At 37.7% G+C, this 72,089-nt stretch overlaps 2 protein-coding genes across 10 annotated transcripts in view; both read left to right on the top strand.

Moving 5' to 3' along the window:
* LOC126698486 (uncharacterized) overlaps positions 1-715 on the top strand; it is an 11,037-nt gene extending 10,322 nt beyond the window's left edge. For all 9 annotated transcript variants that reach the window (XM_050395746.1, XM_050395749.1, XM_050395752.1 and 6 more), the window contains one exon: positions 85-715. In XM_050395746.1, the coding sequence (XP_050251703.1) occupies positions 85-276 (192 nt within the window). In that variant the 3' untranslated portion in view covers positions 277-715. The remainder of the gene's footprint in view (positions 1-84) is intronic.
* A 38,497-nt stretch (positions 716-39,212) lies between these two features.
* LOC126698485 (NAC domain-containing protein 21/22-like) lies at positions 39,213-43,236 on the top strand. Its single transcript, XM_050395744.1, has 3 exons — positions 39,213-39,768; positions 42,036-42,301; positions 42,630-43,236. Exons 1-3 carry the CDS (start codon positions 39,600-39,602, stop codon positions 42,993-42,995), a joined length of 801 nt encoding a protein of 266 aa, XP_050251701.1. The 5' UTR covers positions 39,213-39,599; the 3' UTR covers positions 42,996-43,236.
* The last annotated feature ends 28,853 nt before the right edge of the window (positions 43,237-72,089 follow it).

The raw sequence follows: 72,089 nt of genomic DNA, 5'->3' as shown, positions 1-72,089 counted from the left end.
CATTATAATCTTATGAAGTGGATCTGAGTTTATTAACCTGACCATCAAAATTTTGAAAATCATATTTACATTAATTTTTTACAGGGAAGAAAGGAAGTCCTCTCCTTTCTAAATCGCAGGAGATACAAAGAGATGATGTTGGCCTCTATGGAGAAGAAACGCCTCCGGTTCTCTCCACTTGATATGAGATTTCATCTCCGTGATCTGATTGGCTCAGGTCACCTCAAAACAGTCCAAACATCAACTGGCTTACTTGTTCGAGTCTCAAAAGATTGAGAACCCAGGAAGACACCATCTCCTCTTCAATCCATCCAAAAATTACCACACTTATCATGATTGTAAATCTTGAGAAGAGATAAAGTAGCTGCTCTGGACTGTTAAGCTGAGGATGCTATCTGCAGATTTTCTTCTGTTGATTAAAAATGACTAAAATTTATCCAGGCTGGTGAATATAGAAAGAAAAGAGGTCAGGCAACCATGCACATCGCTATCGATGAATGCAAAATATTTTTATTGTATTTACCACACACACACACACACACACACACACATATAGTTTGGGCATAACCTGTCAGAATGGATAAGACGGGGAGTCTGTAAGGACATTTGTTTTATGATGAGTTCTTGCTAGAAGATATGTACTGTGTCAGCGTGTTGACACTAGACAACCATATTTGCTTTTCCCATTTTGAAGCTCTATTGCTGTTAGAATCTACTCACATGTTGATATATATATATATATATATATATATAGATTTATAGAGAGAGAGAGAGAGAGAATAAAATGAATAATCTTGAAGTAACAGTAGATAACAAAAGATTACAATAAAATCTTAAAGTAAATAAGTTTAAAATAAAGGACTTACGGTAAGAAATGGTAGAAACAAGATTTTCTTGGGCAGGAGTTGGGGAAAGATTACAAGTTTAGGACCTTCCAGAGGTAGCCTAGAAACAAAAGGGTAATTTAAAGCCAGTAAGAAAAATAAGTTATGAATACAAGTTGAAAGGAACAACCCTTTTATAGGTAAAATAAGCACTATTTGCATAGTGGGGAGCAACTGGAATCAAACCTTGTGAGGAGCAGAAGGAATCATTTAGGAAGTAATGGTAGCAAAAATCAACTTTTACTATAAATTGGAATCAACCCTTGTGGGGAGTAGCAAGAATTATTCAGGAAGTAATAGTAGCAAGAATCAGATTTTACTATTCAGTTGTCATCTAAAAGTAGTTGAAAGTACAAAAGTACCTTGATATTATTTGCATAGCGGAGTGAATCAGGGAAGTATGGACCAAATTTTTACTATTCATTTTTCATCCATCAAAAGTAGTCAAAAGTAACTGAGAGCAGTTCTTCTAATAGGTCTTTCATCAACAATGATTTTAGCAATTTTGTCAGCTTATGTTGACAGAATTAGTCATAACTAAATTAGGAATGGAAACAGGATCATGATCAAAGAGATCTTGATCATAAGGGTAATAAGGAGTCCTTATTTTTGGGATACACACACTCAACATGTAGAGGGAATGTGATTCTAACATAAAGTACATCACAAACTCTACTCAAAAGTTATAGTAACTTTTAAAAGAGGGTAGCAAGTTATACTACACTACAACAAGGTTTTGAAACCCGGACTGGAACATACGGTTCGACCGAGAAAACCTCAAACCGTTCATTTTTGTGGTTTTTTTAGTCTCAAGAACCGCTCTATGGGAAAAAAGCAAGGATCCGTGGGAACTGCGATCGGACCTCACGGTTCTGAGAATCGTGAACGGTTCTCGCGGTTCCTTCTTTTTAGCAAATACTGGTTGAAATTAAAGATTTGGCTGGCATGCACTTTGGACTTCTTTCAAATTTGGAATCAAAATATTTGTGAGAGAAAAAGAAAACAAACTGAGAAGAAGAAGATGACAAAGTAGGGGCTGTGTGAAGTTGAAGCAGCAAGCTAGCAACCTAGCACAAATCGCTAGTCACGGCCTTCATCTTCATCTTTTGCTTCTTACTTTTTTTTTCTCCTTCTTCTCTTTCTTCTTTCCGTCTCCACTACTGTGGTTTACGTTTCTCACCTTCTCTCTATTTGTGTTTGTGTTGATTCTTTTGAATTCTTTTTTATGTTTCCAAGGTCCTTTCACGTGACTTACATTGGGTAAGAAGAAAACTTTTAATTTTTGAATTAAAGATGACAAAATGTTTCAGCCATTAGATTTTTGTAGCTGAGCCCGTGATGTGACTATTGATAGATTGATATGTGACAAGCATTTGATGACTGTCAACCCAGCCCACCGGTGAATACAAAAGAGAAATCAAATTGAGTAAAAAAAAAAAAAAAAAAACGTATAAGGCCTCCACTAGTTATTGAGGACTTGGCACACTCAGGTGCACTCATTATTATATACAATTAAGTATATAATAATTATTAAGTAATTATTTTAATTTAAAATTACAAAGTGTCCTTCTAATTCCTATATAATTACAATATTACTATCACCAAATTAACTAATCAACATATAAATAAATAAAGAAATATTATATCTATGTATGCTTAGGATATGATATTTCTTATTTTTGTCCCGGGAAAGTTATAATATGAAAAAATAGATTTGAAAGATAGATTTTTATATTTAATTGGGTCATTTAATTTAATTTTTCTATTTATACTAATTTAATATATTTAGTTATATTTAAATAATTATTAAATTAATTATGATGTCATCACGGTTCGATCCTAGTTCAACCTTAGTTCGACCTTAAAAACCTTGAACCTCTCTTTTTTATGGTTCAATGAATGGTCCGAGCCTGAAAACCTTGCCCTACAATCTTAATACATATTTTTGATGATCACATAAATTGTGTTTTTTTAATGAAAATAATTAGACTAAAACGGCCCTTAATGTTCGGGGTGATTTTCATTTTAGCCTTTAATGTTTCCAAAGTTTCATTTGGGCCGTGGCACGTCATCCATCAATGCTAGTTCAAACACACACACAAATAAATAAATAAATCAACCCGAATACTAAGGGGGGAGAGGGGGCCTCCACGGTGGCAGCTCCCAGATTAGGTTGACATTTGGATTGGGTTTATTAACTGTGCTAAAAAAATAACTTCTATTCTTAACATGACTTTGTTAGTTGTTATGGAATTCTTTTTCCTTAATCATCATTAACAACAAAATTATATCCATATGAAAGCATACTGTGTTAAATTCAATAATATTGGGTTAAATTCAAGCTAAAAAAAAACCTATATGATATGTCTATAGTATAACTTGTTATGAAATTCTTTTTTCAAATCATCATTAACACAACAATTTTAACCAATATGAAAGCCCGCTAAGATAAAAAAAAAAAAAAAAAAAAAAAAAAAAAAAAAATTGATACGCTTCAAAATCATAAGATGCATGCTAGAGTATTCTCATCTAAAATACATTTTAAAGTGGATAATATTGTTGTTAATATTTTTTTCACAAAAAAAAACCACCCATAGTCGGTTATGCATTACTGTTAAAATTTTTATACAATGTTTCAATATTATTCATGTTTACAAAAGTATTGTAGCTACTCTATATATTACTTTTTGATCTAGATCTAGAAGATTGACCAGTGTGAGTTAGGTACACGAGACAGATTTGGATCTACAAGCTCGGGTCACATGGCACATTGGATCGGGTCAAATGGATCTACAAGCTCGGGCTGCACTGATCCTCTTGTTTTGGGCTTCGGATCTACTTGGGTCACACTGTTCACGAATATGAAACTACTCGATCCCTCTCTTTCTTTAGAGATGACATTGTTGGCTATTGATCCCTCTGATGTAACTAGAAAGTGAAAAACGAAGTTGATGAAAAGTGGGTATGGGTTTGGGTTTGGGTTTGGCATGATGGTTGTAAGATGAAGAGTGGTGTATTGTAATTGTAAATGTGAGTGGATGAATACAATAGACAAAGTGAATTTTTGATGAGGCACTTTAGAGAAAATATACAATACTAGATGGGCATGCTCATAAGATCTAAATAAATCATGAATAATTATAGGTATGATTTACATGCACGAAGCAAAGTCAAATTAGTAACTACCAAACATAAGGGTTAGTTGGGTTTATTTGTTGGCATATGAGTAGGATTTGGGTCAGAGAGAGTCCAAACTTTAGCTAACTCTCGACGTATTTTTTAGATTTTTCTGTGAAAGAATCGAAATGAAACAAATATAATTAATAATATGTACGGATGGATTATGGAGAACAAAAGATTGTCTACATGTATTAATTACATTTACAATATTCCAATTAATAGTAATCTGCCAAAATTGGACTTGAGCTCAATAACCTAACCTGAACCTAAAGAAAGATATTTGGTTTATCTTGAGAATTGAGCCGACATGTGCCCGATCCATTTAACTCCAGGTAAACCAAAGAAAGATGGGATAGTATAACTATAATATATTTTTTCTTACTAGTTTCATATGTGCACATTTAGTATTTATGATAATGATATATTGTTCCTAAAAAAATATATTGGTCCATGAGATTTACTTTTTTGGTAGTAGTTGGACATGACGAAATTAGACCTAGACCCATTAATTCAACTTGAAGCCAAAGGAAAATACTTGACTCAATTCGAGATTTTGTTTATCGATCAACCTCGTTTAATTTTTGAGTTGGGTTAGGTTAACTCGTGAGTCAGATAGATTGACTCACTTTTAAAACCATTTAAAAAAAATAAAAATAAAAATAAGACTAAATGGACAAATGCAAAATTGACAATTCACATCACACTCCATCTTTCACACGCTTGCCTAATGATTTAGTACGCCACAACACACCATTATTAGAAAATAAAATCATTAAACCTATACTAAACCTAAACATTTGAATTGTCATTGTCTTTGCCTTTGCTTTTTAGTCACTCTCACTCCCAATCTCATTATCTCACTTCTCACATGTTACTATTGCACACTTTGATGTGGGCAATGAAATTTAGTATTTTTTTCCTTTTATAGTGATGATATCATTAGTGAGTTTTGGATTGTATAAAGTAATCATAAGAATTTATGTATTATTTAATTTTTATTTTTGTGTATTTTTGATTTGTTCTCTTATTTGTATTGACATGAAAACAATGACGATATGATTATTATTACTATTATTGTATGTAAAAAAATACGTGTCAACTTGACTCGCTTGCAACTTTTTATTTTTTTGACTGAACCCAATTCGTTTGCCAAGGTATATTTTTGTTAGTTTAGTATAATTTTATAAAATATTATCAAAACCAATTGATTTAAGATATTAACTAAACAATTATTTAATTTTTAATGCATTGAGTATATATGACATCTATAGGGTTAAGGGCTCAAATGATATATTGGGCCTTGGGCCTTGGCCAATAGCATAGTAATCCGAGAACAAATGAATGGGGTTGGATGAGTCAAGCTTAGAATCTAACGAGCAAGATACAAATGGGAGGGTGTTCTGAGGAGGAATGTCTCCTCGGATAGGCTAAGCACGGCTTAAATGTGTATCTTAAGGTTCAAAGTAACCTTCTAGGAAGTTCCAATGATAGAGGCGTGTATCTCAAGTGCACCAGAAGGCTGGGAACTCAGAAATATCTAAGGAAAAGCTGTTGTCACTGCATTGAATGCTCTGCAGTTAACTTTCTGGCCGCATTTATGTAGAGAAGACTCCTGAATAGTACTGCTTTAGCCTTCCCAATTCAAAGAGGGCCAGAGAGGGTGTTCGATGGGACAAGCACTCAAGTAGTAGCTTAGATGACTAACAAGTGTAGGACCAAAATCGTTCAAAGGAGACTATATAACGTGAGAAACCCTCCATGAAGAGGGGATTGGAAAAAAATGAGGGCAACACTGTAGCAATTAGGAATCTTACTTGTAATAGAACTTCAAGAGCAATTTATAGGAACCAGTCTCCTCGGACGTTGCTGAGGATATTTTTTTTTCCTTAGTGTAAATTTGTTATCTTCCTTTCTTTGTCATCAAGATCTATTTACTTGCCGCTTAATTCATTAAAGCCCTATTTTCCAATCTATTCTCTACAAATTTATTGTTTTGAGTTTTTGGGCCTAGGTCCATATACTTTTTGGGCTAGGAGTTCAAACTAGGTCCTTACAACATCAATTTGTCTCTTTCAAGCAAATAAATAGTTCTCGCTGAGTTGTAAATCTGTGTGTGTTGCGCGTGTGAATATTGTTTTTTTTTTTTTTTAATTATGCTAATTGTAATATCATAACTTAAAATGACAAAGAGCCATGGTGTTGATAAGGAAATAAAGCTTTGTCAAATTAGAATTCTTTTGTGCAAATATAACTTAGAAGATATATTTCATACATCAATTCTGCTTTTTAAATAAGGGGGAAAAAACATTTTTAGAGCTTTTGAATTTTTTTTTTTGGTTGAGAAAGTAGAGTATTTGAATTTCATATGATAAACAAGAATTTTTTTTAATATATATATATATATATATATATTTAACGCATGCATATTTCATCTAATGTAAGTATGACAGACACTAATATTACGTTTGATTTGAGGGGAAATGAAAGAGAGAAAAGAGCACATTTTCCTCCTAAGCCCATCATTTCTTTTTATCCCAAATCAGAAAGAGAATGATAGCCAAGATAGAGCAGTGATGGTGGATCTCACAATTTGTGTCTTTTCTTTCCCTTTCCTTTTTCTTTCCTCTCCCTATGTTTCACCATACATAGTAAAACGTTTTCAACGCCTTTCACCTTTTCTCGAATTAATGCACCACCTATATATTTGATACAAGTTGTTAAGGCCTAAACCCTTGCTTTTATAAATTCCCCATTTATCATAAAGTCCATGTAAATTTACTTCCACTTATTTTAAAGGTCTCATGTCATGTCATATGTCATTTAGTTAATTACCTTGATTTTACTATTCTCTTGTGCCGTGTTTATGTACTTCAAATAAGGTGCATAGAAAGTATATATCTTCACGCATAGAATAGCAATTCCCTTTTCCTCTTTTTTAAAACTAAAAGTAAGAGTCTCAACTTTTTATTTGTCTTTAGGAGGAAAAGCAACTATAGGCCAATAGGAAGGCAGGAATTGGCTTTTATGATTAAGTGAATCAACTAATTTTTCAACTTTTTGAAAAAAAAAATATTTTTAAAATGTACTTAAGAAAATGTTTTAAAAAATGCTATACTTTAAAAAAGTATAGTTTGAAAATGTGCTATAAAAAAAAACTAAAGTCTTCTTAAAATATATATATATATATATATATATATATATATATATATATATATATACTAAAAGAAACGTGTGGCCTTTTAGAATTTCCTTTGTTGAGATAGCTTTATATCCCTATTGCTTTTGTCATTAATAAACATAAAAAAAACCAAGTTATTTCTTTATTTAATTTATACATGTTTAGATATGTAAAATAATATTAATTATTTAAATATCTAAAACTAATTGATTTGTTGTATGTTTCATAAATTTTAAAATTATCATTATATGGATAGAATCTCTCATTTATTTAACAAAAAAAAAAAAAAATTGAGATAGTTATAAAACATTAATGATGATAAATTTATTGAAGGTAGTTCATACTTCACAAAATTTTAATTTAGCTATATATTTTACCTTAAAAATGAGAACGTTAGCCTCTTCTTTTTTTATTTATTTTATTTAAAAAGAAATGAGAAAGTTAGCTGATGAAATTTTTTTTTGTAATTTAATTAACACTTTTTGATTTTTTCAATTGAAATGTTTATGATTCAAATCGCCTCTCCTAATTATAACTATCAAATTTATTAAAAACAAGTTAACTATATGTTTAAAACATAATATTTAAAATTAAATTATATAAAAGAAACCCAATATTGATGTATATTTTAAGAGAAAGAGTGTCTTAATTTTTTTTAAATATTATTTTTAAAAAATTATTTCTAAATGTTGATATAAAATATAAATGATAATTTGATTGCTGTTTTCGCAGACGGCAGACATAATCGTAAAAGAGAAGATTACTATAGTCTATATGGGTAGGGGCCATATACGTAGGGGAATCCAGGGAATATTGACAACGCATAGGGGCGAATATGCCATCCTTTTTTTTTTTCGTAAACAATATGCCATCCATTAGGATGACAGGACTTGGTACCTGTTTCTTAGAATACTAAGAAAGAAATAATGCCATATTTTTCATGAGCTTCTATGATGGCGATTCATTAGAAAAAGAAAACAAAAACATCTCTATAGGGCGCCTAAATTGATTTGAAATGCTTATGCATCAATCATAATTGAATAAATTTGGTTATTCATTATTAAAAAAAAAAAAATCATCAAAAGAAGTTTGGTAACACAATTTGCTCTACATTTTTTTAAAGGTAAAATGCTATTTTAGTTCTTAAATTTTATCAAATTATTATTATTTTTTTGTCTTTAAATTTTAAAAAGTTTTTTTTTCATCCTTAAACAATTGAAATTTTTTTCTTTTGTCCCTAAGTTATTGAATTTTTCTCATTTTTGGTCCTTATAAACCTTTAACAAAGTTCTTTTTTTATCCCTAAATCATTAAAAAAAATTATTTTTTTTGTCCCTATTTTTTTCTCTTAACTATTGAAAAAAAAAAAAAAAAAAAAAACCCTTTGCAAAGTTTATGGATGAAAAAAGAACTTTTTAAAATTTAAAAATGATTTTTTTTTTTTTTTTTTGGTAAAGTTAAGGAACTAAAATAGTATTTTACCATTTTTTTTTAATTTCATATTTTGCTTTAGTTAAGTTATGAATAGTTAAAAATAAAAGTAATATTAATGATGAGTTCAAATAAAATAGTTGTCTATCACTCAAATTAATAACTTGTTTTTAGACACCTCAAATATATCACCTTAGTAGATTGTGAAATAAAAAGTTGAATTTAATGCAAAGAGTCTTGTAAATTCAATCATCAATAACATTGTTTGGTCTCATAAAGAGTACTAAGGTTAAATCCCTATTTAGGTTCTAGTTAGCTCAACTGATAAAATTTTTGATGGTTGAATAAGAGATTTGAGGTTCAATCCCTGCCTATACCAAAAAACTGATAAGTATTTTGGTCTGATGATAAAGAACTATCATCAAGAGTGGAAGCTATAGGTTGAAAATTTCTCAAAAAAAAAAAAAAAAAAAAAAAATTAAATCCCCATCCCCACATATTGTAACAATTGAATTATCAAGAAAAAAAAGTTGTGAAATAAATTGTTTCCGTAACAATGTTCATAAGAATTTGAGATGAATGTGTGGCAAACGTGGTTTTGCAAGGTTTAATTCCATTAGCCACATGTGTAATGCTGATGCATACTCATGTGAGCTTAGAGTTCAAAATCGTTATGAGTAACTTTTTTTTTTCTTTTTTTTTTATTTGGAATTTTACCTAGAAATTTTATCTTTTTTTCTTTTTTATTTACTTGAAATAAGAAAAAAAAAAAAAGTTTAGAATCAGTTATATAAGTGAAAATGCAAAATTCTATAAGACAAAATATGATTAATTACACATTTAGTCTTCAACCTTTTCCACCTCATCCTTTGAAATGTTTTGATTTTAGTCTTTGTATTTTTAATTTAGGTCAAAAAAAGTTTATGTTGTTAATTAACTCTTACTTTTATTTTCTCTGTCTTCAAACAAATATAAAAGAAGAAAACAATTTATTTGATTAACCAATCTCTTCCCTCCTTTATTGCTATCAAAATCCCTTAGATTTTGTTGAAGAATTTCAACTCAAAATCAAAGCAAGAGTAACAACATGGACCTTTTTAACACAAACCTAAAATTTTAAGCACTAAAATGAAACCTTATAATAGAGATATGGACCATTTGGAAACATGGGGTAAGACAAACTATGTAATTAAACCAAATAGATGATATCTTGTATTAATAAAATTTTCCAATATGAATTTTTATTGGTTTAAATTATAAAGTTTTGATTGGAGCAATTATTATTATTATTTTTTTTAAAAGGTTAAAGCTTTTCAATTGATCGAATTTGAAAAAGAAAAAAGAAACACTACAACGAATCACAGGATACATTGACAATGTGTAATACTTATATTATTTCAATTGATGTAAGAAAGGTCTATAAATCCAAATTTTGTTATGAGTGTGTTTGTATAAGCTTAGTTTATTTAAAATGATAAGAAAAATGTATATAAAAATTTTGCGAATTTAAAAGTTGTACATAGGCTAACGGTAAAAATATCCTGGAATTTTAAGCTAAAACAATATATTTATTACAATTCAAGGAAAAATGTTAATCTCATTTATGTTATACCCCATAATGATTAAGTTTGCCACATTTATACTATACCCCAAAAGGACTAGTCAAGTCACAATCAATACTTTTTTTAGTTGTTTATAGGACCTAGATCAACCTACTATATGGCCAATGTGGGGCTCAACACACACTCAATTAATTCAACATTAATCTAGGACATCACAATCACTAGTTATTTTGGGGTATATCATGGATGTGGTTAATTTTTTTTTTTTGGTTACAATGGTGTAAGAACCAAGTACAAGAACTCTGGGCCTTAGATCCCTCGGGCTCACAATTTATTTGTAGTGGGTTTAAGGATTTCCTATAATGGGTCGTTCTAGGCAGAGAGACTCAAAGCAACCCTCAGTTGAAATGCTCTCTCCTTGACTATTTTCTCTCAATTTTTCTGAACCCCTTCTTCTCCCAACTTTCCTCTATTTATAGCCAAGGTTAGTGGGGAGACCATGATTATATTCATCGTTAGTGCTATTGAAGGTCCAGTATTATCTGGTTAAAGTGGTTGTTTTAGGTGAAAGGGCGGTGCAGCATTTATGATCTTGGAACTTGGCTCCATTTTCACCGACTGTGTTCGGCAACTCACGTTCCCGTGCATATCATGACCTTCCCGGGTATTGACTCATGCGCTCTACCGGGAAATATTAACCGGTCAACCCCGGGAGCTTAATAACCAAAACTTGTTTTTGGCCCTAAGGCAGTTTTAAGAAGGGCATAAGGTAACTGGAACTATCTGCTGGGCCTGCGCCCAAAGCTGGTATGGGCTTGGGCCCGGGGCCTAGATGGGTCTGGGCCCAAGGCCTGTATGGGCTTTGGGAGCTCGGTGCCGTACAATAGCCCCCCCTTGATTCATACTCGGTCGCCGAGGAGAATCAAGGAGCTGCCTGGGCCTCTTGTCCTCGGGAATCTTTTAGTCTGGGACTTCTGGCTGTCACTTCTCATTAATAGCCATCTCAAAAGACGCGCCGTTTCGCGGCGCCAGGCGCAGTCGTCATTATTGCCTGACGGTTCGTGAACCGAAGCGGCGCGCAAATCGGTTACGCTTGGCATTTGCTGGGTCGCTCGTTCGCTGTGCCCATTTATTGTTTGATCAAGCGTTTCTTCTTTTCCCACTTCTTCTGGCTCTATAAATAGTTCTTCTCCAAACATCACTCCATTTTTCCTTCGCCTCTGATCTTTAGTGCCTACTCTCTGCCGACCACATTTCTGTGTGCTTGCTTGCTCAGCGTTCTTTTCCTCCTTAGAACCCAACGTAAGTCTCTCTTTCCCTTCCTGTTCCTTCAGCTTTGTTTCTTTGATTTTATTCTTGTAGTTTTAGGCTTTATAGATGGGTTATTCTTACCTTCTAGATACCCCGGCTGCTTTGGCCACCTTTAGGAGTAAATTTAGTATCCCCAGTGACGTGGACGTGGCTTACTGCCATGAGAGTGATATGGAACTCCACCGAGGGCAGGGTACAACCTTCTTTCCTTTGATGTCCATCTTAGAAGGTGGGGTTAGGTTCCCGGTAGATCCCCTCCTGATAAGCACACTCACCTACTATGGGCTGTGCCCCGACCAGCTCCCCCCCAATTTTTACCGGGTAGTTAGTTGTGTCGGCCAGTTGAACCATACCTTTAACTTACAACTAGACCACCATGATATTAACCAAATGTACAGCCTCTGTGGGAGCAAATCCACAAATTACTACTTAAAGACAAGGGATGCTCGGGTACGGCTGATATCGTGCTTACCCGATTCGAACAGGAACTCCGCCGGGGAGTTTGTCAGGGTGCGCAGCAATTGGTTTGCCGGGGAGATCCCTTGCCCCCTCACACGGCGTGAAGTGGGTTCGTACCTTCCCCTTTTTATAGTTGTTTGAGTAAAAGAAAATCTTTTATTGTTAAAAGCTAACGCGTTATCTGTTCTTTTGCAGACGGCAAAGTGTTTGCTCAGGACCTCAGAGCCGTCCACGTTAGGGACCTAAACTTCGTCCTTCGTTCCGAGATCTACGTGCACTGGGACGGGCAACTCCGGGCCTCCCACCTGATCCTCGGCGTGGAACCGGTTTACTCTACTTGGCAACCTTTCAAGCAGGCGTTGATAGTTGACAGCCCCCTGCTCTCGTACATAGACGTCCGGTACGTGAACTTCTTGCCGCCGAAGCTTACAACCGGGGAAGCGAGGGAATTTGGTAGGCGGTTCACTGCCGCGGACGAACTAGTTCCCCTTCGAGACGATTCCGCGGAGCAGGTATCCCGGCGCCTTAGAGAGAGAGCTCACGAAGCTATACAACAAGGGGACCAAGCCCAAGAGCAGCCCCATCCCGAGGATCCACCCGCCGAGCATCAACAGCAAGTGACAGACGCGGCTAACCTGCTAGCTGAAGCGATCCAGCCTGGTGCAAGAATGGTGGCAAGGCGAGTAATGACCCTAGACAGGTTCGTGCCTGGTGCCCGGCCGACCAACCAGCCCCCGCCTACCCAGGGTCGGGGTCCAGTTTCTCAACCTCCTCCCCCCTCGCAGTCCGGACGTGCCCGGAAAAAACAGAAAGTAACCGAGCAACATTCCACGGCCCCGGGGGACGCCGCTGTCCGGACTCCTCCCCGACCAACAGGGGGTATTGTCATCCGCGAGCCGCAGACCGAAGCCGGCACGGGGGGCGCATCCTCCTCCCAAGTGGCTCCAGCGTGGGAGCCAAAGTTCCTTCTGGACAGCAAACCATTGCCATCAACGGCCTCTGTTCGGATATGGGATAAGGGCGAGGGCGGCCGCATTGCCCAAACCTTGGCCGGAGCTCTCCAACTTCCCGAGGACGTGCACGCCTTTGAGGATGGGTCCGAGGAGTCCGTGGGGCGCCGGTTAGAGTGGCACGCCATTGCGGTAATTCTTTTGCCTATTTGCTCCATGTAGATTTCCTTTTGTCACTTTGCTAACCTTCGCGCTTGCTAGGCCGCTCAACTGGCTCACATCGTGGCTGCCCGGGCACGGGAGCTTGATGAGGAAAATGAGCGCGAGAAGGTGGCGCGGGAGGCAGCAGTAAAAACGGCTAAGGAAAAGGCCAAGATTGCTGAATCTGCCGAGAAGAAGGCTGCTGCCGCGGAGAAGTTCCGAGCATCTGCCGAACAGAGGTGTACTGACCTCCTGGCCAGGTAAAATGAGACGGAACTTAAACTGGCCGAAGCCCTCAGCCTCAACACTTCTAATGCCGAGGAGATAGCTGATCTCAGGGCGGGCTTGGCGGCCGCGGAGTAGAAGTGGTACGACGTAGGCTTTGCCGACGCCGAGAACTCCGCAGAGCCGGTGGTGGCTCGAGCTCGGCATATGGGTTTCGAGGCCGGGTGGTTTGCTGCTCTTCAAGCAATGGGAGTTCCAGAAGACTCGCCGCTGAGAGACCCCGGCCAGATTCCATTTCCGAGTCCTGTACCTGCCGTCCAGAACGCCCCGGCTGCTCTAGACGAGGAGGAGACGGCCAGTATGAGGGAGTTGGTTGAGCAAATCGACTCTCATGCCGAGCTCGAGGAACTGGAGGCTACGAGCACACCTACCGTGCAGGAACTTCTTGACGAGGCCCGGCCTTTCTCCCTGATCGTCCAACAGGAAGTGCCACCACCGACTCAACCCCCTAGTTGATTTTATTTTAGCTTATTTTTATTTCGTTTTTATTTGCCTATGTCACCGGGATGTGGTGATTTGAACCGTTGTTTTAATTTATTGGTTTTATTTGCCCATGTCACCGGGATGTGGTGATTGAACAATTGCTTTTACTCGTTTAATTGGAAGTCCGTTTTCTTTTCCTGTTTCAATTTTGTTGAATGAAATTATACCCGTTTGTGTTTTGCTCGAATTATACCAGTGCTATGGTCGCTTAATAGAATGTACCCCCGAGAACCTGTTGTGCGGAGCTGTGAGTAGTTTTGAGAGCGCTATTTGGACTTAGTTTTCGTAAAAAGGGTTAGGTTTTTATCAGGTTTTGGGTTAACCGAGAATTGAGTTTTCGTCCTTCGAGCATTTGTTTTCAAAGTTTCCGTTTGTCCGGATATTTGATTTTAACCGTGAATCAAGTTTTTGCCCTCATAGATTTAATTGCAGGGTTCACACATGCTCGGTGATTTTGATCGAGCCGAGGGTCAGGTTCCTGCCCTTAAGATTTATTCATCAGGTTTTCACCTGCTCGGCGATATTGATCAAGCCGAGAGTCGGGTTTCTGCCCTCAGGATTTTGTTTGTAAGGTTTTCACCTGCTCGGCGACATTGATCGAGCCGAGAGTCAGGTTTCTGTCCTTGGGTTCTGCTTGTAAGGTTTTCACCTGCTCGGCGATATTGATCGAGCCGAGGGTCAGGTTTCTGTCCTTAGGATTTTGTTTGTAAGGTTTTCACCTGCTCGGCGATATTGATCGAGCCGAGAGTCAGGTTTCTGTCCTTAGGTTTTTGTTTGTAAGGTTTTCACCTGCTCGGCGATATTGATCGAGCCGAGAGTCAGGTTTCTGTCCTTGGGTTCTGCTTGTAAGGTTTTCACCTGCTCGGCGATATTGATCGAGCCGAGGGTCAGGTTTCTGTCCTTAGGATTTTGTTTGTAAGGTTTTCACCTGCTCGGCGATATTGATCGAGCCGAGAGTCAGGTTTCTGTCCTTGGGTTCTGCTGGCGATTCTCTTGGTGTGCGGCTACAGGGTAAAAAACAGCAAAGACAAAAAAGTTCATCATACTCTTAATCTTCATAGAATACAAGTTTCAGCTTACATCAATGGTTACGCGTAGAATTTCTTCAGGTTGTTGGCGTTCCATGGTCGGGGGAGCGGCCTCTCGTCCAGGTCCTCTAAGTAGTAAGCCCCTGCCCCTGCGACGGCTGTGACTCTGTATGGTCCCTCCCAACTCTGAGCAAGCTTCCCTGCAGCCACGTCCCGCATGTTCCCCACTACCCTTCTTAACACCAATTCCCCGGCATTGAATTCCCTGGTCCTTACATTTCGGTTGTACCTTTGCGCCAGCTTCTGTTGATACTCGGCAAGACGTACGGTCGCGGCTTCCCTGCATTCTTCTAGCCAATCCAACTGCTCCATCATAAGGTCGGCGTTTTGCACGGGATCAAACCCGACGACCCGCGCACTGCATAAGCTCACCTCGGTTGGTATCACTGCTTCTGCTCCGTATGCCAGAGAAAATGGGGTTTCCCCCGTGGATCTCCTGGGGGTCGTGCGGTAGGCCCACAAGACACTGGGTAGTTCTTCTGCCCACCTTCCTTTCGCTCCATCCAACCTTCTCTTGAGCCCGTTCAAAATAGTCTTGTTTACTGCTTCAGCTTGGCCGTTGCTCTGGGGGTATGCCGGGGTCGAATACTTGTTCTTGATGCCGAGCTCGCTGCAAAATTTCCGAAAAGCGTTGCTGTCGAACTGTAGCCCGTTGTCTGTCACTAGTGAATTCGGCACCCCAAACCTTGTAACTATGTTTTTCCACACAAACTTTTTCACGTCGGTATCCCGGATATTGGCCAAGGCTTCAGCTTCAGCCCACTTTGTGAAGTAATCCACGGCCACCAGTACAAAACGGCGGTTCCCCGTTGCTCGGGGGAACGGCCCGAGGATGTCGAGCCCCCATTGTGCAAATGGCCACGGGCTGCTGACAGGGTTTAGATGTCCGGCCGGCTGATGGATCATTGGGGCGTGCCTTTGACATTGTTCGCAACTTCGAACGTATTCGGCGGCGTCCTTCTGCATCTGTGGCCACCAAAACCCCTGCGTCATTGCTCTGTGTGCTAAAGATCGTCCCCCGGCATGCCCGCCGCATACTCCTTCATGCAGCTCGGTTAGAAGCTCCTTGACTTTTTCAGGATGCAGGCACAAGAGGTAAGGGCCAGCGAAGGACCTTCTGTACAACTTTCGGTCCGAAGACAACCAGTACCTGGGAGCCATTCGTCGAATCTTATTGGCCTCGGCCTCGTCCTCTGGAACTTTATCTTCGGAAAGAAAGTTTATGATCGGGTTCATCCAGCATGGTCCGGGCACCGCCACCTGCCCAACCTCTACTCCAGCCCGGTCGAGGGCAGTCTTCACACAGATGCTTGGTTCCCTTACAAGTTCAATCGTGATAAGCCTTGGTGTATCCTCGGTAGCCGATGAGGCTAACGTGGCAAGAGAGTCAGCATGCTTGTTTTGCGACCGGGCTACCTGGGATATTTTTACCGTTCCAAACTGACCGATAATCTGCTTTGCCGTACTCAGATAAGCTTTCATTCGGGGATCCCGAGCCTCGAAGTCCCCAGTGATCTGATAAACAACCAGCCGAGAGTCTGAGTAGATTTCCACGTCCCTGGCGCCCAGATGCAATACTGCCCTTAGTCCGGCCAACAGGGCCTCATATTCGGCTTCGTTGTTCGAGGCTTTGAACCCCAATCTGAAGGAATGTTCCAGTCGCATACCCTCAGGGGTGATTATGACAATACCAGCCCCGGCCCCCATAGCGTTTGATGCGCCGTCCACAAATAACCTCCACGGGCAAATCTCCGCACTACAGATTACCTGGCCTTCATTCTTAGGCGTAAATTCCGCGATGAAATCAGCGAGAATCTGCCCTTTCACCGAGCTTCTAGGTCGGTATCTTATGTCGAACGATCCCAACCGAGTCCCCCATTTAGCAATCCGTCCTGTGAAATCGGATCTCTTCAACAGTGATTGTAATGGATACTCGGTGAGGACGAACACTGTGTGTGCCTGGAAGTAGTGTGGTAACTTCCTCGTGGCGTGTACCAAGGCCAAAACCAACTTTTCAAGAGGCAGGTACCTTGTCTCGGCATCGACCAAGGTCTTGCTTACGTAATACACCGGTATTTGCACTCCCCGGTCCCTTAGTAATACAGCACTTACGGCATGATTGGTGACTGCAAGGTACATAAACAGATCCTCCCCGGGCTCCGGGGCCGTCAACCTCGGCGCCTTTGCCAAATACTCCTTTAGTTCTCGAAAAGCTTCATCGCAGCTCTCGTCCCACTGAAACCCCTTCCACTTCTTCAGAAGTTGATAGAATGGCCGGCAGCGATCGGCAAACTTGGAGATGAACCGGTTCAGGGCGGCCAACATCCCGGTGAGCACCTGCACCTCCTTAGGGTTGCTCGGGGGTTTTAGGCGATTGATTGCCTCTATTTGGTCGGGGTTAGCCTCTATTCCCCGAGTGGAGATCAGATAACCCAGGAACTTGCCAGCCCCCACTCCGAAAGTGCACTTTTCGGCATTGAGGCGCAGCCTGTGTCGTCGTAGTATCTCGAATACTCCCCGAAGGTCTTCAGTATGCAGCGACTCTTTTTTGCTCTTTACTACCATGTCGTCGATATAAACCTCAACCGTGCAACCAATTTTTTCCCGGAACATCCTTGTCATCATACGCTGGTAGGTGGCCCCGGCATTCTTCAATCCAAACGGCATGACCTCGTAGTGATAGTTCGCGTTCGGGGATATAAATGCTGTCTTCTCTCGATCCTCGGGTGCTAAGGCAATCTGGTGGTAGCCTTGAAAGGCGTCCAGGAAACTCATTCTCGGGTGCCCGTACGTGGCATCCACCAACTGATCAATCTTGGGCATCGGGAACGGATCCTTGGGACACACTCTGTTTAAATCGGTGAAGTCCACGCAAACTCTCCATTTACCGCTCTTCTTCTTTACTACGACAGTGTTTGCTAGCCATCTCGGGAAGAATATTTCTTTTATGATCCCGGCTTCCTTCAGTCGCTGGACCTCCAGGTTTACTGCATCGACGTGCTCCTTTGATGCTCTTCTCGGCTTCTGCTTTTTCGGAGGAAATGATGGGTCCACATTGAGTTTGTGAACAATGAACTCGGGGTCTACGCCGGGCACTTCATACGGGTTCCACGCGAAGACATCTATGTTCTGCAACAGGAACAACAACATCTCTACCCTTTCCCGGTCATCCATGCTTGTACCTATCTGGAAGTATTTGTCACTATCTGGGAGAATTCTTACCTTCAGCACCTCCTCGGCAAAGTCCGCCCCCTTTTCCTGGGGTATCTGTAATTGCTATGCAGTCTCTTTCTCGGCGTGCTCAGCTTGGCCGAGCTGTTCCTTTTCCCACTGGACCGCGGCTACGAGGCATTGCTTCGCCACCTGCTGACTCCCCCTTACCTCTGCAACCCCGTACTCAGTAGGAAATTTTACTTTTACGTGAAGGGTGGACGGAACAGCCCCTATGGCGTGAATCCACGGCCTCCCCAGGATTGCGGTGTAGGGTGCGAACGATCGGACTACTATGAACGTAACTACAACTTCCTTGCCCTCCATGTCCACTGGGAGTGAGATTTGCCCCTCGGGAATCACAATTCTCCCGTCAAACGAGACCAATGGCGTGTTATACTTCGCCAAATCCTGGTTTTTTAACCCGAGCCCTTCGAAGAGGTCCGGGTACATGACGTCAGCCCCGCTACCCTGATCAATCATCACCCTCTTCACCAGGAACCCGCCTATCCGGGCTGTCACCACCAAAGCGTCGTCGTGAGGTTGGATGGTTCCTTTGAAATCATCTTCTCCGAACGAGATGTCCAGCCGTCCAACTCTCTTTTGCTTCTTGGATGATTCTCCCTCCGCGCAAGCCACTGTCATCACCATCTTTGCCGCTGCTGTCCCTCTCGGTGCGGCATGAATGACGTTGATTACTCCCCGGGGTGGTGGAAGGGGATTCCTTCTCTGTGGGGCGCCCTGCTCGGTCTCCCGGTCAGTGGAATCTGCTACAAACTCTTTCAGGTGCCCTGCCTTCACTAACTGCCCGAGATGATCTTTCAATACCCTACACTGCTCGGTGGTGTGCCCCTTGTCTCTGTGATAAGTGCAGTACAGGCTTTGGTTCCTCCGAGATGGGTCGCCCCCCATTTTGTTCGGCCATCTGAAGAATGGCTCGTTCCTTATCCGTTCCAGTATCTTGTGCACGGGCTCTTTAAACAACACATTAACCCCTTCGATCTGCACCTCTGGTTCCTGCATTCTGAAGTCCCTTTTCGGCTTTGGTGGCAAGATGCTTTGCCGAACTCTCCCCGTAAAAGGGGCTTTCCCCCTGCTTTGCAGCCGGTCATCCTCCAGGCGTTTGTACTCCTCTATGCGTCTCATCAGTTGCCTCATGTCCTCCGGTGGTCTTCTTGTCAGCGACTCCCGTAGTTCAGAATCCTCGGGGAGCCCCATCCTGAAGGTGCTAGCCGCAATTTTCTCGTTTCCCCCACCAATCTCATTATAGAGTTCCCAGTATCGGCTGGCATAACTCCGAAGGGTTTCCCCGACCCTCATTTTCATGGAAAGCAACGCGTCGACCGGTTGTTGCACTCGGCTGCATGTTACGAACCTGCTGCCGAACTCCTGAATCAGCTCGGCGAAGCTGTGTATAGAACCTTTCCGCAACCCATTGAACCATCTCAGTGCGGTAGAGCCGAGACTAGAGGGGAATACTTTACACATCAATGCATCGTTGTGCGCATGCAACGACATCATGTGGATGTAATGACTGACATGCTCCACGGGGTCTGTCCTCCCCTCATAGGAATTGAATGGTGGACGCGTGAATCTGCTCGGCATGGGTGCCCGTTCAATCTCATCCGAGAATGGAGACCGGGCCGCCATCCGCAAGGCCCTGCTCATGGCATCCATCGCGGCGTTGTGGTGCTGGCGCTCCTCTGGCGACTCTGACCCTTGGTTATCATATCCATGTGATCGGGAACGGTCCCGTCTACGACGAATATCCCGGGAGTGACGACGTGACTCTTGAGAATGGGATCGGTCTCGGTGTTGTTGCGTAACAGATCGGTTGGAACCTTCCTCGCCACGGTTCCTTCTGGGTTGGGGGTTGTGGTTCCTTTCTTGGCGCCGACCCCTTGCCTCCAGCTCCAAGTCCATTACCAATCTGCGCAACTGCTCCAGCTCCCGGTCTCTATCATCAGGTTGCCGATGTGCTGAGACGTTTGAAATCGTCCGGTGCGTTTGGTCCGATCCTTCTCCCAATCCGGACCCTTCCTCTCCTCTTGAATGCTCCCTATCCTCCAGCCGCTTCTGCCTTCTCTCCCTCCACGTCGATCCCCGGGAAGATCCTGCGGAATTGCTCGGAACGTGCCCTCTTGAACGCTCCTCAGACATCTTCTTTGCTTGAGTCTCACTCGAACCACAGCTTCGTAGGATGGCCCCACGGTGGGCGCCAATTGTAAGAACCAAGTACAAGAACTCTGGGCCTTAGATCCCTCGGGCTCACAATTTATTTGTAGTGGGTTTAAGGATTTCCTACAATGGGTCGTTCTCGGCAGAGAGACTCAAAGCAACCCTCAGTTGAAATGCTCTCTCCTTGACTATTTTCTCTCAATTTTTCTGAACCCCTTCTTCTCCCAACTTTCCTCTATTTATAGCCAAGGTTAGTGGGGAGACCATGATTATATTCATCGTTAGTGCTATTGAAGGTCCAGTATTATCTGGTTAAAGTGGTTGTTTTAGGTGAAAGGGCGGTGCAGCATTTATGATCTTGGAACTTGGCTCCATTTTCACCGACTGTGTTCGGCAACTCACGTTCCCGTGCATATCATGACCTTCCCGGGTATTGACTCATGCGCTCTACCGGGAAATATTAACCGGTCAACCCCGGGAGCTTAATAACCAAAACTTGTTTTTGGCCCTAAGGCAGTTTTAAGAAGGGCATAAGGTAACTGGAACTATCTGCTGGGCCTGCGCCCAAAGCTGGTATGGGCTTGGGCCCGGGGCCTAGATGGGTCTGGGCCCAAGGCCTGTATGGGCTTTGGGAGCTCGGTGCCGTACAAATGGTATTAGAGCCAACCAAGTAATCCTATGTGGGCTCAAAGACACTATCACACAAAGTAGGCCTTGATGAGGATGTCATAAATTTTTGTGAGGTAGATTTTGCTCCCCTAGATTGATATTGAATTAGTTGAGTGTGAGTTGTGGGGTGTGTGCTGAATTCCATGTTGGGCAAATACTAGGTTGATTTGATTTTTAATCTTTATAAATAACTATAAGGTGCATCAATTATGACTAGATTAGTCCTTTTAGGGTATATCAAATATGTGATTAGTGTTCTTCCTTGTACCATTACAATATCTATATGTATGATGTAATTTAATTACAGGAAAGGAGAGAACACGACCAACTATGTGCTCTTGTCAAATTCGAGTAACTAATGTTATCAAGTGTCAGCTTTGTAACGGCAGAAAATCATGAATCTGTGTCATTGTTCATGGCTTAGAAATGGCTCCGTCAGCTACGAGTACAAAATCATCGTTCTAGTGGAAATAGTTCTCCCAAACCCAAAAATGGGTATATATAAAGTCAAAGTAAAGAATTTGTAAAAAAAGGATGCAAGATAATTATTTTTTAATCTGTTTATAAATGACACAAACACAACTTAATTAGAACTTGTTTAGTGTTAGGTTGTTTTATCATAATAAAATATTGAGTTTTAATTGGTTTTAGCTTTTAGCAAAAATCAAATTAAGAAAATATATTATAATGATAAAGTGGAAAATTTTGGGCTTTTAAAATTTTTGATGACAATATAGATAAGAAACAACCAAAATGTGAAATGCTCGCTCCGCAGTTTCTCACTCTCTTCTCTTGGTTAGTTTGCTTAGATGTTTAATTAGTATTTTTTGTGTGTATTTTTGATGTGTGCGTCTACTGTTGGATTATGGTAAAATTATTTTGTTTACAATTTTTTAAAGAGTTGAGTTGTTTGTCTTTGATAAAATTGGTTGAATGGACTTAATGTTTTCTAATTTTGCCATTAGTAATTTTGTTGTTGTGCTAATTTTTTTGGATTTTTTAAATTTTGTTTTAGATTTTAGATCTATAATTTTTTTTTATAACCTTTAAAAGTATTAATGAAATTGTTAAGGAGAGCCTAGTGTAATTGTATTGAACTAAATTACTAAAATTAGTGTCTATATGTACTAGTATATATATATTTTAAAATATTTTTGGGAGCATTACCCCCAATGCCAAAGAATAGCTCCGTCCCTGCATGTGCTTCCCAGCGCAGGTGTTTGTCCGGAAACTCCTCAACCATCTCAATCGATCTAGCCCTTGGCACCTAGCGCTGAACGCATGGAGAATTCTCATGGGGTGCATGGTGTTGCGGTCATTAGAGGTAAGGAATATGATCGCAGGCTTGTATCTTGACAAGCCGAAGACGACTAGTCAGAGCTAGCTAGGAATAGGATTGTGGTATTACATAGCTCGTGGCATGCGGGAAGGGGAATTATGATTGGGACTCCCTTCTTCCAATAAAAAGTTGGATGGATAAGTTCTTGTTCTTGTCTAGTGAAAGTTGGGAGGTCCTTATAACTGGGAGGCAGGCTAGCATTTTTGTTTTAGGTATATAGTGGCCATGGCGTGGGGTTCCTCTTCCTCTTCTAACTATGGTTCTTTTTTAACATTTAGTTATCTATTAAGTTTTGTCTGTATATGTTTGATGAGAAAGAAAATAAAAACATGAATATCTTGTAAATAAGATAGCATTTGTATAGTAGGATTAATATGAGGAGACGTTATAATCAAATTACTATAATAGGATTAATTGCCAAAATATTACTCCAACTAAATTGACAAAGAGTGATATGATATATATATATATATATATATATAAGGTATTACTATGTGTATACATATGCAAATATGTTTTATTTGATGTAATTGAAAGAGTTATATATATAATAATTAATTAAGGTATTACTTTGCTTTGAATATACACATGTACGTATTTGTATAAATATATATTTTTTTATGTAATTAATTTGAAACCCGTGACTCCTAGTCCAGCTCATTGAAATATATATATGTATGATTTGTTTGTATGTACAAATACGATTTGTTTTATACGTTCTGAATATATCCAAATTGAACTAGCACCATGACCACTTGCCACCTACAGTCCAGCTCAGCCTCTTTCATGATTACCATCATGAAGTTCAATTGACAGAGCCGCAGCCTCATACCATTGTCATCACCTAACTCAGATTGCTGCCAATTTGTTTTCCATCTGAGCATTAATATTGAAGTTCAGTGACTCCAATCAGCTTATATTCTTCAAAATAATTTTTATGTTTACTTCCTTTATACGTTCTGAATATATCCAAATTGAACTAGCACCATCACCACTTGCCACCTCGAGTCCAGCTCAGCCTCTTTCATGATTACCATCATGAAGTTCAATTGACAGAGCCGCAGCCTCATACTATTGTCATCACCTAACTCAGATTGCTGCCAATTTGTTTTCCATCTGAGCATTAATATTGAAGTTCAGTGACTCCAATTAGCTTATACTTTTTATGTTTACTTCCTTTATTGTCAAGGCTTCCACACCTCTTCTAACTCCCTTTTTTTTTAGAAGACTCTTCCAACTCCTAACTATATAAATTGGGAGGAGGACTTTAAAGGAAGAGAGAAATAAGAGAATTGGACCCATCAGAAAGGGCTAAAAAAACTGACTGCGTCAATTATATCAGCATTTATTAGAATCCTATGAAATGTTTAGTTAAAGTGAAGCTTTCCTTGCTGATGACAATGGATTAGGTTCAAGTACATATAGACATGTCTATCCCTACCCACCCCACAAACAGGTTTGAAAAGATTCCTAAAGGAATTACTTTTAAGCTATAGGCTAATGACTCCTCCAGCTATAGCAAAAACAGTTAAAACTCTTATTCGATTGTGTTGTCAAAATCATCTCAGCTCCTCCTAGTTTATAAAGCACCCATAGTTTTTAAATTATAGGATTAATGGTGGGGTAGGCCTCTAAAATTAGAATCTCTCGATCTGATTGATTAGGTGAACCCATGATTAATATAGCCCTAGAAATTATATTGTTCGTTGTCGACATTTGTTGATAGCCAAACAACACCCAACACGTGTCTTTGTCTCACAAGATGGATGTAAAAATAGAACATGATTGTCTCTTCAACAAGTAAAATTTTTATCAGATAATTGTCTTGTATTGTAGTGCAGACACATAATTTCATATTGAAGATATTATGAACCAATTATCAAAATCTATTGGAGGTATACGCACTTCTAGAATAAATAAAATAATTTTGGGGTTAGCTTAAGGTTCTCTATTATACAAATCTTGTTGGTCCTAATGTAAATGGTTAGTAGTACTTTAAAGGCGGGAATCACAAATATAAGAATTTGTGTTTGTAGAGAAAAAAAAAACTGCGGACATGTTCAAATGGATGCCCATGGATATGCATAGGCAAGCACATATTCTTAGAAAGATACATATTTGTTATCAATAGATATATCAATTTTAAGAGTCACATCCTCAGCCAAATACTATCTTGTTATTAATTATTTGCAGAAAAACAAATCCCTCGAATGTGAAGCAACACTATTCATCAAGTGAAGATTATTGCATGTGTGAAGGTGCACCATATTATGGTATGATCACCCATCACAATTATATTATTAATTATTTACAGCAAAACAAATCCCTCGAATGTGAAGCAATACTATTCATCAAGTGAGGGTTATTGCATATGTGAGAGTGCACCATATTATGTTATGATCACTAATCACAATTATATATTAACGAACCCTAAATTTGGTTTATAGTGATGTCAAAATCATATAATAAAGATGCATTCATCAAATACTTTTCCCCGTGAACTCAAGCCGTCAATGCTTTTCTGTTTTTCTATCTCTCTTTCAATCACAAACATCTCTACCAATATTCACTTGTTTTGGATTACTAAAGCTGATAATTTGGAAACCTGTCTCAGATTGGTGGATTGTTGCTCGCTTTTAGCTTCTAGAACACGGATTCTAGTTATGACGGCAACTGTTGCTCCCTCTATTATTAAGAAGGTGAAAAGACAAGCAAAAGAAATAAAATAAAAAATTTATCACATGACTCAGTTGCAAGTTCAAGAAGTAGCAAAACAACAATGGGGGGTTTCTGTCAAAAAAGGAATCACCAGGGAAAAAGAACAGCTTAATTTAGAGAAAATGAATGTTGGGTTTAGTTGAAATATAGCTTTCTAATGCCAGGACCAACTTAACAGCTAGCTACACGATGACAGTTACAGTATAGTCAATAGGCCATATAGGGTTTAGTCGGGGGACTTAAAATCCGTGTTTTTAGAAGGCAAATAATGGATGAGTCAGTCAGCATCCACGTAAATGCCAAGCTGTATGGTATTGTGTTGATTTTTGGTGTCATTGACAGGATGTGGGTCTCAAATTATTTTGCTCTAAAATCCTTCATGTGATAGTTATGCATGGATATTGGATTGTGTTGGCCGCCTAATAAGTAATAAACTCTCTCTCTCTCTCTTTCTCTCTGTTTGTGTCTGTACTACTACTGTGGAGATGTGAATTATAATTTGCGTTTGCGGCGCAAATTAATAAGCTGTCATGTAGTGTATAAGTACCAAGCTCCTCACACAAGTTTTCTCTTTATTTTAATCAGATAGCAGCCCACACGGAGATCATACAGTCTACTCTTGCCCTTAACACCTGTTACCAAAAGACGCGTGCAACGTCATGAATAGAATTGTGCATGTCACATCCAAACAAGCAAAATTATTAGGCCTTTCATTCTCTCACGTTCATTGGCGTATGTTCTCACTACATTATTCATTTCTCCTTTTTAAATATACACATCATAAACGTTATGTGTACGAAGTGTATAATAATGATGGCTGTAAAATCAATATAGAATTATGCATTGATTCTCTCATATTTGTCAGTGTACAACTTTATTATTGTAGACCATAATATGAAAAAGTGTATATAACATGTAAAATTATGGCCCATATGTTTACAAATACATAAGAAGTGTAAAATAGTATCTTCCGTATACTTTTTTGTTTCTCTGACCACACATGTGTTTTCAGAATATTAATAGAACCTTTGTGTATCATGATGGTGTTGTCAACTTCTACGTCTAACATAGTCGGCAAACTATTGCAAGTTTGCTGATTCTGTCTTAACATGAATCATGAGAATCCATGCACACTGTTTCAAACCCTTAAAGATTCACTTCATATATGGCTGAACCAGAATTTTATTTTTGGGAATTAAACCAAAGCATGAATAACTTTTATATATATAGAAAAAAATAAAAAATATATCCTAAGATTGAGAGAAAAGTACTACATAAAAAATAAAATTAACATCTATTTAGTGTTAACAAGATATAAAGAAAGAAGATTCTCCAAAAAAAAAAAAAAAAAGGTATAAAGAAAGAAAAGATACAGAATAATTGTTCCTCAATATATTCTAAACAACTTACTTATTAAAGTATGACTTGACATTCTTTTTAAAATACCTAAAATCATTTAAAATTGAACATGTACTAAATCTTATAGTAATTTATTTTTTAGTGTAAAAAAATCAAAGAGAAGTTTTAAAAATTATCTCTCATTTTGTTGTGAAACTAGTTTTGATAATACCACAGATGAAAATGTTTGTTGTATAGTTGCAATAAAAATTGATAGATTGCTCTAAAAACAAATTGGTAGGTTCATCAACTAATTCTTACCAATTACTAGCATATTTCAAAGAAAAGTGATAAAAAAAAAAAAAACATGTGTGTTTCGTATCTACTATTATCTCCTTCAAAATATCAAGAAAAATAACTAATATGAAATATATTGATAAAAATAGTACAAACATATATGCATATGCAAAATGAGGGAGCTTCCTTAAAATAGAAAAAATAGAATAACAATAGAAATAAGAGTCCAAATTCGGTAAAGATGAGGTGTAAAACTCATGTTTTATACCATCCAATAAGAGATTGTCACATTAGCTTTTTAATTAAAACTTAAGAGATTCTACTACACATAATAACATTTTAATAAATTTACAATTAAGTTAAATTTTCAAATGGGTACTAAAATTGATTGAGTGTGGTTGTACCTATTATTTAATATGTAATATGATGATGTGACATGTTGGGATTAGAGGGTTAAAACTTGGGTTTTACACCACATCCTAATTTATAGAATTTAATCTTTAGAAGGAATAGGATAACGTTACTCAAAAACCCTTGACCTTTTATTCTCAGCTTGCCTTTAACTCTCTACTAATTATAAAAAACAAATTCACTCGGTATATGATTTTAGCTACATGAAAAACAATAAAAGCAGAAAAAATGTACCAAAAAAAAGTTTTATTTATTTATTAATTTATTTTAAGAAAGACCATATGTTATGGGCCGGTATTCCGGCAATTAGACGTGAATTTCTTAATATTTTTCTTGTGGTCTTTTTGGATAAGTTGAATTCTTGGCATTAATTAATAGGTATGATTTTTAGAGGACCAAACTTTATAAATAAATTTATATATAGTAATTAAGTAGGTCGGTCTCTGACTCAATAAATGTTATTTCTATATATAGGGGGTGAGTTTTAACATATATATGATTACTACGTTTAATTAGTAGTAATAAATTGTCTAGATTTCCGTTATGATTCCAATCACATCAACGCCCTGCGTGATCGACGAAGCTTATACTTGCAGAAATCAATTTCCCACGTTTTCAAGCTATCATCCGAATCTTTGATTTGGTTACATATTTTTCAAGCTTTTTAAAATATGAAAAAGACGTAAAGTCTTAAATTTTGGTGTGTATGACTAATCATGTATTCATTGAGAGTGCCATTTTATTCTAATACTGTGAAAAATTCCTTTTGATGGTGAATTAGCCTACAATAGCATTATACTATCCGGATGCTATATACGCTAGCTTTGTTGACAAAGGGGTATCTATTTGTATTCTGATAACATTTAGAGAAAAATTCATTTTCTCTAAGAAAACTTTTGAGAAGACATTTTCTTTATATAAACAGGTAAATTACTAACTTTTTTTTTTTTTTTTTTTTGAGAAACAAACACACACATACACAAGGGAGAGGGAAAGAGGTTCTAAAAGTAAATTACTAACTTAATGTTAATGATATCGAAAATTGTTTGCTAACATATTTCTAAGATTTCTCTAAGTCCTTATTATGGTATTAATGGTTCAAATTTAAATCACAGCATTATTCTGCTGTTCTTCAATGTACTTGGGGAATATATTAAATGTTACTCTCAATTAAAAACTTCAGAAGTGTTAGTTGAGTTACAAAATTTTAGTTGACCAATCGCAAAATGCCACTTTTCTTTATTGTACTTGAGGACAAGATGGCTTTTTTAGTGAAGAATTCATATATATACACACACACTTGCAGTATTCCCATACGATACACGGATTAATTAAAAATTATACGTAAAAGAAAAAATATTTTATTAATAAAATTGTACAATTTAAATAAATAGTGAGTCACTAAAATTAATTAATTATCTTATAATTAATCAGTCATGTGACAAAAATGCATTAATTTAAGGAATGATACATTAATTTAAGGAATGAAACAAAAAAATATTGAGCCATTTGGCATAAACAAAAGTTTTACTCTATTATATATATATATATATATATAAGGATTTCTCTTTTTGAACTGGACTTTTATGTGAATAAAAAATACTCTCATTAATAAAGGGTAACTTCATTTAGAAATAGGATCATGAATGTCAAATAATAAAATTTATTTTTAATTCAAAAAGAGAACACCTAAGATTTAGGATTTTTTTTTCTTCACGTTCATCTTTTTATTCCCTAAAATTTAGCATTTTCTTAATTTTTATTCTTTTTTCATCCGAATAAAAGTAAAACACTACCAATTTAAAAAAAAAAAAAAAACTAAGAGAACCCTTAAAATTTAGCCTTTTTTTCCTTCACATAGTCACATTCATCTTATTTTTACTACCCAAACTTTTCTCTTTATCATTACACCACTCTCAAACACGCGTTAAAAAAAGAATTACAATTACTGCTTATCTTTAAAGTTTATTCTTTTTATTTTTTTGAAAAAAAAATATATATATATATTTCCAAATTACATAATATATGCAAATTATTAATTTTTACCCAAAAACATAGAAGAGCTTCTGAGCACGCGCATTGGTTAGTATATTACAAAATCATGATAGATGATCAAATAAGTATTAAATGTTATTTTAAATTCCTAAAAAAAGTTGAAATAGAAATTTAAGGGCCTGATTGGTAGGAGAATTTTTGTTTTTGTTTTCAAAAAATTGAACTTGAAATTAGTTTTTAGATAACAAATTTTATATTATACGTGTTTGGCTTCCACTTTTAAGAACAAATTTCAAAATACTAAAAATAAAAAATAATTGTTTGAAAGACCATTTATATCTTTGAGATTAAAAAAAAAATATATATATATATATATATATATATATTTACAAAAATTAACATGTAGAATCTGTAGATTACCTTTTTTTGTGGATAATGATAAGGAAATAGAGCTCATCATGTACTCTTTTTTTTTTTAGTGATAAGTTTCAAATTTGAAGTGTGAGAATTTTTTTTGTGATAAAAATAAGCTCCTTAATTTAAAAGATAAAAGAGTTTGGACAAATATGTGGGGTTCACTATTTTTAATTTATTTACAATTATGTCATTAAAAACATTTTCTGTATCCTAAAAACAACCCCTTAGTCATTTTCAAAATTCTGTTCTAAACCAAGGAAAATAAGATATAGCTTATTGAAAATTGTATTTAGAAAATATTAGTCAAACAATAAATTCAAGAGTATGAACCACCATTTTATAGACTGCAAAACAAAAATTATATTTAAATACGCTTACCAAACATGCCCTAAATTTTGTGAAATTTAGGTAATAGAGTTTTATTTGAATTAAGCTACCTTAATAAATAAAGTTTAATTCATTTAAAGCAAAATATCTTCATAATTAATAGTCACTTGTCACAAATCCATCTAATGTAGTCATTTCAAAGATTCTAAGATCCAATTTCTATTGTAGAGTATATGGTGTAATTTGAAGCCAATAATGAAGATGATTTTTCATATATGTTCAGGAGTGGTGAAAACTGATTATATGTGAGAGAGATACTCCTTTATTTTTTGTATGATAGATATATGCAATATGTCATTTCTTCTAAAAGCAAATGATTCACGATAAAGTTCTGAAACAGTATTATCTAGTCCTCGACGATTTCATCTGGTACTGCAATTTCAAAAGTATATAATTAAAGTGATCAATGGGATATCTATCTTTCTAAAAGATGTCTGTTGAATATAAGTGCAAAAGTTGAATAGTTCTATGTTTAAAGTTGTAAACAAAGTGCCGCAAACAAATATTTCGAGATTGAATAAGCTTTCGAAAAAAAGATATGGCATCTCATTTGACAAGTGACTTTTGATTTCATGCCGCAACTGTGGAAGCAATTGCTAACGGAAGAATGAATAAACCTCTCTCTCCACAATTTTTCCCTTTGAATATTTTATCATGTTCATGCATTTTTTGGTGTATAACTCATCTCATAGTTCTTTCTCATAAAGTAGTAAGTGAGCCAAGTGGCTTATGAACAACTCGAGCTCAAGGAAAATGTTTGTTAATGTTCGTTTGTACAAGCAAAGTTCACTTGTCAAATAATGTTTACTCATCTCAAACATAACAATATGTTTGTGAATAACTTGTGAATATATAGTCTCTCAATTTAACTATATATAATGTTATATTTTTATACGTATACTTATCTAAAAATATACATACATAGACTTGAAAAATGGATTGTGTAAGTTTGTAAATTTAATATAATATGAAATTTAGTATTTATAGTTTATTGATAGTATAGAGTTCAATTGATGTAAAAATTTATATATTTTTAAAGGAGTATGAAATTTTGGTCATGGTTTCACAATATGGGAAAAGAATATATTAATCAAGTACCCTCTTACACAAAACTCAAGTTTGTTCGACAATAAAATTGACCAAACTTAACCATATAATCTTCTTTGATAATAAACTCAAGCTTGACTCGTTTTTGAAATAAAATTAATGAACAAGCCTGAATTTTTAATAATCGGCTCGGTTTAGCTAATTTACAACCCTACTTTCTCGAGAAAACATATAGTAATGAAAACTAAAGAGAGAGTAAGTGTGTGTATATTGTATAAAAGAGGAAGAAGATTAAAAACAAGACTATTCCTAAAATACCATAGTACCATTGTTTCTTGAAGAATGATAAAATAATAAAAATAACTAGCTCGACTGTGTATATATTTTGTATAAGGCTCAATATTTTATATTACTGTTTGAGAAGTTACGTGAAAATGCCTCAGATGGAGAAGCACAACACTCTGGTGTATGGTAAGTTTATGTAATATTTGTGGCACTATTTTTGAAAGGTCCGGCGAGCTAAGGTGTACAAATCTGACGTCCATCGTCCAATGCAACCAGGAGACGGGAAATGTCTAATTTGTGCCACTGTAGCCAATTGTGGTGACAAATTTTGTTGCCTTTGTTCAGGGACAGAACCAGGACTTTGATTGAAAGGGGGTGACTTTGACCTCTAGTTTAGCGGCTTATTAGCCGTTGAGTTTTTTTTTTTTTTTTTTTTTTTTTTTTTTTTTTTTTTTAATTAAAAAAAAATTATGAGTTTTTGATGTGTGCGCCTGCTGGGTAAATGCAAATATTATTTGAGTAAAATTGGTTAATTTGACTTAATTTTTTTTAGCTTTGCTATTGGTGATTTTTGTTGTTGCACAAATTTTTTTGGGCTAGTATATGTTGTTTAAATTTTAGATCTATAAATTTTTTAATGGCCTTTAAAATGAGGAAAGTGCTAGAGGTATATTGTTGATATAGTGAGTAACTATTGGTAAGTAAAAAAGTGATGTAAGTGATAGGCTCAGATGCGAACCAATAAGAATTTATACCTCAATAAGTTTGTAACTGTAACATTACTCTAAAAAGAATTAAAGATATTGTCAAAGGGGAAAAATATAATTTTATAGAACAAAATTGCTAAATTTAATGCATATATATATATATATATACTAATATATATATATATATATATATATATAATTTTTTTTTTTTTTTTTAAATTTGGGGGAGCCATTTCCCCCCTTGGTCAATTAATGCCTTCGTCCCTGCCTCTGTTGCAATAATAATCTCCAGGCTAATCAAGCGGATGTTCATGATCGAGATTCTGATGCGGAGGAGCTTGATGAGGACGATTCTGATGCGGAGGAGCTCGATGAGGGCCTAGGAGTTTTGATTTACTCCTAATCTACATTATTTGACTTGTGACTCTTTAGTTGGCATTTGGAATTATTTGTTGCACATGCTTGTATACATGCTTTATGGTTTATGCTTTATTTGTATGTATGTGTAAATTTAGGGTAGAGACTTAATTTTTGCAACACTTGTATATATTGTGCTATGCCTGTTGTTGGTGAAAATCTTTCCCCTTTCTATTTTAAAAATCATGACATTACACCCATTTCTAGAGGGCAAACCTAGTCCTTGGTGTAGGAATATCCAACCACCTACCTTTAAGTGGAAGAGTATAGTAAGTTTCCCAGTAACCAAACCAAGAAAGAAAAAACAAAGGAAAAGAAAACAAGCATAGTAATGTAAAATTATCAAAATTGAGTAGAGTTACATATTAGTAAAGTATTATTATCTAGATTGAGTAGAGTTACATGCTACTAAAAATGTAGTTCTGATGCCAAAGGCCTTATAGTTGAATTGACATCTCCTCATGCATAAAGTGCTTGGGGGTCTAGGGGGAAAAGGGTTCGGGCTGCGGGATAAGTAGCATGTTGTAATTTGTTAGGTTCTAAAGTTTAGGACTTTATGTATTTAGAACTCTAATTTGTATTGTTAGCAAACCATGATCAAAACAATGTGTTTAGAAGTGTTTAAAGCTAGCTCAAAGTTGTAAGTCAATGTAAAGTTGGAATCGAGTGTAAAGCAGAAAGCAGTGTGGCTTTCAGCCTGGCTCGATCGATCGTAGCTTAGGCTCGACCGATCGAACGTCGGGCAGATTGCTTTTCTGCAGAATTTTCCAACTCAGCCCTAGTTGTTTTAAAACATTTTTAAGGTTTCTTATTTGTCCTAAGTATAAAAGGCAAACCCTAGCCACGTTTTAGTGTTGCTCATATTGCGGTTTATATAAATCTCTTGTGAGATCTAGAGAAGCTTTCCTTTACACAAACTTAGGGTTTTCAAGGAGGAGATATTCTCTAAACCTTGATGATCAAAACAGTTGCTGCTATTAAAGCTTAAAGAATACACAAGCGGGGGTGCTTGTAGCTGGTGGGAATCCAAAGAAAGAAGGAGTCCGTGGATTCGGAGCTTGCACGTGGTCGTGTCAGTAAGTTCTACTGGTTGGTAGCATTAGGAAGTCGAGCGGGGGTGCTTGTAAGTCCTTTTGTATGAACTTTGATTCTTTCTGATAGTGGATTCAAGTTTACCTTGAGGATAGTTAGGTCAAATCCTCCCCAGGTTTTTACCGGTTTGGTTTCCTGGGTGATCATATCATGTATTATTTGTTTTCCGCTGCTTTGCATGATTTGATCTTTATTATTGTGATAACCTAGACTTGTTTAATTGGACTAAGTAACAACTTGGTTAATTACCTAGGTTTAATAAATTGTTTAAGGGGTCTAAAAGCTGTCATAATTATTTCTCAAAAAAATAAAAATAAAAATGTAGTTTTGATGAGGGCGATTCTGATCTGGAGAAGCCTAATGAGGGTAATGCAAACGCCAATGGGGTATTCACTATACTTTGACTAGAAGTATAATGAATTTCCCAGCAGCCAAACTGAGAAAGAAAAAACAAAGGAAATAAAACAAATATGTATAATTATCTAAATTGGGTAGAGTTACATACTAGTAATGAGGTGCACAAATCCGACGTCCACTATTCTTTGCACCCAAGGGATGTGAAATAGAGACCCAGAACTCATATACTCTGTGTGAAGCTACTGTGTTTGTACGTCTTAGGGTTTTGTCACCAAGTGCTTCTTGATCTTCATCGTTTATGAAGTAAAGAATTTTGCAACCAACAACAATCATTCAAGTTGTTGGAGTTAGTTACGTACTGGGATCTGTGTAAAGGGGTTAGTCACAGATTGAAGATTTGTGCAATAAAGAAAAAATGACTACTACAATATCAAGTTCAATTGGGTATTGAAGCGAAGGTTCAACTGTAGGTTGGTATTTTGAGATAGGCCAGGGTAGTGTTTAGATTCCTTATATTTGTAATTGCTTAATTATTGATTAGTGGATTTTTTGGAAGTAGTAACCTTAAATTCACATGGTGAGGTTTTTGCCTTGTGAGAGGTTTTACCTATTTGTCGACAAATCATCATGTCAATTTAATTTCCGCTACATTTAGTTTATTTAGTGATTTGTTGGTGCCTCCACGATTTGCATGTAATTTGATCAAATTAATCAACTTGAGTAATCGAATTAATTAACCAGATCAATCTATCTAAACCTAGCATATAAAAAACACCTCCAAGAAATGCAAGCATGTCTTCATCCCATACCTCATGGAAAGCATCACATTTGGCTTATGTAAAAAGCTGCAGCTTTACATGCAAATCCACACAGACTACACCTGCCAACTTCTAATTCTATATATTATTCCATCCAATGCAAAAATGAATTACTTAGGCATGCTTTATTGATGTAACTAATAAACCTCTTTTATACGTTGAAATTGAGGTTTTAAAAACTCTGCCTTAATCAAAGATAAAAATAAATTGGAATATTAAGTTAAAATAAGAGATTTATAGCATACTTTTTTCCAAAATAACATAAAATTATATAAGCTATCTAACAAATAGAAATTTATATAAGTCGTTCCTTTTCCACCCTCAATTACATAATATGAATTTACATAGTTGTACTTAATATTTATCTAACTGAAATTCTTTCTATTTGTAAGTAGAATTATGATTATGATTTTTTTTTAAAAAAAAATTATATATGTGAAAAAAAAACCCTAATAAATATAATATAATATAATGAATACACTATTTTATTGCGTGTATTTATTTATTTATTTTTTTGCATTCAAATATCATTTACAAAGTTGTACTTGATATTTATCTAACTGAAATTCTTTCTATTTGTAGGTAGAATAATGATTTTGAAAAAGAAAGAAAGATTATATATGTGAAAAAACTCCTAATAAATATAGTATAATATAATGAACACACTATTTTATTGTGGTTTTTTTTTTATTTTTTTTATTTTTTTATTTTTTTTCTTTCGCATTCAAATATCACTTAGAATTTCATGTGAATGACTTGTTATTTTTCAAATTGGTCACAAATACTATATATGTATTTGTGTGTGTGTTCACATGTACTAGGTAAATGTGACTGTCAAATATAAATTTTATCCTCTCTTAAGTTAAATCTTGGCTCCGCCACTGAATTTATATATTACTTTTCTCATTTTCTTTTCCTTTTTTTTTCTCTCTCTCTTGGTTTGGTTGTTGGAAAATTGTGGGAAAAAAAGTGTGGTAGATTATTTTTGCATAAAAGGAGAGATAGTTATATTAGTAGACTAAAAAACAAATTAGATGTTCAGGTACACATAGTAGATAAACCAAAAGACTAGTATAGTCTAACATAACATTGTGCTAAGTAGTTAGCCATTGGTATGCCAAATGGGAGTCGGTTTCAATTATAAGGTTTTGAAATCTCAGGTTTTGTGCTATCTCCAAATCAGATTTCCCATAATTCAACCATGATGCTTGATTTGGTAGCTATATATAGTGCGTATCCTATCACCCAATTCCTCCATTCATTTCGAGTGGAGAAAAAGGTAAGGTGATATAGTGGATCATTTTCTCTTAACCCCTCGGGATAGAGAAGAAAGAGGACTCTCTTTTCCGTCCGTAAAATGGTCATAGTTATTGTGGTGACACAATTCATGATAAGATTAATTGTATGAGAAGGGATTTGTAAAAGCTTAACAAGTCACAAATCAACTACCGTCTAAATCAATTTTTGCTACAAACACCCCATGTTTACATTTTTTGTCCGCTATGTAGTATATTAATTTTTGGACCAAGATAATTTGTCACTAGTCAATGGCTCAAAACCCGATTGAGCCATGGATAAACTGTATGATAAGATAATAAAAAAAAAAAAAAATATATATATATATATATATATATATATATATATATATATATTCTTATAATATCATATTACGATTGTTAACTGAAGAATGATAAGATAATAAAAATAAATATAGCTCAACTGACTGCAAATCTTAGGATAATCATTGAAATGATAAATATATATTTTTGTACGGCTCAATATTTTATATCACATATTCATAAATCATAATTTGATTTTTTTTAGGCCACATGAATTGTTTATGATTAGGAATACAAACATTACAAAAAAGAAAACTAGGGATCGCCACGTAGTCCATGCATGAATATGCTTAGTTGGCTGGTTTTGATTGGATCCTCTACATGACCGGTTATTATCATCTAGATCAACAAAATTGGACCCCACTTATAATAATAATCAAAGAAAATAAAACAAAATTGGTCCCCACTCAAAAAGTTTGCAAAATTTTTATTAGACGAAAGGGGTAAGCATGGTATTTGTAAAAGTATATAATATATAATATAAAGGAAAAAAGAGCCCTTAACTTATGGAAATGAATTTAGAGTAAAATGACACATTGAAATGAAATGAAGGAGAGGAGAAGGAAAATTATTGGTTCGAAAGGAGAGAGGAATATGAAGCCGTCACTCATCGTCCAACATCATTCATCATCTACATCTATACACCTAACAAAAATTCCCTCATTGGAAAAAAACCCTAACCCTAGAATTCACAATCATTTGTATTATCTTTGCTTGGTCGGGACATCACATGATTTAATTTAGAATAAACTCACACGTCACCCACCCTATGACGTGTTACCCTTTGAGTGTGGACCGGTGTCTGTCACACATATATGTCTTCTTAGCGCGTCCTTGGCTCCCCCGTAAATTTAGGGTTCTTTGACAAATTTATCTAAATCATTTTTCTCTCTGTAGCAAATACTAAGACCGACCTGAGTCACCATAGGTTTCAGTTTACCATTTGTTCAAGAAAACTCAATGACCCTTCTTGACTTTGAGTTTAATTTTTTTTTTTTTTTTTTTGATACAAGAGTTTAAAATTTATTAATGCTCGATCTTACCCTCATTTTTTTTTGTCTCAATTTGTACCTCAATTTTCTTCAATTATATGGAAAATTGAAAATAGTTTTCAATCCCATTTTTTAAATTTACTACTTATAATCTCACAATTATGGGTTAATCACTGTTTTTTCCCGACATGATTATGACTAATACCTTTTTTTTTCTTCTCAAAAAAGAAGACGACTAATACCCAATTTTAGTTACTATTGTCTCACCTCTATATGTTTTTTTTTTTTTTTTTTTTTTTCCACGCCATATAAGGTAGATATTTATCGTATAATGGCGAAAATGACCTATCATCCAAAGGGACCCATGACCTATTGCACAAGTAATCCTGCCGGGATAAGAAAGGGTATAATTGTCCTTTTATTGAAATTAATAGTAGATCCTAAAGTTTATTTCTGTCACGCTCATATAATAGTGTAATTTGAGCTCCATTATTTCAACCTATATGTGCTAACCATGGAAGAGACCCCAGTCCTGTCATCGTCTATAATATACTATCCTAAATTATTATCATAAAGATGATACATGTTGTGACAAACATCCCTTTGTCCATATTTCCCTTATTATTGCCCTTTCTAACATTACTCACCCAAAAACAAAAATCATAAAAATTCGTATAGATAAGTATACAATATTATGTATGATGGGGCTAATGTCCTTCATCATTAGTGGGGCCCAGGCCAAAGACAATCTGTGTGCCCCACAATTGCATCAATCCAAAGTGCTCTTCTGTGATCGAAAATTAAACAGATGGGGCTCTTATAAGTTCATTATTAATGTATTTTTTTTTCCAGCTATTAATTTGTATTTTTTTTTTCACTTAATTTTTTTGAGCTGTCCATGTTTGTAGCCCAGATCCATCAAAGGGTTCACGTGGCTTCAACAATTGGATTTTTGGGAATTTTCTTGAAGTGGATGGCCAGCTGATAAAATAGCTGAACAAATCAATTATTTAATCCACATTTTCCAGTATTATCTTAATCATGGACAGATCTACATTATAAAATTCCAATTCCAATATGATATTCCTTTAACATATAAAAGGGAAATTCTTCTGTAGTTAATTCTTTCTAACAATAGAATATATACCATCTTTTTTTTTTTTTTTTTTTGAGAAGTTAACAGTTTAAACACACACACACAGGGGAATTGGGAATGAACCTTTAATATCACACAACTCACAACCAACAAAAGCCGGTAACTCTTGAAGGTTGTGTGAAGGCTTTAAAGGGGAAGACAGACTCAACTCTATACCATCTTAATTCTCTAGGACTAGTGGCTTTCTATTGTTACCCCCACAAAACAAAAGAAGCACTAAAATCCAAAGACTGCGCATAGATAGATTGTTGAAGAAACAAAAGCTTAAAAAATTGAATGAAAATGAAAAGTTCATGACAAAAGGCAAGGATCTACAACTCAAGTTAAGAAAGCCTCAGGTTTTTATTAACATTTAATTTTAGGACAACAAAGTCACGTGAACATATAAAGGAAAAAAAAAGAAAAAAAAAAGAAAAAAAAAAAAAGAATCTTGTATAATAAGCTTTCAATACAAAAGTTGAACTTTTAATCCTTTTCATGAGATCATATTTTAAATGAGTAAAAAAAAAAAGTCCACATATCAGATGGGCATGATTGTTTGATCAATTATTAGTATTAGATATTGGCTATTAATGTGTATGACAAGTGATTCTCCACGCAAATTAACCTTTTTTTTTTTTCTTTGTATTACCGGTAAAGATTCTTAATCTTCTTTGAATGATTATTATTGTACAAAAACGATATAAATATGTGAAAATATGATAAATAAAAAAAGGGATGTTTTGGAGGGTTTCTCTCATAAAATAATTTGGCTTTTGTCCATATATGACTGCATCAATTGTTCTACTCCAGGAAGATTTCTTGTAACTTTGGTTTTTCTTGAAACTTCCTACTATAACTAACCAGTTAAACAAGCATGGCCTGCCAGAATATTGTGAGAAATTCTACCGGGCAAAGGAACTTTATCATCCTATAGCCATATATAAATAATACCAACCTTTCTCCCATAGTAGAATATTTTCAAATACCCAAACATAGAAACCAAAGCTTCTCTTTAAACCAGCCAGCCAGCCACCTTCAATCTCCAACCACAAATATACTCCAACTATAAAAAAAAATTCTCTTTGGTATTCAAACTATATAAAGATTTCATTTTTCTTTGCTCTACCAAATCTTATCCTTCCTTAAAATAATCAACATGGGTTTGAGAGACATTGGAGCCACACTGCCTCCTGGGTTTAGATTTTATCCTAGTGATGAGGAGTTGGTCTGCCATTATCTCTACAAAAAGATCACAAATGAGGAAGTTTTGAAGGGTACTTTGATGGAAATTGACTTGCATACTTGTGAGCCATGGCAGCTTCCTGGTAAGTTATTCTGACTCACATCCCATATATGCTTACAAAACCTTTGTTTTTTGTTTCTTAAAATCTTTGTTTCTCATTGTTATATTTCATCAGAATTTAAAGCAAGTTCTCATTTTTTTCCTTTTTCTTTTCTTTTACTTTTTATAACCGATGTAACAATAATTAATGTGACAGATAAAGTTTGAGCACCTTGATTTGTCTTCTTTTGTTGGCATGCTTTTACTATGGGGCAGGACATAAAGATAACACAAAATTATTTTCTGTACGAGGCAGACCAGCATGTTTGGAATGGTAGCTAGCTTGGGGTAGAGCGAGCGGACAAACATATTTCCCTTTAGAGAGAGAGAGAACTCCAATTTTATGCATAGTTTATTCAATCCTTTGTCTGATATAGCTAAATTCTTTAAGTGGTATTAGTGTTAATATATATATATATATATATATATATATATATTGTTTGTATGTATGCATATTTTAATTAGTTTATTATCATAATTGTAAGAAAGAACTGACAAGCAAACTCTCAGGCTCTACTGTTGGAGGCTTGGAGGTTTGTTAATAACTAGAAAACATTTTTAAAATGGTTATTTCAAATCCAACCTGCCTTAAACATTACTTCAAGGAAGCAACTGACCTTTGTCGAAGAAAAAAGGAAGCAACTGACCTTTCAAAGATAATCTTTTCTTTTTTACTTTTACTTTTGCTTTTGTTTAGATTTCCTTTTAGCAGCGATCGATTCATGATGATATTTCAGTCACCAATGATATCTAATGGAAAACCATTATTGGCTTTCTGAACACAGCAGTACTATACACTCTATATAAAATGTTTAGCGGCCATTAAACAGATACGAAGAATAGTTTTTTTGCTTCTACGTACATTAATTATTTTGACCTGATATAAATAAATTTCCTTTGAAGGAATTTAAGATATATGGCATGCATACGTAGGTGCCATAGCTTTCACTCTTTCTCTCTTTGCTGTATTCATGCAAATCGGCTAGCTGGTTGGCTACCAAGCTAAGCTAATTTGCCATATGGGTTGTGATATATATGGAGGTTAGTCATGTGCAAAGACCACGCACATGCATATAGGACCAGGTTCATGGATGGTCCAGATATACCATATCATCAAGTACACCAGAAATTATATTTTTGCCTTGTCTCAGAGTAAATTATTTGGTGGCTACAGTAGAAGGGTAAATGATTGAGCATCTAATTGCTCAAATTTGTGTTTGTTTTCCTATTATTTTTAGTGTTTATAATCCTTAATTGATTTACAATATGGTAGGGTTGAAGGGGTCAGTAATCTAATACAGTGAAAACTTTTTGTGGGACATAAATATTCCCTATTTAGCTTGAATTTTTTATAAATTGAATTGCGTAGATGAGCTTTTTTATTTACAACACAACAACTTACTTCATAAGCTTCCTCCATATCTTCTTAAAGAGCAACGTGTCAATGCATGGTCGCCAGCCAAAACTTTCAACCGTGATGATTATCTAAGAGACTAAGCAGAAAGCAACTTTCCATGACTTTCACGCATCACTTCAGCACTACGTCCAAGCAAATGAAAAATTGAACATGAAGATTCATGTATTTAGTTATTTACTCATAATGATTTTCTTCTAAACCCTAGTGGTCCTCAAATCGTTCTTCCTTAAATTTGACACCACACCTTTAGCTTCCTTGGACATAACTCATTAAGGTGACACAGACTTGCCATCTCTTTTAAACTTCCATGCAAGTCTAATTCCCCAAAAAAGAGTCAAAGCTAAGGTACATGGCAATCATCAATATATGCAGTTTTCAATTATTTTTAATTCCGTCACGTATGTCGATAACTTTATAGTTCAATTGACATTTATCGGGTTTAGAATTTAAATCTTCCTTCTCCTATTATAATTATCTAATTATAAAAAATAAATTACATCACGTATTAAGAGTGTGTTTAATTAGAAATAGGCTTTTGCTAAAAATTTGTTTGCTCATTTGCTAAAATTGTGTTAATTAAATAATATAGTTATATTGATGGGTGATACATCAATTTTTGAATATTATATAGTAAAATTTGTAACATTTATCCTACCAATACTGTACAACACTATATACATACGTATATCTATTAAAGTCAGTAACGTAGGATATCAAATCTTATCCTATGCTATCTTGGCTATGACACTTGTGCCCCACTCTACTGCTTTGTTGAAAGTAATGTTCATATAATTGCTAAACTTCAAAAAACTGTGTTTTTTTTCAATCTACAGAGGTGGCTAAACTCAATGCGACTGAATGGTACTTCTTCAGCTTCAGAGACCGCAAATATGCCACAGGCTTCAGGACCAATAGGGCAACGACATCTGGTTACTGGAAAGCCACAGGGAAGGACCGTACAGTGCTGGACCCAATGTCGAGGGAGATAGTAGGGATGAGAAAGACTTTGGTGTTCTATCGCAATAGAGCTCCAAATGGCATCAAAACTGGTTGGATCATGCATGAATTTCGCTTGGAGACCCCACATATGCCTCCTAAGGTATGACTCTCGCTGCTTTTGGAACAATATTATTTCTTCATTTCACACGCAAACACATACAAAATCACACACTATCACGGTGAGACAGAGAGAATCTTCAAGTATAGAAAAGTTTCAGTGTTTCATGCACCAATTTCTCACAGGAAACTGTAAGGAAAGTGTGTATGAAAGTTGCCTATTGACTTTGTTACATGCGTTTCCACCTTAATGGGGGATAAACGAAAAGAAGACATTATCCAAATTAGATGCTACCCTATCTATAATGTCATGATAATACTACTTAGTGCATGGATTTTACTAATGAGATTATTACGCGTTTTGATTACAGGAAGACTGGGTTTTGTGTAGAGTATTTCACAAAAGCAAGGGTATGGCAGCAAACTTGGAAGATAGCAACCAACTTATGTTTGAGACCACATCTTGTGGTCCCACTAGCCAAACCATGCCTTGTGGGTACAATCAAATGACCTCGTTTGCTTCAACTCCATCTCACCACAACCAAAGTAACTCCCTGCTAAATCTCCTTCAGTTTTCTCAGGGCACAGACACCAACAATGAAATTACCTCCAAAGGTGATGATGACTATGGGTTCTTATGGGAGATGAACATGGAAGAAGAGAGTTTGGGAAATGGGGCACCTTCAAACTTGGAGGAGATGAGATTCGAGATTGACAACGGCATGGTTTTCCTATGAAATATACGCATATATTTTATAGTTTATATTAATTAAAAAAACACATGCCAAATTTATTGATTTGTAATGTATATTAATTTGATGTTTGGGCTTTGAGGGACAACTTATGTTTGATTGGATATTAGAAGGTTTGTGCTTAGTGTGTTGTTAGGTTTTATTTTTATTTTTATTTTTTATACAACACTGGGGGTTTGTATAAAATTATCAAATATGTAAAGATTCTTTGCTAGGGTCCTGACAACTTTTGCTGGTTCACGTAATTGTAGGCATGTCAAGGCTTCTTGGACAAGATTAGTATTGTAGAAGTCCCTACACGTTGATTAAATTATATAAACAATTTAAAAGTATACCCACTCTTTCAGTTAAAAAACCCTCTACCACAGAGATAAAGTATTCTTTTCTAAAGAGGTCACAGACGTATACAACTGGATTTAATTATGGCATTAAAATATTTCTAATTACTGGCCATTTTCCTTAACATTCATTTCTCCACGACGAGGTTACGCCTGAGATTAGGGTGTCAATGGCAATAACAAATTCTTCTATTACAAGCAAACCTGTAGTAACAGTATGTCAAAGGAAAAAAAAAAAAAGTTTAAGATTTAGATCTTTTATAGTTCTTAGATAACTCCACCATAAAGTTCCTAACATACTTTCCATTTATTTTGAAATGAAAGTTCCTAACATACTTTCCATTTATTTTGAAATGAAAGGATTGAATTTTACAACTTCATTAACATTTAATAAAACTATTAAATTTTTATATCTATTCAAATTATCAATGATGTGACATAATCTAATCCAACCATTTTTAAATGAATAACGAGGGTTTTAGGAACTCTACAATGGAGTTACCCTAAAACTCTAAAGGATCTTAATTCATAATTTTATTTATGTCACAAAATATATATATATATATATATAATTATAAGCTTGTGCTATACCCAAAAGGTTTAGGGTCCGTTTGGTTGGAGGGATGGAAAAGTGGGAGGATAGAAAATGGTGGAATGATAAAAAAGTGATAGGATAGAAAATATTTTATTTTCTCTCATTTTTGTTTAGTTGAGAGTGAAAAAGTGGAAGGATGGAAAAAATGAGTTTAAATAAATTTACTCATATGCCCTTATTAAAGAATGATGCCCAATTAAAATAAAAAAGTGAAAAATAACCACACAAAAAAAAAATAAAATAAAAAAGCAATCACCCAAATTTATTAAAAAAAAAATCATGTCCCAAAAAAAATTCATTGTCTAGTTTAAAAAAAAAAAAAAAAGCCATAGAAAATCAAAACAAAAAAAGAGAGGCAACATTATTGTCCAAAAAGAAAAAAAGAAAAAAAGAAAAAAAGGGCAACAGTACTACGTGGAGAAGAAAAAATAAATAAATAAAGGCAACTTGAAGAATGTGTACATGGACATTTTTGTCAATCAAGAAAAAATTTATCCCCACTAAGTTTTCTCTCCATTTTGTAGATAAAACATTTTGGTGGGCTTGGAGAGAAAACACTTGGACCCCACAATTTATTTTCCTTTCTCTCTACCCAACCAAACATACTCTAAAAAATTTTTTCTTCTTATTTTCTTTCCAAAGTTTTCCATCCATTTTATTTCACCTCCAAACAAATACACCCTTAGTCAAGTAGTATGTCATTTAGCTCATTGTAATTGCTTATATAACCCAAAACCTAATAAATACTCGATGTGAGACTCAACAATCTTACAATAAAAAATCCAATATCCAATCCATTTAGGATTCTCTACTTAAATCCATGCAATCCTCATTAGGGCATATAATGGATTCCAAACTGCAGTGCCCCTTAAAAAATCCCCTAATGGTTGGAAAAGACTCTTCCTCGAGTCTTGCTCACCTTCTTCCTAATAATATGGCAAAAGGTGAACACGACTTTAAAAGTTGTCAAAACACCATAGTCCCCCAAAAGCTCGACTTTCTATGCATTTTCAACAATAAATTTAATCATATTAAAAGGACCATCAACTCTATGCATTAGTTTAAAGTGATGCTTGTGGTGGGCTTTTTTTTTTTTTTGTGTTTTGGGCTGAATTTTTCCTGTTGTACCACGACCTGTGATTCTGAGGTACAAGAGTTAGGACTAGCTTAACTGAAACACACCTTAGGCTAGCTTGTGCGCAAGTTGGGCCATCCCCACATAGACACGCCTTAGCAGGAGCCTTAGATGTACCGAGTGCTCACAACAGGAATGACTATTATAGATGTTACAGCAGAAAGCACGATGCAACAAGATAACTAAAACATTTCTACTAATTAACAATAATAAATAACACGACAAGGGAGAGTAAAGCAATATAATCACGAATAACAAGATTACGACAAACAGTCTATCGGTAGGATAATGAGTTAGTCATTTATCCAAAAAAAAAAAAAAAAAAAAAAAAGGAATTGGCTTAGCTGTTCAGCGAACACAAGCCCAAAAAGGGAGCCGATCTCTAATGTGGGTAACCTTAAAGGGAATTCTTGCGGTAGAGGTTACACACTTTGGAAAAAAGGACCTAGATGGCTGAAACTTGAGTTCTTAGCTTATCAGAGAGTGGGTTTATTGACAGGGAGAGAAATGGGTAGCCTATTGATGCATGCCTCTTTTCCTAGCACTCATGTTTCTTCTTTTCTTTGGGATTTTTGTATCTTTCCTTTTCTTTTTTTACTTCTTTGTTTACTTTTTTTGTTTACTTTGCTCTCTTTTTTTTCTTTCTATCTCTTTTTTTTTTTTTTTTGTTTACCGTTGTTCCCCCCTTCACTGCTCACGCCTATGGCCTTTTATACTGTCTTTTGTGACAGGATTTACCATTTTTACCCCTTAACCACTTTTGGCTCATTGTGGGCGTCCTTCCAAGATTGCCCACTGGCCTACCAATTGCCCAGCCACTACCATTACACTGTGTAGGCTGCACCACGCCTCATTTCCAAACAAAAATGGTTTTTGTTTTGTCTCTTACCTCTCTTAATACTCTCATCCGGATAAGGGGTTAAACCTGTTCCTTACCTACCTATATGACATGCATCTAGTGATTCCAGCTTATGTTTACTTCTTTTGGGTGAGATGTCATACCAGCAAGACATTTCTCCCCAAAAGAGTTTGAGCGGGAACCCCAAAATAGGCTTCCCCCTTCTCCCCACCGCTAAACCACACCCTCTCATACCTCTGACCCGTGGCCCACCTCCCTTGTATTGGTTGGGTACAGGTAGGTGGTGCTTGAGCCCTGTGTGCATGCTCCACTTCCTTCTGAATCCATTACTTTTTTGGCCTTCACGCATTTGTCATTGCCTCCGTGTTTGTTCGATTCTATTACACGCTATGGTATTTGTTTAACTCTTGCGGTGTGAATGATACATAGGCCTTTGGGCTTTCATCTCCTCACTGTGCATTGTTTGGGTGTGGGCCCTCTCCCTCCTACCTGGCTCATGTCCCCTTTTGTCCTGTGTCCATGGGCTAGCTAGTGCTCTTGCCATGCCACTGCATTGCTTCTGCTATGATATCGCTTATTTTTTTGTTACCTTTGGGCTTACAGGCTAAGCTCCTACCAGTCTATTTCTTACATTCTTTCTTCTTTTGGGTTTCACGAGCTAGCATTCCTGCTAGGCCAGCCCATTCCATGCCTTGGGCTTCCCTTGACCTATTTCCTTCCTTGGGCATCCTCAGCCCATTTTCTTCTTCCTTACCTCTTTCACTCCCATGGGTTTTTGCTAAATCCTTTGGGCTTCCCCGGCCCAATTACCACATCCTTACCTTTTATTACCTTTCTGGCTTATTGGCGTTTATGCCAACCCTACGAATTTACTAATTCATTTCTTGGGCTTCCCCAGCCCATTTATGTCTTTTCTACCTCTTACCATTCTCATGGGTTTACTACCTTCATTATTTGGGCTTCCTCAGCCCATTTGCTTCTTTCTAGCCACTTATTATTTTTGTGGGCCTGTTGACCATTATTCCTGCCATTATTTGGGCTTCTTCTGTCATTAGGCCCCTTTGTTAAAAATGGGCATCAACATTCAGCCCTCTGAGCATATGAATTGCTCTTACAATTCATATGCGAGCATTAAAAGATATTCTTTTCTCTCTTTTTTTCACGGGTTTTTTGAACAGTAGGCCCCACCTTATTTCCTTTCTTGTCATAACAGGGTTTTCCCTTTGAATTCCCCAGTTTAGCAGTTATTCTGAAACATAACTTTTGCTTCATTAATATGATGCTTCTTTTGACAGCTAACCTATTGCCTCCTTTTACGTCACTTTTATTGTCTTTAGCCTTTGGACTTTTCCCTTTCCCATCATTCTCTCAAAACCTTTCTTCTTTCTTTCTCTTTATCGTGCCATCCTTCCCAAAACTTCATTACCCATCTTCTTCATTCAAACAACCCATCATGTCACCAACAAAAGATGAAGGTTCTTCCCGCTGTAAGGGGAAAGAGGTCGCCATGGACGATCCTCCTACCAAAACCATGGGTGAAGAGACTCCCCTCTCCGAATCAAACCGCTCCAAGGAGGAGGAAGAAGGTCGCGACTCGAATAGTGAGTGCCCTCCCCTCATCGACCCATGGTATGATACTCACATTCACTTCCTTGTGGTGCCCGGTGACTGTTTGCCTCCGTCGTTGGGCCATGTGTGGCTCTCTATTTGCCGCCATGACACAGAGGTTTCTTAGGCCCCTTTGGCTTCCACCATTCCCGGTCTTGATATAGGTCAAAGGACATCACTTCCCATGCCCATTCTCTTCGAGTTTGGGTTAGGCACTTCTTTGGGTTGGAAGGAGTGGGTGGACAAGGAGTTGTCCAACGCAAGTTTCATGGTGGCGTTATAGCAGGCCGGTGTGTTGAAGGCCATCATTTCATTTCAGTGCTTTTCCAACTATCGAGACTTGTTCAATCTTCACCATTTGGTTCGCCAATGGTGCAGCGCCACCTATACCTTCTTCATTTCTTGTGGCAAGATCATTGTGACCTTGGAGGATGTGGCGAACCAACTATTGCTGCCTATTCTCGGCGATATGGACCCAAGTGATATCGAGCTTTCTGCTGAGGATGAGGCCGTGGAGGCTGAGTTGAGGAAAGGGATGAGTGGGAACGCGAAGTTGTCCCATTGGGTTGGGGCTTTCTCCAAGGCTTCTGACGCAATCTACCGTGCGGCCTTCATCGCATTTTGGCTTTGTAAGTTTATCTTTGGCTCTCACCCACATTCTACCGTGAAACCTCTTTACTTTCAGTTAGCCATAAAGATTTCCGCTGGGGTGAGTCTGTCATTGGCCCCTATTTTTCTGGGTCATTTGTATGTGCGGTTGGATATTCAACAAGGTGATGAGAGGTAGATAGGTTTCTGCCACATAGTTACTACCTCTACCCATAGTATCGTATTGCAGCATCTGTTGTGAGAGTGTTGTGCCAGGCATTTAGCCAAGTGTAAGTCTGTTTGTTTTGCCAAAGAGAAGTATCGGTTTTGTCTGAGGGTGATTACTGATTTTTGTGGTCATTTTGCTTCTAATTTTTCGTTGGCTTACCACTGGGTTGGGTTAAAGCCGTTTGGGCATCCTGCCATTGAGTTCTTTGACAAGGGAGTTGGTTTTTCTTGGAGGGCTTACAAAGGTTTAAGCACTGATTTCACATGTGCTAATTCAGTCATGGGTCCCTTTACAGACACTGCTAAGACCACTACCCCGTTGGCTGCTTTTGATGAGAAAGGGATCACGTACTTGGCAACCACCAATGCTGGGCGGTTGGCTTATCTGGCTGATGAGGGCATCTCCATTATTCTGCCAATAAAGTGAGGAGGAAGTTTGGGTTGGATCAGGACATACCCGATGATTTTACTGCCATCTTGGAGTCTACTACTTCTGTGCAACCTTTTTTGTGCCCTAGTGCTTTTGAGTTTTGGAGCAAGCACTTCACAGTAGTCACCATTTCGGGCTCACACAGAGAGGGCCTTTGTACTACTACAATGCATGGGTATTGGCAAGCCGTGATGACCTCTTTTGTATGAGAGTTGTTAGGTGGCCGTGGGTTTTCCCTTATTCCCCCCGACGGTCTTCATGCCATCATTTTTGCCAACCCACGGTTGTTGCTTCCCACCAAGTCCGTGGTGATATAAGCTAGAAAGCAAAGCAGGTCTGCCATATTTGAGTGGCAAGAGAAGGAGAAGGGGTGATATCTGTATGCTGATGAGTATCCTCCGGGTTGGGAGAAGAAGGTGAAGGTGGTGAACCTTCCTGCGCCTATAAAGAAGGGCTTGGTATCTCGAACCACCAAGCCTAAATTTGCCAAGAGAGGGGATGATTCCTTTAAGACCTATTCTGACATTGTTCTGTATGGGGGTGGCCTTCCATCAAGACAAGTGGTAGTAAAAGGAAGACATCTTCGCCAGCCCCGTCTGCCACTACCGAGAGGAGAGTATGTTATCTCTAAATTTCACCCTTCCTTTATTTTAATTATATATGGGGCTTTCCTGCGGCTAATTCCATATGTATACTTATTCCTTTCTTCTCTCTCTCTCTTTTTCCTTGACAGTCCAAGCATAAGGAAGACACTTCGACCACTCACCCTATATTACTTGATGAGCCTGAGTTTGAGGTACATCCCTTTCCTTTACATGCATCTTCATTGCCATGTGTCATCATGTGCTTTTCTCTCGCATGTTTATTTATCTCTTCTTTGCCTTAACACCTGCCTTTTTTTTTTTTTTTTTTAGATTGATCCCGAGGCCGTTTCTGTTTATCACGACAAGTGAGGAGGCTTCTTCTATGGGTATGCCTATGGAGGCCTTCTTCGATAGGGCAGATGTCGTGGCTAAGGCCATGGCCTCTGGTTCTGCTTCTGCTGCTATTGCACAGGAGAGCTCCTGCTGAAGCTCTGGTTCCTCCATCCGAGTCCATTCCTGCCGAGGAGAGTATTTAGGCTGATAGGGCTGTTAGCAGTGAGTGTTCCTATTCTTGCTGATATCCCTACTCCTAAAAAAGAAGTCACTCCTACAAGTGCATCTTAGACTAGAAGTGTTTCTCCTACTACTCCTCTAGTCATTTCTGCCAGTGATCCCTTCGTTGCCCTTTCCCAGGCTGTGAAGGATGGCTCTTCTTTGGTGGTCACTCCATCTTCCATCCCTAGCTTTGCCACCTAAGGGCCTAATGCATATTTTTCTTTTCATGAGGGGTCAGAGGAAGTCCTTAAGGACTTCAAGGATGAACCCATCATGAAGACAAGGATTTTTTTACTCTGATGAGGATAGTGATGGTGGAGGGCAAGAGGCCAAGGCTATAGGTATGTGTCTTTCATCCTTAGCAAATCTTCTTTTTCTTTTCTTCCTGTCATTTCCTGGTATGTCCCTCTAATTACTTTGCACATCATTTTTTACAACCACAGACATTCCTAAGGAGCCTAAGATTGTAGCAGGCCTTGCATTGCCCACAGCTCTTGCTTCTGTTATACCCGTAGCCCCTACTCCTATAGGTCCTAGTAATTTTCTTTCCCTTGTGCTTTTTTCAATTAAGGCTTTCATAATTATATCCATTCCTTCACTTTGTTTATTCCTTGCAAACTCATGTTGTACCTCATATTTCTTTTCAAGTCCAACTCCTACCAAGGTGGCTCCAACCTCTTGGTTTGAGGTTGGCAGTAGTTCTGCCACTGTTCCTGATCCGGCGAGTGAGGCTGCTGCCTTCTTTACCCGAATTGACCTGCCTGAGATCAATGACCTTGATCCTGCAAACTTCTGGGGTGCTAGAGCTCTTTATGTTGATTTTCATGGTTTCCAAGTTCCTGAGGAGTGCATCACCCACTTAGAGGCGGTCTATAGCAGCTGTGGGGACTTTATGCAAGGATTTCTCGTTGGTCAATCTGTGAGAGAGCACTTCTTTAAGTTATTGGGGAGTGTGATGAATGACATCAAGCGTAACTTCATCGACATCGTGGCTACTGAGAGGATTTTGCAGTGGAGGGCTGCGGTTTAAGAGTTGATTAGGGTTGGATTTGCTGTGGAGTTTCTGTTGGATCACCTGCGAGAGATTGCTCGAGCCTTTTTCATGAAGAAGGTCTAGCTTACTGTGGACGCTATAAATGCTCGCATCCAGAGTTTAAAGAAGGAGGTGGCAAACTTAGAGGCACGTTGCGAGCGTTTTCGTTTTGGTGTTATTGGCCCCAATCGCTTTAGGAACCAGACCCTTATTCAAACCTTTTATTAGACTTTTACCCATTATATAGCCTTATTTCCTTCCCCCAGGTTTACTTCCCTCCCCTTTCTCTCTACTCAGTATACTTTATTTTTTTTCTAGCACTTATTTGATAAGTCTGGTATGACTTATATATTTTGGGTTTGTAATCTATTATGCTATGTCTGCTACAGCTACTACTATGTTTTATGGTACAATATATTTTACTAATACTTCATGATCTTCATTACTCTTTATTTTGCTCTTAATCATGAACTACAAATGAAAACATGCTACAATGCTTTCTTGTGACATTATCCCTTGTAAGGGTGGTCACTTGGAAAAAGACATGAAGGAAAGGAAAAGCTACATAATGTTTCCTAGGCATAATAATGCTTTAGCCATTTGTCATTGATGGGGTCCATTAAATCTTTTCCATCCACTTGGGCCAAACGATAATACACACTTGCATGTGCTTCCTTTACCATGAAGGGTCCCTCCCATTTTGGCGAGAATTTAGATGGTCATGCCAGACCTTGCCTGATGTGGTTTGTTGTCCTCAATACGAGCTGTCCTTCTACAAACACCCTTTCTTTAATTGTCCTGCCATAAGCTTTGGTCATGCTTTAATTGTATTTGCGGCTATGCTCTTGGGCTTCCTCCCTTTTTTCGTCCAACCCTTCTAGGTCCTCACACCGTTCCGTTGTAAAGCTTCTTTTTTTTTTTTTTTTTTTCTATCTTTTGTGCCTAAGGAGAAGGGAGAAAATCTTGTGGTAGATTTGGGCGAGCTTCAGTAAGCCCAAAAGGTGTCTGGCAAATGCATTACCTATCCTCCGGTGTACTCCTGGCTCATCTTGCTAATAATCTTGATGAGGATTTTGTTTGTTGCTTCCACTTCCCATTCCCTCGAGGATAATAAGGCGATGACCGATGGTACTTCACTTGAAAAAACTCCAACATCTTTCTCACCTCTCTATTGACAAAAGGCCATTGTCACTTATGATTCTATGAGGCACCCCAAATCGAACAATTATATTTTCCTTAATGAAGTTTGCTACAACTCCTCTAGTGGCTTTGCGGAGCGGTATGGTCTCTACCCATTTAGTGAAATATTCTATCACCACAAGGATCCATATGTACCCGTGAGAAGGTGGATTAACTGGTCCTACCAAATTGATCCCCTAAGTGTGAAAGGGCCATGGAGTGACCATGTTATGTAAGCTTTGTAGGTGGGTGTGGATCAAATTGGTTTGCACTTGGCAGCTGTGGCATTTTTTCACAAATTCTGTTGTAACCCTTTTCATAGTGGGCTAGTAATAGCTCATCTGCAGCATGCGTCGATATAGCTTCTTCTTTCCTTAGTACTCTCCACATTCCCTTGCATGTACCTCCTTTAACATTTCTCTAGCCTCTTCGGGACCCAAACATTGTAGTAGGTCCCTATTGTACCATTTTTTTAAAAGAATTCCTTCATGTAGGAAGTAGTGGGTTTCCAACTTCCTGAGTTTATTCCTTTCACTATGCTTTTGTGGAAGGTTGCCTTTTGTTAGGTATTGTATGAATGGGCTTCTCCAATCTTCATTGGCAAACACGACATAACTCTCTTCCTTGTCTATGGCTAAGTGGCATGCCTCACACTAGGTTTGGACTGGGTTTGCATCCTTACTCATGTTTGGCCAATAAAAATCTGCTTTCTGGAGCCTGTGGTATTGGCTGATCTCACCGCAGAACCCACAGGTTCTTCCATGCACTTCCTTCAGTTTTCTTTGGGCCTCTTCATGCCCCACACATCTTGACAAAATTCCTTCTGACATTCTACAATACAATTCCCCTTTCATCAGGACATAGTCCTTTAATATCTTTAATTCTGCCACGTCTCCCTCCTTTAACAGGGCTTCGTTAATGGGAACCCTTCAATCCTCTTCACATCCTTGCTTCTCCTGAAACCTTTCTTGAAGTATTTCAATGATGGCTCTTCGCTTGTTGATTTCAACTCTGGTACTATTCCCTTTGAAGGCTATCTGCGAGCCCAACGCGGCCAACATGTTTGCGTATCGATTCTCACTCCTCTAGCGTGCTCTATTTTGAATGTGGAAAACTTTTCTTCCATTCTCTGGGCTAGTGTTCTCTATGGGGCCAAACTTGGTTCCTTTAAGGAGAAACTCTCCTTAGCTTGGCAGACCACCAAGTTGGAGTCGCCTATCACCTTCAAATGCTTGATCCCCATCTCGAGGGTTATTGCCAACCACATCAAGTAGGCCTCGTATTCTACGGTATTGTTTGAACATGGGAACTCTAGCTTGAATGGGAGCGCCACCGTCTCTTCACCTTATGATAAAGGACCACTCTTGTGCCTCCTGAGTTTGCTGTAGAAGAGCCATCAAAATTCATGACCGATTGTTCTTCGGTCACTACTGCTGTAGCCACTTCTCCCAGTACCTCATCATCTAGTGGGAATTCCTCTTCTCCTAAAAATTGGGCCAGTAGATCCGCTATGGCCTGGCTTTTCACCGCCTTAAGTGTTCTTGCCTTTTGGTCATATTGTGACAATTGTAACAACCATTGAGATATTCTACCGGAGAGGATAGGTTGTCAAAGAAGAGCTTTAATCATGTGGTATTTTGTCATCGAGTGTATCTCGTAGGCCAAGAAATAATGGCGTAGTCTTTGCGATGCATAGACTATTGCCAAGCATGCCCTTTCCGCTCTGGGATAATGGGTCTCTGCATCCCTTAAGGTGCGGCTTATGTAATAGATTGGTTGCTCGACACCGCCTCCATCTTCTTGGGTTATCAAATCTCCAATGGTAGACAGGCTTAAGGCCACGTAAAGCAACAATGGTTTCCTGCGAACTAGAGCTTGTACCGTGGGAAGGTTTATCATGATCAGCTGTAACCTTCGAAAAGCTGCGTGTTGTACCTCTCCCCACTGAAAGCCTTGCCCTTTCTTTAGTAATCTCATAAAAGCTGAAGTGATTGATGCTAAACCAGGGATGAACTGCCGATGTAAGAAACTTTTCCCAGAAAACTCTTTAACTTCTTTATTGTGGCTAGTGGCTTCATGGTTGCTATTGCCATTGCTTTAGCTAGGTCCACGTCTATCCCTCTGTTGTGGACTACGAACCCCAAGAATTTCCCAGCAGACACTCTAAAAGTGCATTTTATTGGGTTCATTCTCAACTTGAAAAGTCGGCACCTTTTAAATACCTTGACATGATCTTCTCACCTTCTTGATTTCACCACTATGTCATCCACATAGTCTTTTAGTTCACGATGCATCATGTTGTGAAATATAGCGGTCATTGTGCGCTAGTAGGTTGCACCTGCATTTTTCAGCCCAAAGGGCATCACAGTGCAGTAGAAATTATCTATGGGTGACTTGAAAGTGGTCTTCTCCACATCTTTTGGCGCCATTCGAATCTGGTTGTACCTACTAAACCCGTCCATGAAGGAAAACATGGCATTTCATGCAGTGGAGTCTATCAGTAGGTCCATGATGGGTAATGAAAATTTGTCTTTAGGGCAAACTTGGTTAAGATTTCTAAAATCAACACAGCATCGTATCTACCCATTTTTCTTCTTTATTGATACAATGTTGGACAACCATTGTAAGTGTTGGATGGGTTTGATAAATCTAGCCGCCAGCAACTTTTGCACTTCTTTCACTATTTTCTTTTCTATTTCAGTGTGAAACACTCTGGCAAGCTGAGCCACAGGCCTAGCCTCGAGATCTACATTGAGCGTGTGTACCACCAACCCTAGGTCTAGCCTAGGCATCTTGCTATAGTCCCATGTAAAGAGATCTTTGAACTCTTTCAACAGTAGGATCAATTATGCCTTTTCTTTCTCTGACAACTTTGAACTTATGGAAATTGGTCTTGGCTTTTATGGGTTCGTGCCCAAGTCAATCTCTTCTAGCTTTTCTTCTAGCGTCACTTGTGCATCTTTTTCTGCTACAACCTCTCTTTCACTTTCCGTGTCGCTTTCTTCTTCTAAACTTTCCTGGGCCACATAGTACACTAAACTCTAATGTTATGACCTTCGTCCGGGACCCCCTTGCGCACTGCAGGTGGGTCTTGCACACCTTCATAACTTGTAAACTATCCAGCCGTCAGGTGTTCGGATCTAGACACATCGTGGCATACCACTTAACTCCGAAGTAGGCACTTCTTTCCTTTTCTTCTTCTGCTTTAGCAGCTCTCTCAAGTTGAGCTCTGGTTCATCCTGGACGTCCTCCCATCTGGGGACAAAGGTGCCTTGCGGTTTGGACACCAAACTTTCACCAGACGACGCCTGTTCATCGTAGAACATGGTTTCTACCAAGTGGGCCTCTGCTTGCTCAAATGGTGATGGGTTTGTTGCTATTCGTATCATCCTGCAGTTCAATCTCCCCTTCACACACTAGTGATAGGTAAACGGAACTAGACGGTGCTTGCGCAACTATAGTCCTCCCAATAATATGTGAAAGGAAACTTCTATTTTTACCACATGAAAACGAGCCAAGGAGGCTATCGGTCCTACCTTCAGCCATAGCTGAATGTGGCCTGCGATATACTCACCTCTTCCCCCTAACCCTGTTACTTCCATTAGACATCCTTGAATCTTACTTTCCGAAATTCCCACTGCTTGCAGTGTGCTAAGCAAGATGAGATTCACTGAAGCGCTCATATCAACTAGGGCTTTCTTAATGGGGATTTGGTTTATAGAGGCTGCCAAGTAGAGGGGCCTCCTATGGTCTGAGTATCCTATTTTCATGTCTTCATTGCTGAAAGTAATCTCGTTGGTGTCTTGTAGGAATGCTCTGTCAGCTCTGGTTTCTGCCGCGAGGCATTCTACTCCTGCTCCTGAGGTAATACTTACCAGAGATTCGGTGGCAATTCCTCGCTCATTAGCTCTGAGTTCCAACTGATCAAACAAGTTCTTGAACCTAGAACTTTTTTGCAGGGTGGTAATGGCTTCGGTAGGCAGAGCCGGCCTTTCTTCTTCAGCCTCTCCCGAATTTGCACAAATAATGACTGTTGCTACTCCCTTTCCCTTGTGGTTTAGGAGTGGGTTTCTTTGCACTTCTAGCTAGGACAACTCAAAAGTTCCCTCTCTAATTCTGTGGTGTACTAGTCTGTGGAGTGCCCAGCATTCTGCGATAGGATGCTGCACATAATTATGCAAACAATAGAAACATGGGTCTCTCCATTCTTCCTCAGTGGGTTCTCTGGAAACTTGATTGGGTTTGAAAACCCCATCTGCGATCCATTTGTCTAGGAGCACGTCTAGCTCTTTTGGTGTACATGGTAGTGGTGAGGGATTCTCGTACTCCCTTCCATCTGACTTCCTTTTTTTCTCATTGGTAGATATTGCCATGGCCTGCGGCGTGGACCTCCACTCCTCGGGCTTGTCAGAACTAGACCTGACTGATTGAGCAGTCTTTTTGGCCTTTTGTAACAGCTGTGCGAATTGTGAAATTTTCAAGTTTTTTAGGATAGCTCTATACTCCATGATCATTTTTCCCATGCAAATTTCCACCAACGTCTTCTCTTCATAGTGATCATAGCAATCGAGGGCAATGTCCCTGAACCTCTTAATGTACTCCATCAGTCTTCACCATTCTTTTGCTTAGTTCCTTGCAAAGTTACAAACATTACTGTTTCTTCTCCGTGAAAATACTTGGTGCAGAATACGTCTACCATATCATCCCACATCGAGATTAATTTTAACTTCAAGCCAATGTACCAAGTGTACGCTTGGTCACATAGGGATTTACAAAACTCTCGAAAACTCAAATCCTCGTCTACTGCATAAGTACCGAGGGTGTCAATAAACTTATTCACATACTCAACAACACTTCCCCTTCTGCTATCGTATTGTGCGAAAGTTTGCAATTTATATCTCTCGAGGTATGGCTTGCTGAGTATCCTTAACAGATAAGGAGGCCTTCGTGCATAGAATCTCTCCTTGGGCGCCTTGGCCCTTTCCTACTATAGAAGTGCTGCAACTTTGGCCATTGTAATGAAATGTTGTTCTAGGTTCTACGGGCCACCACCCACAGGGGTTTCTTCCTTGTCAGCCATATGCTCTGGGTCAAGTTAGCTTCCTTTCTCTTTAGTCTTGTCTGCCTTCATCTGGCTAATCTGTCCCATCAGTTGCTACTGGAAATGCTGCACAGACTATAGAACCTCAATAAAGAAGTAGGTATTTTCAGTGGGAATTCTTTGCTGCTGCTGTGGCCTAGCCTTCACTTCATTAACACACCTTCTGTCTGATTGGGCTAGTAACGCATGGTTGGCCTTGATTTTGCCTGTGATGGTACGGTACTCATGTTTCGTGTCATCTTTGATTTTGGGGGCATAACAGGGGTCGCCATACTCTAGAGATGAGGACGAATGGTACATGGCATGATATACCTAATACAACTCATCTAAGAGAGAAATGAGGGAGGAAGGAAGGGGGTTTTAAAAGAGTACAAAACCAAATGGGAAAAGCTAGACCCCTAAACCTACTAAACACAACTGCTTGGCTTATGTTGACATGCTCACATCCTTGCCCCTTTTGCTTGCGCCTAAGAGACCGTGCCCTAGATCCATGCGTCCTTGCTTTGTGTGTGTACATGCAAAGGCAAAGACAAGAAGCCAGCAGACAAGCAATGGAAGGAAAAGATGTAAATAGCACATGAAAAAGGCATCAAGCAGATAAGCATGATAGACATGGCAAGCAAAGAAATAAGAAAGTAAGCAAACAAGCTGATAGACCAAGAATGTATTGACCCCTTGTGATGAATTAATTGATTAATTAGCCAAGTTTATTAATTAATCAAATTAACATGCAAAGAGCGTGGTAGCACAAACAAATCACCAATTAAACTAAGTATGCAGTGGAAAATAAATTGACACGGTGATTTGTTTACGAATGGGGAAAACTTACACGGCAAAAACCCCACCGGGTGATTTTAAGGTCACCACTCCCGAGAATTCACTATTATCAAAATAAACGGTTACAAGTAAAGGAATCTCAATACCTTCTACCAACCTACTGTTAAACCCTTACCCTAATATCCAATTGGACTTGTTCTGTAGTGACAATCTCTCATTTTCAATGCACGGCTCCCAGTACGTGACTAACAAATTTTGTAGATCCCAGTACGCAACTTAATCACCAACTTGAGAAGGATGTTGGCTGCAAAGTTTTTCAGTTCATCACACGATGAAGATCATGAAGTTGCTTGGTCATAAAACCTTAAGATGTACAAATACAGCAGCTTCTTTAAGAACTAGGGCAAACTAGGTTTCCGGTCACACTCTTCTTCACACTTGTGAAATTTGCTCTTGTGCAACTTGTGTCACCTTTTACGGCCCTTAAAATAATTCTTATATATGTTTAGGATTTTGAGAAAAGAAAGCCCAAACATACATTCACGGATTGGATGAAAATTAGAACTGAAAATCTGAACTTCATAAATCTTGACAGATACCCTATCTACCGAGCAGCTGTCGAGCCTTGGGCTGAAATAGCTTTCTTTAAACCTTGATAGATGCTAGCTGTCGAGATTTAAAATCCTGCCCTTTCTGATTTGATTCTTAGACAGACTTGCATGGTTTTAACACTTAAACTTTAAACCATATTTCTTGAAGCATTAAACACATCCTAGATCTACCAATTACAAGTAAAGTGCATTTTGTCAAAGGATTAACCTATTACATAAAATGTTGACATATGTTCCTAACATTGCATCACATATGTCCTAAAAATCTCCCCCTTTGGCAATCCATGACAAAACCACAACAAACAAGTGAACATATGAGAGAAGTTATAAATCACTCAACTCATACTCACTTGTTGAATACAATAAAATCTATCCTAACATAAACTCTTGAAAAACTTTGCAAGAAGAGAGTTTATGGCAAGTAGACTTTGACAACTTGTATTTCTGAAACACTTTAAACAAAACTCATCACGGCATTTTAGTGTGAAACAGAAATAATAGATTGCATACATTATATAAGAAACATGTGTATAAAGATAGAAAAGAAACAACACATAAAGAGATAGGTGAAAGAACATACATCAATAATATATAAAGCAAATATAAGTACAATGTATGTCAAAATGGTCACAAGACCAATGTACAAGATGTAATGTATCTAAAATAGAGAGAAAATAAAAATACATCAAATCCTCACTACATCCCTAAAAAAAATGAACATTCCCTCTAACAAAAATCTCCTATACTAACCCTCCCCTTATGTGTGTATGACTACTCTCATATCCAAAACTACTCCTCCTTTTTGTCATGAGTGACAAATGGTAGAGTATCAAGTAGACATCCCGTTAGCACTGGAAGAGCTAGCATCTCTATCCTCATCATCATCATCGTCGTCGGAGTCATCATCGGCCTCGGATGCCTCAAGAGGAGGAGAGGGAGACTCCACAAAGCCACCAAGGTGAGCCTACCGTCTGGCAATACGGCCGACACGAGTGTTCACCTGATACATCTCAGTAGTGAGTGTATCAAGGCAAGCATCCATGCACTAAAGCTGTGCCATGATCGCATCAAAAGTCACACCTCCCTCAGAAGAAGAGGGAGCGGAGGTGGATGGAACTGAAGGAGTGGGAGGAGCTATTGACCCGGACCACCTCGAACGAAACTACGCCTCACTCCGTTTAATGGTAGCAGCGTCAATGGCGCACATAACATGGAAGTGGTCGGATACAGGAAAGGGAATAGAAAAATGGAGTAAAATCCTTGTGATAGCTGAAGGGAAGATGAGCTTATCACGGGTCGCCAAATCCCTATATAGAAAGAAAGGAAAAATCTATAGTAAAATGCTCTAAAAGAGAAAACAAAAATCAAGCACGAGGCTCATTAACAGAGTTATAGTGAGAAAGATGATGCAAAACAAAAGTCATAACCATGTTAAGAAACCTAGGGCCTTTAGCAAAGGCCGAACAAGGAGTGAATTGACGATCAGCCCAATTAGAGGGACGCTCACAAAAACCAGATATAAGCTTGTCTTTAGATACAGTCTTAAGATGCTCATAACCAAGGTAGTCAGGATGCACTACCTTGGGGACATGGAGCACGTCGGATACAATATCCGGAGTGACCACGATGCGCATACCTCAAACGTGATTAACAAAAAGAGGTATGGAATAATCAAATCTATGCATGTTAGTGTAGAACTCCTGAATAACCATAGATGGACAAGTGACAGAGACGTCACATAGTGACTTCTAACCCTTATTGTGGATGACAGTGGGTAGGTCAGTGTTGGAGAAGTCTGACAAAATGACTTGGCATTCCGAATGAACGCCTCGTCTAGAGAAGTTATCAAAGAAGTCCGATTTGGCCTTCTCATCACAAAATCGGACGTGAGAGGGAGTAGGGTCAGAAGAAGTGGATGCCCTGGAACGAAGAGGGTTCCAGGACGGAGTAGATTTACGTTTAGGTGCCATGATGCAACTAACGTAAACTAGAGAGAGGTAGGAGGAAAGAAACAATTAGAAAAGTCTCAATACAGTTCAATATATAAGAATATAGAGAATGTAAAGAACGTATGCATGAAAATGCATGAGCATGTGATATGCAATAGTAAAAACATCATGGGCTTAGCTCAATCCAAATCTACCAGCACACATGTTTGGAACAAAGTAAACACACATCTAAGAATGTATGAAATATTGTTATAATGCAAATGAGATGCAATGCATGATGTTTTAATATCAAAAACACAAAACCCATCCCAAAAATTTCACAATAACTTCATCAATTTTTGAAAAACCCAAAAATTTTCAAAAAATCCCAAAAAGTTAGGTCAAATGCATGAAAAAGAAGGATTAGGACCCTTACCAAGTGAAGAAAAACTTGATCTAGGCCGAAAAATCCTTGAGGATGAAGTTTGGAGTGAGAGAGAGAGGTTTTGGGAGGTGAAGAGACAATAGGAATCAAGAGAGATCAAGAGAAATGAGATACGTATTGCTCTGACCCTATATATAGAAGCTCAGTAATTCTCAACAAATCAAGAGGTGTCAAGATTTAAAAGGGTCGACAGATGCAGCTATCAAGCAAGTGTCCAGAGGTGTCCACAACAAAAAAAGAAGATTGATGGATTAAGGAGATATTGAGCAGCTATCGAGGAGACAGAAACTTTCTCGATGGATTGAGGAGCTATCGAGAAGCTGTCGAGATTACGATAAAAAGAAGCTGAAGAGCTCAATAGATAAGCCAGGTGTTGAGGAGCTGTTGAGATTGCTTAAAAATAGTTTTTCAAAGAAGAGAAAAACACAGATATGAATGCAATCAAACATGCTACACAACCAAAGATCCAAACAACATTTTAAGCTCTCAAAATCATCTCTCAACAATAAAATTGATAAGCATTTAGATCCCAAAACACACACACACACACTAAACAAATCTACCCAATTTTATATTTCAAAAACAAGTCAAGACAGTTTAGTGAGCATACATTAACACATGTATTCCTTGTTATGGCCAAATCACATTGTACCTGCACATGTATCAAGAGTAGCAAAGAATATTGCATGTTGTGTGTGAAAAACATCACAAGATTGCATAAGTGTTTATATGTTATGACGATTTGAGATATGAGAAAATCACTTTAACTCACACACAATCATAATTGTTTGATAGAGACTATCACCTTCGAGGTACATCCTATAACTCCCATATCTCCTAGAATACACGCTTGCAATCATATATAAAGCATTTTGATCTTTTTGCTTTTATTTTTCTTTGCATATTTTTCTTTTTATGGAAACCATGCATGTGTATATAAGAAAGAGAAAGAAAATACCTAATTATGTTAAGCATCTGACATTCCACTTTTGCTATGCTGAAGCATACAAATGTCATTTCATGATTGGCGGGCAACAGTGGTGAGATGGTTATTTATGCTTTTCTCGTAGGATTTTCTAGTTCTTCCCGTCAAAAAGAGTGATACGAGTGTTAAGTACAAAAGATCACTTAATCTTACTCATCATAAACACAAGCCATAAAACTTACTTGCTTAGTTGTGCATAAAGATGCTCATTTAAGTTACAAAAGATACAAAATTTAGAAAACTTTGTTTCAATGGCCATCCAAGGTACACAAGTACCAATGTACACAAACACACTGTTTTTGTATTTTTCAATTTTTAATTTTTTTTTTAAATTTTTATATGAAAAACAAAACAAAGCAAAACCAAAAAAAAAAAAAAAAACCAAATAAAAACATGTTAAATAAATAAAGTAATGCACAAAACTAGACTGACTCAAAACAATAAAGCAAAACACATAAGTAATGCAAAAAAAAAAAAAAAAAAAAAAACCAAGAGGAGAGAGAATAAGTGATAGAATCACTTGGACCTCTTTTCCCTCCACACTTTGGAAGAATCTTTTCGTTTAGCAAACCCTTGATCTGACGATAAGGGGGAAGAGTTAAAACCGTTCAAGTTCGAAAGAAACATGAGGGCTTTGAGAAGATCTCCAAGAGGAGCAAAAGAGGATGAAAACTGATTCTAGTCTCCCGACGTGATCATGTTGTTGCTCTTTTGAGTGGCTAGCCACTTGTAGTAATTAGGTTGAGTATGTCTAGCTGCGCCACAGTGATGACAGAAATGCTGCTTTTTCTATTTTGGCTTTTGAGAGTTTTCCTTCTTAGCCCTAGGGTTTTTAATCTCTTTCTTATCAAGCTTAGGTGGTGCTTCTAAGATAGATTTACCCTTTTCTATGTTTCCACTAGCTATTTCATTTTTAACAACATTGTTCTTAGTTTCAATATTATTAGCAGGAGGAACAAAAATAGTAGTACTAGTAGAAGCAATACTAGGAGAAGAGAAATCATACCCTAAAATGGTTTGATCAGAAGCAGATTTTTGAAGACTGAGCATCTCATCAAGCTTAGCGCTTGAAGTCCTTTCCAGCTGAGCTTTGACTTAGAACAGTTCTGCCTTAAGTTTCTTCGTCTTCTCAACCAAAAAATTATTCTCAAATCTCAATGCTCCAATAGTTTGATTGGTTTCTTCATATTTTGTAGAGATTTCCTCTCGCTCAAGCTCCACATCACTAAACTTCTTGGTGGTCAACCTATACAGCTTCTCATCTTTTTCTGAGACTTTGTATAACTTTGCATAGGCTGTGTGGGTGTCATCTTGTTCAACCATCTTTTCAAACTTAGACTCCATCAATTCCTCTTCTTCATCCACATCTTCAACAATCCCCTCAGTGGGATTGACAGTGGCAGTGAAGGCATTCAGGATTTCATCATCCTCATTGTTGGAATCATCCTCATGCTCGATGTCACTCAATGTAGCAGCAAGTGCCTTACTCTTCCCAATGGTCTTGAGATATGTGGGGCACTCTTGTTTCATCTGACAGAAACCTTGACACCCAAAGCACTTTGGTCCTAAGGGAACAGTGTACTGACCGCCATCCCTAGCATCCTTCTTCCCTTTGTCTTTGCTCTTAAACTAAGAAGAGCTTGACTATCTACGGTCCTTGTTGAAGCCCTTTGCATTGGCATTCTTCATGAACTTCTTGAATTGCCTAGTGATGTAGGAATTCATCTTAGAATCTTCATCATCAGAAGACTCATCAGTATCACTACTCTTGGCCTTCAATGCCATGCTCTTACTCTTGCTCAATTTCCTGATCCTTGTCAAACCCAACTCATAGGTCTGCAAATTGCCAACCAACTCAGTTAAAAGAATTTTGTCAATGTCCTTTGATTCCTCAATGACAGTGATCTTGGCATGGAATCTTTCAGGTAGAGATCTGAGCACCTTTCTCACAATCTTGGGTTCATGAATGGTTTCCCCAAGATTAAATGCTGAGTTTAATATGTCCTTTAGCTTGGCATAGAACTTGTCAAACGACTTATCCTCCTCCATCTTAATCTCTTCAAAGCTTGCAGTGAGCCTCTGAAGTTTTGAATCCTTAACAGCCTTGGTTCCCTTATAAGTTGTCTAGAAAATGGGCCATGCTTCCTTAGCAGTTTCATTGGAGGATATTTTCTTGAATTCCTCATTTATGACTGCATTGAATAAATCATTCAATGCCCTACTATTGAAGTTTACCGCCTTGATCTTAGCATCATCCCAATCGGCCGGCACTTCCGTAGGCTTGGTCTAGCCTATCTCCACAACTTGCCACACTTTCTCATCTAAAGACTGCAAGAAAGCTCTCATGTGTACTTTTTAGTATGCATAGTTAGTGCCATCAAATAAATGAGGTATAATAAGAGACTGTCCTCTATCCATGACAAATAGGGGTTAAAGGATCATAAAGTAAAGATTAACCCTAATCAGAGTGTGCCTACTCTAATACCACTTGATAGGCCATGCCTGCTCTGATACAACTTGATAGGCCAAGAATGTATTGACCTCTTGTGATGAATTAATTGATTAATTAGCCAAGTTTATTATTTAATCAAATTAACATGCAAAGCGTGTGGTAGCACAAAAAAATCACCAATTAAACTAAGTATACAGCGGAAAATAAATTGACACGGTGATTTGTTTACAAATAGGGAAAACTTACATGACAAAAACCCCACCGGATGATTTTAAGGTCACCACTCTCGAGAATCCACTATTATCAAAACAAACGGTTACAGGTAAAGGAATCTCAGTACCTTCTACCAACCTACAGTTGAACCCTTACCCCAATACCTAATTGGACTTGTTCTGTAGTGACAATCTCTCATTTTCAATGCACGACTCCCAGTACGTGACTAACCAATTACACGGATCCTAGTACGCAACTTGATCACCAACTTGAGAAGAATGTTGGCTGCAAAGTTCTTCAGTTCATCACACGATGAAGATCATGAAGTTGCTTGGTCACAAAACCCTAAGGTGTACAAATATAGTAGCTTCTTCAAGAACTAGGGTAAACTAGGTTTCCAATCACACTCTTCTTCACACTTGTGAAATTTGCTCTTGTGTAACTTGTGTCACATTTTACGGCCCTTAAAATAATCCTTATATATGTTTAGGGTTGTGAGAAAAGAAAGTCCAAACATACGTTCATGGATTGGATGAAAATCAAAACTAAAAATCTGAACTTCATAAATCTCGACAAATACCCTATCTGTCGAGCAGCTGTCGAGCCTCGGGTTGAAACAACTCTCTTTAAACCTCAATATATGCTAGCTGTCGAGATTTAAAATCCTGCTCTTTTTGACTTGATTCTTGGACAGACTTGCATGGCTTTAACACTTGAACTTGAAACTTTGTTTCTTAAAGCATTAAACACATCCTAGATCTACCCAATTACAAGTAAAGTGTGTTTTGTCAAAGAATTAGCCAATTACATAAAATGTTAACATATATTTCTAACATTGAATCACATATGTCCTAACACAAGCAAGAAGGCAAGCAAGCAAGAAAGCAAACAAAAGGTGGTGTCCGCGAGGGCAAATGTAGGTTTGGATCGAATGTCCATAGCTTCATTGTGTTGAAGTATAGATGACACACTAGTAGGCAAGACTCATGCATGAACACGTAAGCAAGCATGTAAAGATGCATAGAAAGTCAACGGGTGACACAAACAAGCATGGTAAGCATAACATTGCGAGGAGCGGAAAAGGGAAGGGTACGCAATGAGCAACCTGGCATCCGAAGATGCCTCCCAATTGGTTACATCCGAACAAGACCTTATGGGCGTCAGATGTAACCACATAAAATTAAGCCCACAGAGGGTGCCAAACATGGCAAAGCATAGAATTAGAGAGGCTAACACAAGCATAAAACATAGAACCAAGCAAGCATAGACATGCAAAAAGGGGCGATCCAAACCCTTTGATATGAGCCTTGGTGTATGGATGATGACAAAGACCATAGGGTCTAGATCGGGTCCTAACCATTAGGCCAAAACACAAGAAAATGCGATAAAAGGAACAAAAGGGCTACAATAGCACATGGCATGACAAACAAGGTCTAGGCTCAAGCACATAAACAAGCGCACAAACACATGGAAGGTGGCATAAAGCGTGTAGAGAACATAGATCTAAGCACACAAGCATGCGAAAACATAGATCTAGACCTCTAGGCATAGAAACATGCATGTGAACGTGTAGAAACTTAGCACATAATCATGGAAGAACATGAATCCAAGCATATAAGCATGTGAAGACACGAATCTAACCATATGGCATGGAAATTAACACATTGTTGAGGGGAAAATTTTGATGTTCCCAAATCGAATATGAGGTAGCCAAGCCGAAACTCGACGATGGGCTCTTGAAATAAAGCCCAAAGGCTTTCGATGTCGTGTAAGCCCTCCCAAGCAAGAGATAGAGGCTGCACCCTGACAAAAAGACAACAACAAAGCACAATAAACACGTTACTGTTGTTAGTTTGTTATATTATTAGTCCCTTTTATAGCATCATAGTTCAAATCAATCCTCCAGCGGTAAGGATAAAATTACACTTAGTCCAAAAAAAACATATTTAAACAGTCCAATGGTCAATGATTAAATAAGCTTAGGAATGTGTTAACTCTTGGGGGTCCTTGCATGTCTCAGTTAAGGGAGTTCATTGTACTTTCAGCCATCATTACATCAATGTGAGGGAAACGTTCAATTGTTACATATACATTATATCCTTCAATTGTAAAATAAAAAGTAAAAATTAAAGGTTCCATGGGAAGAGATAGTTTCCAAAACATTATGGTCTTCATCATAATAATACTAAACAAGGATTAAAGGCTTCATTGTTACAAATAAAAGAGGAAAAATAGGATGGAATGAAGCGAGAGAGGGATCTGAGCTCAGTGCAGCAAGTATTAGACTAAGATTTTGGTGAGTGTGTGTTCATAAGGCATGAATGAGACAATATGGGCTGTTTTGAGTGAGTGGGATGATATTAACTCTAAGGTTAAGGCTTTTTGTGAGTAGTGGTTTGTTTGTGAGTAGTGGGAGGCATTTATGAGCTGTGATTGTGTAAAAGAGAGGAAAGAATGTCTGAGGTTAGATGAATATGGGCTAAAGGGGATGAGTAGTGAGCTTAAGGAGAGCTAAACTACTAGCAAAATGGCAAATAGACCAGGGGTTTCAGAGGGAGTAGCCGTCTTTGTGGGCTGAGGTGCTTATGCTTTTATAATGGAGTTTAGAAAAGCATTAATTAACAAGCATCCAAAAAAATGTAGGTCGATTAAGGGGAGCAGGTCAGCTGAATTAATAACTTGGATTTGGCCTAAAAATGAGAGATTTGCTTTTGGGGCTGTTTTGCTTCTTTGGGCAAGGTAGTATTTGGAGTAATCTGCATTAAATACTAAGATTGCTGAGATTGTATTTAGCCAATGGGATTAAGACAAGTATTAAGGAAGAATCCTGGTGTAGCAACTAAGATTTAGACCCTAGGAAGTAGGATTCAACATGTTCCATTAGAGATCCCTTTATTCCCTCCAAACCACATGTTCCCAAATTTTCCCTTTTAGGATTCATGGGCTTGGCATATGAATCACGTCTTGAACGTTTTTAACATTTATAGCATCAATTTGTTGAAATTTAGATAATTGGTTTCAGCTCCCCTTTCGCTGGAGGTGCAGTCTTGAGGAAGATGATGGAGTCCTTTCATCCTTTTGATTTCAGCTGATATGACAGCCCTTGGGCCCTGTTCACGTCAGGTAGAGGGTGGCAGAAAACTGATGGGACAACCCCTAGTTCATCCTCAACGGCTTGGTCCTCTTGTAGGGGGCTCTAGTTGTTTCTTTGGTTAAGGATGAACAAGGGCTGGTTGCCCACTTTCAAGCCTCTTGCGGGGGACCTTTTTGGGCTGAAACTTTGCTCTATTTCAGCACTTTTAATTGGGTCACATGACCCTTTCTTTGCTTGGGCTTGTTCACTACTCCATGAGATTCTTGGGCCTACAAAATGGGCATTAAAGACATGCTTTGCCATGGGTTTTTTACTCCTCGTGGACTTTAGTTGTTAATGGAAATAAAATGACTCCATGAGCTTTAATAAATATTTATGATAGATTTTGGGTATTAATTTCCATGGGCTTTAAATAACAACTTGTATAGTATCTCATAATTTTTGCTATGGATTACTTTGTAAATGATAATGACCTCCAATATTTTTTCTTGAGAATAATATTTATCATGGGTTTTAAATAAATATGGTAACAATCACTATAATGGAATAATGTGATATTTTCATGAGTTTCTCTATAGATAATCATAATGGACATGTAGGATGAATAATTACCATGAATTTTGATAATAAATATTATGAATGTTGTGATGTAAGATGGATAGTGAGCATGAGTTTATAATATGAAATAAATAAATGTCATGGGTCTAATAATCATATCTTTCCATGGGCTTTTATAAGATGATCACCATGGGTTTTGAGAGTAGATAATTCATAAATTCTTATGAGCTTGTAATATTATAGTAATAGGTTTAAAAATCTAAAGTTTTGTTCATTATTAGACTTTTAGGTGAAATAATTATGATATGGTATTTTGCCAAGTATTGGTAACTTTGGGCTTTCAATAAATAGTGCCAAGTAGTTAGCTTGGGCTTTTAATAGTGCCAACGTAAGTTGGACTTTTGATGTTGCCAATGAGGATTGGGCTTTGATATTGCCAATGTGATTTGGGTTTTGGATAAATAAATCGCCATGGTCTCAAACCATGGGCTTTGATTATGGATTTGAATTCCATTGATAAAATTGGTTTGCCATGGATTTGATTCATGTGCTTTTCAAATATTGCCAAGCATAAGTATTCTTGGGCTTTAAATAGAATAAGATGTGTGTATTGGGTTCATAGGGCCGGTTTTGGGCTTAGCTAAATGATGATAATAAAATTGGATAAAATAGGAGTTTTTTAGGCTTTTTGTGATAGTTTATATCATGACCCAATTTAGATAATGAGATATGAAATATTTGTGATTAACATAATAATAGAGCCAAAAAATGTTTGGGAAAACCCATAACTTATAGTGGTATTAATAGGTGGTACTCAAATAAAGTTAGGTGTAAGAAAAAAAGTACCCTAACAGGCATAAAACACATAGATCCAAGCAAGGCATAGCCAACAGCATCATACAAGCATGTGAGCATGTAACCCTAACATTAACATAGAGCAAAAAAAGGAACAAAACATAGGAAAACATGTCATAAAGCATAAAACATGTAGGAAAGACAAATAGACATGTAAACAAGCATAAAAACATGTGGATTTAGCCAAAAAACACATGGGAAAAATAGATCTAAGCATAGAAAGCATGACATAAAGCATAAAGCATGTAGATCTAAACATATAAGCATGTAAGGATGTAGATCTAAGTATAAAACATGGCAGAAGGCATGACAAGCAAGGAGATTTAAGGTAGAAGCACAAATAAAGCAAGAAACATGCTAAAGAAAGTAATAAATCATGTTATTCAAGAAAAAAGAAAGGATAAAAAGCTTGATGAAGTTTTAAAGAAAAAGGAGTATGGATAATAGCTAAAAGGTTACATTCATACCCCTTAAACCTCAAATCCAAGGTATTGAACCAAGGAAAGGAAGATGGAGGGTATGAACACTACCTCGTATTCTTGGAGAAGACAGAAGAATCGAGAAACTTTGTTGTGTTTTTGTGTTTTTTGGGAGAGAAATATGGTGAGAAAAAAGAGAAAACAAAATGCCCAAAAATGCTCCCAAAAATCCAAATTTTCAATTCTGGTCCAATCAGAGGTGCTAGGGGCTATTTGCAGCCCTTGGCATGCTTTCCGAGGCTCGCGCACCTTGTAGGGCCGTCATGCTGATTTCATCATGACATCGGCAAATTTGTCCTATTGCATTTTTTTAGTTTTGATTTCAGACGCGCATTTGGAAGTCTTCTTGGACTCGGATTGATACGACCTTGGTGTCCCTAGAAATCTCTGGATGTCTAGTTTTCATAAAACTAAAGAGATTTAAATTACAACGATTGGATCAAAAGTTATGACCTCGGGAAGCGTGCTGATGTGCTTTTCATGGTTTTCTCAATATCTCAACTGTTTTAACTCCGATTTCGACCCATGAATAGTCGCTGGAATGAGAATTTGATTATCTTCACAATGGCATTAGTTTCAACTCATTCTAATAGCCGAATCAAATTAGGGTTTCTAGGGCCCCTTAGGAGTCAACTCCAGGTCAAATTTGGTCAAAGTTGCTAAAAATCTCCTAGGAGCTTGGGTTTGATGTAAAACTATGAAGTGATATTTTGAGAGGATTTTGACTTTTTTTTACTTTTAGTCAACCCAGGATTGACTAGGGGCGTTTTGGTTATTTTGGCTGAAAAAGGTACTTTGGGTGCTCCGGTGTTTGATCGGGCTGCGCCACATCATTCTAGATGTTCTCACGGCCCCATGGAGAGAAAATAATATTATTGGACTTTTTTAGGGTCCAGCACGCAAATCGAGGGCAAACAAAATACGGTATCAACAGTAGGCTACACCACGCCTCATTCCCAGACAAAATGGTTTTTGTTTTGTCTCTTACCTCTCTTAATACTCTCATTCGGATAAGGGTTAAACCTCTCCTTTACCTACCTCTATGGCATGCATCTAGCGATTTCCACTCATGTTTACTTATTTTGGGTGAGATGTCATCCCAGTAGGACATTTCTCCCTAAAAGAGTTTGAGCAAAAACCCTAAAATAGGCTCCTGCCTTCTCCCCACCACCAGACCACACCCTCTCATACCTCTGACCCATGGCCCACCTCCCCTATATTGGCTGGGTATAGGTAGGTGGTACTTGAGCCCTGTGTGCATGCTTTACTTCCGTCTGAATCCATTACTTTTCTAGCCTTCACGCATTTGCCATTGCCTCTGTGTTTATTTGATTCTGCTACACGTTCTAGTATTTGTTTAACTCTTATGACATGAATCATGGGCCTTTGGGCTTTCTTTCTCTACATTCCATCTCCTCTTTGGATTGGGCATTGTTTGGGTGTGGGCCCTCTCCCTCTTACCTAGCCTAGTACCCTTTTGTCCCGTGTCTATGGGTTGGCAAGTGCTCCTATCATGCCACTGCACTGCTCCTGCTATGATATCACTTATTTTGTTGTTACCTCTGGGCTTACGGGCTGAAGCTCCTGCTAGTCCATTTCTTACATTCTTTCTTCTTTAGGGTTTCACTGGCCAGCATTCTTGCTAGGCCAGCCTATTCCATGCCTTGAGCTTCCTCAGCCCATTTCATTCCTTGGGCTTCCTCGGCCCATTTCATTCCTCGGGATTTCTTGGCCTATTTTCTTCTTCCTTACCTCTTTCATTAAAAACTATAAATTTCTGTGGGTTCCAATTAGCTCAACTGATAAAGTCTTTGATGATTGTATAAGAGATCAGGGATTCAATTCCCGCCTACTCCAAAAACTGATTAATGTCTTGGTCTGATAATAAAGAGTTATCATTAGGAGCGGACGCCATAGGTTGAAACTCTAAAAAAAAAAAAAACTATAAATTTTCAGTATTTGTTGGCTTGCATTTTGTAGTTTTAAATTTGTTTGCGAGAATTCAATCTCAAACTTTTTCATACAGCTTCTTAATATACTTCACCATTTCCTCAACATCTCTAATAATTGAGAAATAAGGAGTGGTTCTAAGTTCAAATGACTAATGCAATTTTAACCAGCGTCGCCTAGTAAGTTGTGTCATCACCCTATTTTGAACCTCCTGAAGTTTTTTTTAAATTTGCAAAAGAGTGATTTGCATCAATCAAACTAAGAAGTGAGCCCTTGTTCAAAACCACAATCAATCAAGATCAAAATATTTTCGTTATTGTGAAGAACACATAAAATGGCAAACTTGATCAATTTACAACCAAACTTAGTGTGTTGTCGCAGGCAACCAAAAATAAAACCTATACTCCTAAAAATACATGTAGTGGTGTGAGTAAGGATCGTTCCCACAGAGAGTGTCTAGCCTAGTTTTATGTTACGTGAACAAGGAGGGGGGTTTTGA

The sequence above is a fragment of the Quercus robur genome, chromosome 9 (assembly GCF_932294415.1).
Source record: "Quercus robur chromosome 9, dhQueRobu3.1, whole genome shotgun sequence".
NCBI classification, from domain to species: Eukaryota; Viridiplantae; Streptophyta; class Magnoliopsida; order Fagales; family Fagaceae; genus Quercus; species Quercus robur.
This window is presented reverse-complemented; position numbering and strand designations above follow the sequence as displayed.

Bases quoted from the DNA above. Each gene is read 5' to 3' on its own strand.
- LOC126698485 (XM_050395744.1), top strand. From the start codon at position 39,600: ATGGGTTTGAGAGACATTGGAGCCACACTGCCTCCTGGGTTTAGATTT. The intron at 39,769-42,035 runs GTAAGTTATTCT...TTCAATCTACAG, and splicing joins TGAGCCATGGCAGCTTCCTG to AGGTGGCTAAACTCAATGCG. The intron at 42,302-42,629 runs GTATGACTCTCG...TTTTGATTACAG, and splicing joins CCCCACATATGCCTCCTAAG to GAAGACTGGGTTTTGTGTAG.